We start from the raw sequence: 72,089 nt of genomic DNA on the forward strand, positions 1-72,089 counted from the left end.
CATCACTCTAAGATTAGAAAAGAAGATAATCAAAAGTTTTCCTCTCACTTTCACCAATTTGGGCTAAAATGGAACGTTGACTACTGAAACCTGAATTTCTGATTCGGTTCTGCTTCTTTCAAAGGCAAATAGTAATATTTTTTAGTTTTATATCTATTTAAGCCATTGACAAATTCTCATAGACACATAGAAGCAATCTTTCTTTTCCTTTTTCTCAATCGTAGTTTCAATTTCTAAATTCCATTCTCTGTTCTAATTTCATAATTAGAAAAGTGATACAAATATTGTAACAAGCAGTCAAGGTCTCAAGTCCCAAATTTTCAGGTTAATAAAATCATGTTCTATTGTTCTGTATCTTTTTGGAAAGGTTGAATTATTGTTCTCTTTCTTTTGGTTGGATTTTGGAATTATTGTTTTCTTTGTGTGTGGTTGGAACCTGAAATTCTTGTTCGTTTTGTTTTTGGTTGGAATTTGGAGACCCTTAAATTTCTATTTGATTAGTTTCAGTACTGAATATGTCTACTACTAAAAATTTTCTAAATTGAAACTAATAAAGTCTTATTTACGATCAACTATGTCACAAGAACGATTGAATGAACTAGCCATGTTATAATTGACCAAAAGAAAAAAACCAGCCACGTTATCTATTGAAAGAAAATTGTTCAAAAAATTTTAAATAATAATAATTTTATCAACATTTTTGCATCTCAAAAGGCAAAAAAAAAAAAAAAGGTCTTCAAATGAAAACTTATCTTAACTTGTTGTTTAATTATTGGCATTGTTACTTTTTGGTTTGTGTATATAATCCTACTATGTTTTAGTGTCTACTTAATTTTGTTGACCTATCCTAAAAAAAATTATTAAAAAAAGCCTCTCTAAATCTTGCCTTACGCCTCACTTTGTCAAAAGACAACCCAGCAAGGACCAAACAAAAGCTCGGAGAATCGAACATATATAGTACGGAACCAAGTGCATCACCATGGAGCCCCAAGAAGAACAACATGAGGGAGACCCACAGGGCATTTGAAGTAGCCTCTTAATAAAGCCGCCTACTTAAAGAGGGTTGAGGAGAAGTTTGAAGCCGTGTAGGATTATCTACGTTTTAATTTCTTAACTATGCACTTAGTTGCAGTAAAGTTTCATTAGACGAAGTTCAATAATACATTTAATCCTTTCCCTTCTCTCCTCTAAATGAGCTTGCAACATTAGAGGCCAGATCTCGAAATTTAGAATGGTCCAATGGCATGATTACCAAAATCTACAAAATCAAAGGTGGAGTTAATGCCTGGAGTAATTTAAACCACAAGAACCAAGTCAAAATTGGATTTAGTGCTACTATCATAAATAAATCAAATAAGAGGGGGGGAAGAGTAGGATGGGGATGTGACTCAATTATTGGTAGAGCAAATTTCAACAAGAAGAGCCAATTACTGGTTTGTGGTTTCATATGGGGTTCTGCAGTGGTGACAGAGATTACAGATTTAGTGGTTTTGATGTTTGAAAATGGCGTTGAATATTTGAGATCATGGATTTGGAGAAGGTCATCCGACTGCACAAAGTATATTCTAGAAACTCAGGAAAGGTCTTTGACAATTGGAAATTGATTGTATTGTTTGATAGAAATAACATCTTTAGTTGCATCCAGTTGCTTATGCAGATATATATTTTCTCTATTGAAAGAACCGAAATCGGTAGATTTACGTCTTTTGAATTTAAGTATTAGGAGTTTAGCATTTTAGGCTGTCATAGATAGAACAAGTTTTCTTTTATCAAACAAGTAGAATGAAATAAGAGGTTAAAATTGGTAGAATATACTTTTTAGATAAAATCTCAAGTGTTTTTGCCAAGAGAGATTTTATATACGTACACATCACTAACTTTTTAATACACATCCCTATTTTTAACATTTTAAATCAAATTTCATGAGTAGATGAAATTATTAAAAGAGACATATATTAGAAGGTTAGAAAAAAAAAATTAAATTACACTATCTCTTCTCTGCGTTCGTCTCCCAACATTAACATGAACGTCACCGTCATAAACCCCTTTCTATATTTGTATATGCCTAAAGAAAAGATCCACATGAATGATTATTTGTATATGACTAAAGAAAAGATCTACATGAAATGATTATTTTTATTCAAAATGTGAAGATGAGATAATTATTCAATTCCTAAATTATTATTCACCTCTACCATGTAAACAATCTATCTCTTTCAATCTAATCCTACCTTTCCATCAATCTCCAACCAGCAAAGTCAACAAACAAGATAAATGTTATAAACCTTTTACCCAAATTTCAAAACGCATCTAAATATAAGATTTTATTTGGGTCACGTGTTACTATCTTAGGTCTTCGATCATGCTGTGTAACGAAACATTGATCTTTGATACAAGGTCGATTGACTATGGTGCTAAATTGATTGATAATGATGTTGGTTTATGAGAATTGAGGGTAGTTTGGATATTCTTGGGTTGTGTATTTAGTAAAACGCTAGAAGAAAAGATTGCATATGTGGTGTATTGAGTAAGGGATGTGTATTAAGTTATTAGGGGTGTGTATTTAAAACTACTATTTTTCCAAAGTGCTAAATGGAAAAAACATCAAGCATTATTTGAGCCACACGAATTTTTTTGCACAACAATTGGTATTAGGGTCAGATTCATCTTAAGTTCTTAACATGTCATTAAAGGAATTAACCACTCAAATTTCGATTGCACAACAACACATGAATTTTTTTCATTGCTAGCTAGCGATAAAAACATATGTCTTCGATCTCATTAACTACATATAATCAATCACAGTTTAAAGCAATCGATATAAATTATCATGTATTTCCATCCATAAAGCTTCAAGTACCCAAAAATTAACCAAACACTGATTACATGAAAATGCTCTTGTAAATTTGTAGTTGGGTGGTTCTAGTTGGACCTGCAAATTTGATATTTGGACCTCCAATTTTTTTCAATTATTAATAGACTTTGTCAAGTCATATGAATTCGAAAAACAAATAAGGACAAAGAGATAAAAATAGAAGGGAAAAAAAAAAAAACTCTTCTTACCTCCCCAAGTATAACATTCAATTAATTTTTTTTCTGGAATTTCCTTATATCGCCTATATATTTCCTTTTTTTTTCTTTTTTCTTTTTGTGGATCTTTTTTCTCTTAAAAATTATGAGGATATTAGATTTACCATTCCCTAGCTTTTCCCTGCTATTGATCAGCTGACCTTAGACAATATATGCAAGCCCGTTACTCTTGTGGAAGTTAAAAACTCTTTATTTGATATTGGAGGACTTAAGGCTCCTAGCTGTGATGGTTTTCCTGCCATATTTTTTCAAAACCATTAGCAAACCTATTCTGGTGAAATCTTCAAAGTTGTTCATGATGCTTTAAGTCCTGCAAAATTCCTCCAGGCCTTAATCACACCATCATCTCTCTCATTCCAAAAATTGATGGCCCTCAACATATGGCCAATTTTCGACCTATCAGCTTGTGTACAACTATCTATAAAGTTATCTCCAAGATCATTGTTGCTAGAATAGGCCTTTGATGCAGCACTTAATCAGTCCCAATCAAGTAAGCTATGTCCCTGGTAGGCCCATTTCTGATAATATTATGATTGCTTAAGAAATGCTTTTTAAATTCAAAAAATCCTCTGGAAATTTGGGAATTTTTGCTTCAAAGGTGGATCTCTCTAAAGCCTATGATAGGCTGAGATGGAATTTTATTGAAATGGTTCTTTATGAAGCACAATTTCCCCAGTCTCTGGTTAAGCTCATCATGGACAGCATCACTTCAACTAGCTTTCAGATTTGCTTCAATGGTGAATTGACAAACTCCTTTAAAGCTCAAAGAGGTATTAGACAAGGGGATCCATTCTTTTTATTCTTTGTATGGAAAAGCTTTCACACCTTATCCACTCAAATGTGGATATTGGAAGTTGGAAACCTGTTAGGGCTTCTCAATCTGGCCCTAAAATATCCCATCTTTTCTTTGCTGATGATCTAATGTTGTTTGCTGAGGCTTCCTCCCTTCAGGCCTGCAAGCTCAAGAGATGTCTTGATTTGTTTTGCTCTCTGTCTAGACAAGCTGTTAGTTATGAAAAATCCCTGATCTTTTGCTCCCCTAACACTTGCAAGAGGATTGCTGTTGCTATCAGTAAAATTTGTGGATCTCCCTTAACCAATGATCTTGGGAAATATTTAGGTATGCCTCTCATTCATTCCAGAGTTAACAAGAATACTTATGCTAGCATCTTTGATAAGATTCAATGCAGACTATCTAGCTGGAAGAGTAAGATTTTGAGTATGGATGGTAGATATACCTTGGTGCAATCTGTTACTTCTGCCATTCCCAATGTAGACTGCTAAGTTACCTGTGAGTTTGTGTGAAAAAATTGACAAATTGAATAGAGATTTCATTTGGGGTGACACACTATTGAGAAAAAGAAGGTCCATTTAGTCAATTGGAATACTGTTTGCCAACCAAAGTTGTTGGCTGGCCTTGGGATTAAGAAAACTACTAACATGAATCAGGCAATGCTTGCCAAAGCCAGCTGGAGGATCTTTCAAAAGGACAGTGGTCTTTGAGCTTCAATGTATGCTGCTAAATATTTGCATAGCTCCAATATTACTGAGACAAGTTATTAACCTCCTACTGACTGCTCAAGCACTTGGAGAAGCATTTCTCATGGTGCTGAGCTGCTAAGGAAATGCCTAAAATGGCATGTTGGTGATGGGAGCTCTATTAAGTTTTGGCTTGATCATTGGCTCCTTCCCTCATCCCTCATCTGTTTGGCTCTTCCTACTGCTGACATTAACATCAATGCAACCATCAATAGATTTTGGACTTATGAGGGCTGGAACCTGGATCTTCTCTCTTCCATGGTCCCAGGTGATATTGTCAATCAAATTATCAATATCCCTACTGGTTTTGATAATTGTGGTTGTGATTCTTTGATTTAGGGAGCCACATCTAATGGTGCATTCACAGTCAAATCTACCTATAATTTTAGTTTTGATTTTTCCAACTCCCAAAATTCTCAATGGGCTGCTTTTTGGGAAAGTAATGTTCCTCCTAAGCTAAAAACCTTCTTGTGGGCTGCTTTCCATAAGAAGCTATTAACTAATGTTCAAAGGACTAGAAGAGATTTTACCTCATCCTCCTTATGCCCTATCTGCAAGGCTGATGATGAAACCCTCATCTTGGGGCTATCTTTAACTCCTTCTCCCTGGACTGGAAGGGTTGGATTGCTGCTCAACTGCATTGTCAGACACTGATTCAGAAGAATATTAAATGGTGCAATCTTTTCATATTTATTTGTTCGTTTATTTGGAAATGGAGAAATAAGGTTGTTTTTGATCCAAGGTTTATCATGCCTACTTGTCGTAATAAAGTGATCTGGAACTATGCTGCAGAATGGACTAATGCCAATGTTAAATTGAATGTTGATACTATCTACAAGTACATCCCTCTTGCTTGGAAGAAGCCTATGGCTAATTTTTACAAACTAAACATTGATGGGACTAGATCCTCTTTAACTTGCAAAATTGGTGCTGGGGGTGTCATCAGGGACCATATGGGTAACTAGATCACTGGTTTCCAAGTCAATTTGGGAACTAGAGAAATTCTTGATGCTGAAGCTAGGGGTTTATTCTACGATCTTAAACTTGCTGTAAGCCTTCACATCTCTCATCTGGAGGTGGAGTATGATTCTACCATTTTGGTGCAACCGTACAGCTTATGCAGAAAGCTGAATTCTCCCTTCATTCCCTGGGTTCTCTTCTCAAGGGCTGCTCAAATATGATGGATGCTATGGAGAATGTCCACTTGTCCCACATCTTCAGAGAATGCAATATGACAGCTGACTCTTTAGCTAAGGAAAGCATTAATCATGAGCTTGGTCTCATCATCTTTGAGAATCCGCCTGTTCATGCTGCTTAGACTTATCTTGATGACATCTCCTGCTCTAACACTTAATTCTTTTTGTTGTTTTGTCTGGGCCTTTTAGGCCCCGCTTGTAACCCAAAAAAAAAAGTTTGTAGTAGGTGGAGATGCTTTGAATGTGATAAATGCAATGGATTATAATGGTCTGGATCTTAATATGGTGGGTGTTGTAATGGATGAAGTTAGGAAATAGAAGTTGGAATTAGAGTTATGTCTTGGAAGCATGTTAGGAAGAAAAAGAATCGAGTTGCCCATGGTTTGGCTAGAAAAGCTTTAAACTTAGTGCAATCGATGTATTGCCAAGAGGTTGGTCCTCCTTGGCTAGTTGATTTACTTGATGTAAACTATGGTGTAAGAGATTGAAGGGGTAATCCTTTCTGGGGTCTGTTATTACCAAGGACTAAAAAATTGAAAATTTCGGCGAAATTTCCGTTTTTTTGAAGGTCCGATATTTCCTTTGCATACCATCTATATTTCAGTTGAAATTTTGGGAATTTCCCGAAACTTTGGGAAATATAGATATAATCTTGATATATCGCCGAGATTTTGGGAATTTCTGGAAGATTCCAAGTCTAACCACCATTTGATCTTTCCAAGTCCAATCTCCATTCTCTGACATGGCCCACGGCCCACTACGTGGTGGACATTTAGTTGATTGAAAACTTGATCAAAAAATCAAGTCCAATCTCCATTCGCTGACATGGCCCACGGCCCACCACGTGGTGGACATTTAGTTGATCGAAAATTCGATCAAAAAATCAACGCAGGTAGCAATCGAACCTTGGTCACCCCATTGTTCATTCAGAGCCTTGGCCAACTCTGCTGCACATGACTTCATGTTTTGTTTGCAACGTTGTAATACATATTGATTTGCCTACGAATTTAAAAACTTAGGTGCATGTCCAATTAATAACTAACTTAGAACAATCAATCGCTATATTGAATTATTTTAACCAAATGTTCAAAAAAAAAATTTACACCAACATGTCCAATGTTAATCCTATAAATAGTTCATATGCTACCATTGATTCCTTGCACCGAAGGAAACTTGTAGTTTCTTTCTTCACTTTTTTCTCCTACTACTTCTTCACTCTAAAATTTTGGTAAGTAATAATTTATATTATTAACCATTTGGTTATTATTGTTTTTATTGTTCTAATTATTGACAATTACTGCATTTAATATTTGCTGTCTTAATACATTCCTACATTATCTCAATACACTCCTACATTATATAGGAGATTAGTAAAGTATTGAGATATTAAAAAAAATTAGTTAATCCAAGTCCTTGCATGTCATGCCCCGATTTTTAACACTCGAACAAAAATCGATATATATAATCCCATAATTATACATGCGTGATGATTCAACCATAAATACAAATACCTGGAAAGCTTTTTCCTTTTAAACCAAGTACAAACTAATGCCCTGAACCCACAAAGTCAATATATACTCGCTCCGCAGAGTTATATATTACACGAGTTTACAAATTAAATTGCCACAACAAGATAATAAGTAAATGCTCCTCAGAGCTTACTACAAATTAAATTGTCACACGAGTTTACAAATTAAATTGCCACAACAAGATAATAAGTAAATGCTCCTCAGAGCTTACTACAAGCGGAAGTCTTAATAACGGTAAAGTCACAAAAATGGCTTCCTACCGTAAAGCTGCAAATGGTGCTACCTCAGCATTAGCCACGATTATCTTGACCTGCAGGATTAACCCCTACACCGTTTGAATGGTGCACCGGGTTGCCACACAACAAAACCCGGTAAGCTTTTGCAAGCCCGTATGAGTAACTCAAACCACACATGCACAACTCGCCCTACGAGGAAACCCATCAACTAGTAAAAAGAACACATACCCTGTTTTCCCAAAACAACACATTCTTTTCTCAAAAGAAAACAACTCAAATCACCCCGTGACGAAAATTATATTAATTGAAACTCTGACAATTCAATATGCACTTCCCCAAAATTCACCACAAAAGCCACCCCGTGACAGAATCATTTAAATTGAAACTCTGACAATTTAAATATGATACATAAGTCCTCCCCGTACATTTAAAAGAAAGAATCCCCGAAACTCCCTTTTAAAACACATTCTCAAATCAACACAAGTCACCCCGTGATAAAATCATAATAATTGAAACTTTGACAATTAAATATGATACACAAGTCCTCCCCGGACATTTAAAAGAAAGAATCCCCGAAACTCCCTTTTAAAACATATTCTCAAATCAACACAAGTCACTCCTTGACAAAATCATAATAATTGAAACTCTGACAATTAAATATGATACACAAGTCCTCCCCAGACATTTAAAAGAAAGAATCTCCGAAACACCCTTTTAAAAACACGTACTCATGAGCATCAGATAGCTCTCAGCTATCCCCCATGATGTACAATGGCAGCAGACTAGAGCTCTAACTGATCGTATCTACAAACCCGGCCAAAGGCGTGAAGTCCCGATATATATGCCTGAGGTCACTCCCAGCAATCCCGAATCCTCAGACCTCCCCGGTCGTCAGATCAAAACATTTCAAAGCGGTCACTCAGGACCAAAAGTTACTCAACCCTCAAAAGGAGATGTCACCCCGTGACCTCCGATCATCAGACCTCCTCTGTCATCAAATCAAAACATTAAGCAAGTCGCTCTGGACCCAAAATGTTAAATCAAATCAAAAGGAGAAATCACCACTTATGACTCTCAGATCTTCAGACCCCCGGTCGTTAGATCAAAACATTAAATCAAATCAAAAGGAGAAATCACCACTTGTGACTCTCAGATCCTCTGACCCCCGGTCGTTAGATCAAAAAACATTAAGCAACTCACACCAAATCTTGACACTTTTCAACAATAGAAATTCCCAATTCCTAAACAATGTTTCCCAAAAAGTCAAGCCTCAAACAATAGAATGAAACCCATCAATTCATATTGCTTAATTCACCTATCAACCCATAAGAATATACATATTTCACGTAAATATATATATATATATATATATATATCTATATAGACAAGTGGTCATTCACTCAGAAATGCCACTAATACTAACTATAGTTTGCAGTTAACTAAATAACTCTCAAAATAATAAAGGTAACTTCGTTCGTAAATAAACATTATGAGATTACTCACCTCGAAATTCCCGCTGCGTCTTCAATACAGAACCGAACTAACACTCACACCAACAACTCCTCCAAATCACCTAATCACCAATGATCTCAAATCATTGAATCACCAAGTGATTAAAGTTCGAATCCCCCAATCGAACAACAACCCTGAAAGTAACGCCAATCGAGGCGAAACCTCATTCGAGACCACCCAAAGTCTCCGGAATACTTCTACAATCGATGTGACAAAACCACAAGTCGATCGAACGCTCAAATCCTCACAGATTGAATCATCGAACTGTCCGAAACCGTAAAAATCACAACATATTCATACGATCTCCAAAAATTACGTATTATATATCGAAACGCTTGTATCGACGAGTATATGATATATAATACTAGAAACTATCCAATGCATGGCCGGAAGGCCTCCAAAACGCCACCACAGTTGGTGGCACAACCACCACTGGCCAAAACTCAAAACTAGATTAATCTAACCGTCCAAAATGTCAAGAACACCAAATAAATCAACTTTAATACCTAGGGTTCAAGCCAACACAGCCTAGATCACCACCTATCGCCACCACAAGCCGCCGTGAATTGTTCACCTTGAGTTGATCCGATTCCAACGTGAATCGATCAAAACAAACACCACAGATCGACCAAGGAGGCTTCTACGAACTCAACCCAGAAAACTTGAAGCCGTGACGTTGCCGGAACTAGGATTTCCGACCGGGTCCTACTACACTCGAGTTCGCCGCGTTGCTGCACCACCGTGACCGAGAATCGATACTAGAGGCCACCACCAGGAGGACCAGAACAAGGAGGCGAGTCGGTCTGTCCAGGTCCTGCCGTTAGAGGTCGCCGGAAAAGTCTGGTCGGATCGCCCGGATCCCGGTCGGGTCAAACGCGCTAAAGAGAGAGAATGGAGGATTTGAAACTTTCCAAAAATAAAAATGGAAATTTCCCAAAACAGCAACCCTTATATATAAAACTTTCCAAATTTTCAAACACACATAACTTTCTCATACGAACTCCGATTTCCGCGTTCCATATATCCACGAACTCGTATCAACTCGCTCTAAGACTTTTGTGAAGGAATTTTTCGGGGATACCAAAAGAATAAAAATTCAAGCCTTGCACCCCCCCCCCCTAAAATCATATTCTTCGACTAATAATTCGTCCGAAACACTTCCGCTCCGTCAACGATCCACGAAACAGTCCGATAATCACAAAATTTAATTACGGAAAATCCTTGAAAAATAAATCTGAATTTCCGGGGCATCACACTGCAGATAGTGAAGATTTTGTACCTCATAGATCTTCACAATACGTACACTCAAGACTCTACAAATAGAGATGATGAAGATAGTGAAGATTTTGTATCTCATAGGTCTTCTACGTTGTTCTAAGTTACTCATGTAATTCAAGGTGTAATGTATGATATATACAGATAATGTATATAAGGCATGATGGCCAAGCCTCCCATTGAGTTTCCAGCTATAAAAAAAAAAAAAAAAAAATTAAATTTAAAATTAGATGTTTACTTCAAAAAATTTCAGAGTTCACTCTGCCAATAAACCCTTCAGACGACAGATAAGATCTGTCGTCTGATATGGAAATTATCTGTTGTGTATCCAGCTGCCGTCTCTTATGGCATCAGACGACATATATCCTCCGTCGTCTCTTCCTCACTCAGACAACAGAAGTTTTGCAAGGCTCTGTCGTCTGAACAACCCAACACTGAAGGATTTGGGACTTTCTGTCGTTAATAATCACATACAACGACAGATTAATGTTGTTCAAATGAACTACAAACAGCAGTTTTATTACTACAGTTTTAATAAAACTGCTGTTGTCTGACATGTAATAAGAACACATTTATATGTTGTCTGAAGTTACCAAAATAAAGGCTTGTTTAACAATCTGTTGTCTGAATGCATTTTCAAAGACATTTGATTGTTGTTTGAAATTCACTTAAAATTGGGTAAATTATAACTCATCTGTCGTCTAAATAGTTTTAAGAGTTTATTTTTATGTCTTTTGTCTTGTATTCCAACCACTGTTTTAAGTATTTATGTTGTCTGATAGACAATATAACTATATGAAATCATGTACTTGTGTAGTTTGATTGAGGTTAGAAACTCACTCTTCTGTTGTTTGAAGCACATTTGAAATATAGATAACTTGTTACTTCTGTTGTTTGATAGAACAAGAAACAACAGATTTTGGTACGATTTAGTTGTTCATTTTCATGGTGAGACAACCTATGTTGTAATCTTGCATTGGTTGTTATCCATATGGACATCATTCATTTTGGAACAATACAAAAGGCTTGTTATATATATATCATCAAAGTCAAAAAGCTTGAAGCCAATTCAGAACCTAATTTAAGAAAACACCATGCAAAACTAGACTACTTCTAACCCAAAAGCAAATAATTATAGAGTAATATTACTCCAATGCCAATGCAATATGTGTGCAGCTAGCTGTGCCACTTCTTATCACTTGATATCCTTCGTACCATTGCGAAAAAGATAAATGTTGGGTCAGTGACAGCTCTTTGTAGTAGGCAAAGACCAAAGCTGCATCAGCATTCATCCTCTCCCCCACAAAGTTGCAACGCTTTCATTAGCTACCTTCCTCAAAGGTTTCAAAGATCGCAAAGAACACAAATCTTCATAACAAAGAGCAATCCAAAATCTATCATACTCTTACAAATCTTCATGCTATAAATAATCTTACTAAGCAGTCATTTTTCTTGGATTTAACAATAAGTAATAAACAACATAACCCTTGACGCCATACAGATCAAACACAAGAACTTTGATGCTAAAGCAGTAAACTATCACAAGTTTATAATAGAAGGCTAAGCTTGTAGGTTTTGGTAAATTAGTTTTATCCTAGAAATTCAAATGACCATAATTGTAACGTAGTTATTAGCATTTCCATGACTTCTTGGATTATAGAAAAGTACCTGAAGTGTGATGGATAATTTATCTTGAACTATCCAAGTTCAATTAATACTAATAGTGGTGTGGAGCACCAATAACCCATACAAAGTTATACAGTGCCTTCTTAGAGGAGGATTTGACAAAGCAGCACAAATATTTTCCTATATTTTATTTCTCACTGGTCATTGTGTAAATGCAATAGCTTATATATTCTCTAAGTTTTCCATGCAAAGTAAAAGAAACAAAGGCAACTGAACATCTTATAAAGCAGCATTTAGCAACTTATCACCTTTGCAAGGCCACCAAGTAGGATCACAGACTTTTGCCTCTTTAGACCCATTAGTCCTGTGTATGTAGCTTCTACATTTGTTGCCTTTTTGTCATCAACCCAAGTTACCCCATGGATATCCTTGCATACTGCATAACAACACTAAACCAGTGAAAATATATAAATTTGAGCCACAGGCAAAGTTAAAGGTTTGCTAACAATCATTGATGTTACGATTTCAGTCCAAAGAGTAGGAACAAAGAAAAAAAATCACCAAACTGAACATAAATTCATATAGAAAACAAGTATCTTTCTCTTATCTTTTTCGTCGTTTCCTGAAGTTCTTTCTTCCATATTACTGACTGCAAAATAAGCATCAATTCAAATTTAGTAAAATGCTAAACAAAAGATATATATGACAATTTCTCCAAGAACTGAAATAATGAACGTAAAACCAAACAAAGGTGATGACTGGAGGAGGACTTGGCAAATTTTCGTTTTCTGTTGTAGCTAGATCATATGCTATTGCAGCTTTTTGTTCCATATCCTGAACTCGTAGAAGTTAACCTTATACAGCACCTAGTCCATTAAACAATCGTTTTCATTAAAAACATATGAGTGGCACAACTATATCTCAATAAAATCAAAGCATCAGATACCAAGTACCAAACATATTACTGACTCAAAAGAACCTGAAATCTGAACAAGTAAATTTTGCCAAATGTGAGAAATTGTTCATTACTACTTTTCAATACAACGTTGAAATCCAATTCGGAACCACAAATTGTGAAATGAATATCTTTCTATTCCACCATGGTAAAGAGCAAGACTACCTTACTTAAGTATTGGTTTTGTGAAGAGCTACCACTTTTGACAACCTCATCTGAGTTCTGCTTCTTATGAACAAAGACTTCAACTTTATTTCCATTTTCCATAAACCCACATGAATCTCGAGATAAGAACCAGAGGTTAAATGATTCAAATAACAGTTCAAATCCCAACAGATAATCAGAAGATACATTCAAAATGCTGTAATTTTCCCAAATGCAGACCAAATTTGGAAAAATCACCGAAAAATCAGGTTGCTTCAGAATAAGATGAAACTTTCCAGATCTTTTGCTAACTAACAGAACAGAAACATGTCAAAATTTCAGGATATTTGAAGATCAGTAAGTAGGGTAAAAAAAAACCAAAAAGAGCTGTGCTGCAGGGCAGTTTCTGCAGAATTCCAGCTAATTGTTCTTTCTTCAAGAAGGAGCTAAGGATTCAAACTTATCTTTCTTCGGGAAGTTAGCACATTTCCATGACTTCTTGGATCAACAACTTGGTGAACCTTTCTGTTTTCAGCACCGGAATACTGCCTCACTACACAGGCATAAGCTTTTCTATTTGTATCCTACACATTTGTTAACACATAAACATACCATTAGGAGAACTTTCAATGCAGGTATTCTATTACAATAAATTCAATCTTAAGAATAAAACATTCCTACACTGGAGAAAAGGCATTCTCCTAACATAAAAATATATCTTATCTTTATGTACACCACTATAATTTCAGTTAGATACCACATGTTAAAGTTCATTACTGTCCGACTAATATGATATGGAGAAGCCTACAGAAAACCCAATCTGCACCTTACCCTCTTCATGCATCAAAAGAATGGAAGTGGGATACTAGAATGGACAATAATATACAATAATATACAAACGCGCACACACAAGCTAATAAGGGTCACCGCTGCATAATAACAATAATATACAAGCACACACACAAATTCCCTTTTTCAATACTTAGAAAAGATGACAGTCAACTAATAGATATAGCTTAGTTTAATCTCATCAATTTCTCAAATGCAGAAAAGATGAGAATCAACTAATGACAACAACAACATTCATACCCAACGATCAAACAAACAATTACATTCATATATATACTATTTTTGTAATAAACTAAAATGAACTAAAGTATTCGAGCCATCCCTAAAGCCCCTAACAGTCAACAAATTATGCTCTTCACAAGACTTGTTGCATCTACATGCATTACTAATAACTAGACAAATTAAAACTCAATTGAAACTTACAATCTAGACAACACAAAAGGCCCATTGTACTGAACTTTAACATCTTCCAGAGTCAAATTAAAGCCTTCCAGCAAAGTTCACAATGTCGGTCTACAATGTTTTCCTCGAAGTCCCAAGCAACTTCCTATACACCACAACACAAATTTCAGTTACATACCACATTTTAACTAATGAAATTGAAATCCTAAACCGTAGAAACCCTTACTAGTTTTGTACCTCTGCTTGGGTTTTGAAAAAATTGGTCAACTGTTGCCTCCAGAGACGGTGGTGGTTGTACAGGTGCCAATCAAAACCCAATCAAACATCAATATCAAAAAACCCAATTTCTTTTTTGTTCAATCAGAAAATTTGAAGAATTGAATCTTGTCCTGCAGTACGAAGAACTTACAAGAGAGAGGGGGAGAGAGAGTTGGAGGTTGAAGATTAAAGCGATTCGCGACCGAGGGAGAGAGCCCACTGAGAGTGTATCTAGTAAGAGTGAGAGCGATAGTGAGTGAGAGAGATGCTGAGATCGATGCTAAAAGAACAAACCATCCCCAAATCAAATTTTCAGCAAATTTTAATGAAAACCTATACCCATAAAACACCCAAATCGAATTCAAGAACAAACCGGCCATTCCCAAATCCATTTCTAAACCCTTAGCAAAAACCCCAAATCAATATCCAAGAAAACCCTAAAACCCAAAACAAACCAAAGTCGAAACACTAAGATTGACGAAGAAAGAGGCTTACCTATGAACAACAGTGAATGAATTCTTTGGGCTCGTTCCTTCTTCAAGTTGAAGAACTCCACCAACAGCGACGAGAGCCACAAGCTCGGAGAGAGGTTGAGAAAACTCTTCTCTCTCCAAAAACCCAGCTCAGGAAGTACCTCTAGGTCGATTGAGACATGAATGAATCGATTTGAGTTTCTATGGAATGAACCTCTAGGTCGAGAGATCTAGGCGCGATGGAAGAAAGCTGAGTTTATGAAAAATTCAGTTAAGTGTGGGAAAAACACGGGGTCTTAGGGCAAAAAGGATGGATAAGTGTAGTTGTGCCAAAATTTTATTTTTGGTCAGACTGGGGGAAATTATTTTTCTGTCTACTCAGACAACATATAAATGTTGTCCTAATTTTCAACCTTTAACGAGAATTTATCAGTTTTTTCAAACGACAGTTATCTGTTGTCTGAATTTTTCAACTTACAAAAAAGATGAAAAAACTGAAATAGTATGGATTCTCATGCTATTCAAACAACAGAATTAATTTATATGTTGTCTGAAGAAGTTTAAAACATTCAGACAACAGAAAACAAGAATTCTGTCGTCTGAAGTGTGTCGTCTGAAGGCATTATTGGCATAGTGGTTGTCGGCGATTCAGCATTTACTGTTTCATCTTAAATTATTACAAATTACTATATAATAATATTTATTCAAGGTTTTCTTTTCATATATAGTAGTCAATTGATAAAACAAACATATCCAAAAGTTTCACATAAAATTTCCATATTTTTCTTCAAATTTCCATCATTTTTCTTAATTATTTTTCGAAATTGATATATGATCGATATTTCAGTCGAAATTTTCATTTTCGGGACCATCGAAATTTCCTCGAAACTCGATATTTTGGTCATTGGTTATTACCTTCATGCCAGTATTAATAAAGTCCATACTTAATCCCAAAAAAAAATCTGATTTGAAATTTCCTTAAACTAAATTTATTGAATAGTATGATATAGTTATTACTCGATCTTCCAACCCAAAACCTTGAAATCCTTCTTTTAGCAACTTCAAAGGGATTCTAGCAACATCAAGATTGAGAGCCAACCCTCTGATTAATTTTGGTGGAGGAGAGACCTACTCATAAGAGAGCAATATCATGTGATTTTTTTTTTTTTGGGTACATAAAAGTTCAGGTAAGAGGGAGGCTTCCCTACACTACCAAGGCCAGGGAAAACCTACGACCTTAACCCAACAGGACTTACAAAACTGGCCAATGTCCCAGCTTAACCCATTTGTATGGAATTATGCAGAACATTTTCCAGATTACCCACCAACAAAGGATAGTCGGTTGTGGGATTCGAACGTGGATGGGGGCTCCAACACAAGACCGTCCTTACCAACTGAACCAACCTTTGTTGGCAATATCATGTGATTTTGATTCATTTTTTATCTCATGGTTGAAGATACAAATAAAAAGTAGAGTAACAGATTGTTGTATCTCATGTTCAAAGGTGTTTTGGTAAAAATAAGGAGGTCTACTTAGATTTTCAAGTATTCTAAAAAGTAAATTAGAAGTGTACTAAGTATGAGAGGTCCAAATAGCAAATTTGGAGGTCCAACTAGAACCACCCTTTGTAATTATGAAGTTTCGAAAAGCCTATCGATTATGTATGCGTGCATGCATGCACTCAATCACTTTGATAGATTTCAATTCCTATTCTCAACCCATGACCAATATGAGCTCGAAGTTTCCTTTGTAACCCTCGAAACTTCTTCGTAGTGGCTCCGCTCCATATTTTCCAATAGCACCAAATTCATCGATCTTCAAAATTCCATGATAGTATCAGCATATAGACTACCTCAGGTTGAAGTATCAGCATCTAGAATTCTAGATATACTCGATAAACAACACACATGCATGGTCGATGTGAGAAACGAATGTCAATCAGATCAAACTACATGTGGTTTTGGCGCAGTCAATTTTTGATGATGGTTGGTCGTGCACCATTGAAAAACTACACCTCAATAATGATCGAGCAGGCAATGCTAAGTGATACCTAGCCTAATTTCTTTTGTATATATGCAGCTAAGCTAGTGTGTTTTGAACAGACTGCACGCAATACAAAGATTCTGAGATTGAGAATCTCGCACATCAATACTTATCATTACCAAAAAGAAGCACTCAAAGTAATTATTTGTTGGAGTCTGATTGAACCTCATGGATCGATTACATAAACAACATGCATAGACATAATTTTTTTTTTTTTTTGGCAACAACACAAATGATATATTTATAAGCCCTAATGAATTAAGCAACAATAGCACAATTAAAAACTAAAACTCTAATTGAGTGCAAATAAACAAACTTGGGACATAGCACACTGATCTTGCTGCCTCGAGTTCATCTATGCATTTGTCAGTTTCAATGCTTTGTATTTTGATCTTTTAGGTTTGAGTTGTTGTAGGAGTGACTCTTTATAGCCTCTTGTTTGTATTCTCCCATTAGAAAAAAGAAAAAGAAAAAACCTTGAATAGCTAGCACGTACAATCCCTCAAAACCCTTGGAGCCAAAAAAAAATAAACAAAACAAAAAAGATTATACGTACACCATTATGAATGCAATATGAAAGAGAGAAAAACCAATCTTGTTTTTGGATTACCCAATGGCATATGAGTGCAATGCCAATACACCTATGCATTACAAACTACATAGAAGATTCTCTGAATTAAGACTTTTCTTTTTCTAAACAAAGCAAGAGAACTTAATTTGTTAATAGATAAAAAGAAAAGAATCGTAAATGATCCAATTGGTGTATCATATAAATATGAACACTAAAATGCATGCATATATGTTTGGCTTCTCAGTCAGGTTAATTAAGAATTGAATTGAACTAGGCACTCTCCCCTAGCTAGGCTGCACTATAGCACTTTAGATAAACCTCGTTTGCCTATAATTTATACGAAAACTAATGCATATGTACCTGACACAACCATGTTACTTTAACTGAGCTTGCTAGCTAGCTTCATAAATTTCAGATTGATTACGTATGTAACCTCCATTTCCATAGATTTCTATAAAGCAATCTATAATGGTTTTTCAGCTAGATGTGCATGCAATTCCCTATCTGATAGAACATGTTAGGATAAACACGAATAATTTTCATACACAATCATGGAAACCCAATAGCTTTTTTACTTATTTAAAGAGGAAACCCAATAGCTTTAATATCAAGAACAATGCACCAAAATTACGGTCCACAATGTGCACCGTAAATGTGTATTTACGGCGTATAAAAACACGATGTAAATGCTTGAACCGTAAAAGACATATATTTTTAATGGTGTGTTTAAGAGTGCTATAATTTTGCATCTAAGTACATTGTAATTAAATTTCTGCCAATTATTTAAGATAATGGAAATTTGGTCCTCAAAGAGATTAAAGAACTCATCACATCAAGCGTAAGACAACAACTTCTATGTTTAAGTGTTTCTACATATGGGCTGGTGAATTTATATATATATATATAACAAATTTGAATAGAGAGATAAAGTTTTAGGGAAAGCCAACAAAGATTGGTTTAGTTGGTAAGGACGGCCTTGTGTTGGAGCCCCCATCCAATTTCGAATCCCGCTGCCGACTATCCTTTGTTTGTGGATAATCTAGAAAATGTCCTACATAATTCCATATTAATGGACTGGGCTGGGACACTGGCTAGTTTCGTAAGTCCTGCTGGGTTAAGGTTATAGGTTTGCCCTGGCCCTGGTAGAGTAGGGAAGCCTCTCTCTTACCTGAACTTGAAGCCTCCCTCTTACCTGAACTTTTTCTATCCAAAAAAAAGCCACCAATACATGGTGAATGAATTAGGAAACATAAAAGTTCCTCATGACTTTGATTTACAATATAATTGACTCCAACATGCAAATTGAAGCATACCCACTAAGCTAAATTATGAGCACAAGCATTTGACATACAATTAGTTACTAGCAAAGAAATTATAAATAATGGTTGGCCTTGAATAGGAATGGGCGTGTGATTACATTGAGAACCAGTCTGATGAGGGCACCACAATAAATCAATCAATCATATATATAAAAAAAATTAAAAAAAAAAAAAACTATAAGTCAAGATGGAAAAAAAAGGAAATATTTGTGAGTGAGAATGCTTCGATATTATTCACAACTGTGTAAGAGGTATATATATCCTTATTGTACTACACTTGTACTACGTTAGTACAATCCTATACATGAAACTAATTTCTATAAGATAACTACTAAATACACATATTTTCCTAATTACTCACACGTCAACTAATAATGACTCACATGTCAGCACTCCCCCTTAAGTTGGGGCATTTCAATTGCAACTTTGTTGTCACAATATAGCTCCATAGCAGACTTGGGCTTAAAGCCCAAATCACGGGGTAGATTATGTAACCACAAGAGTTCACACACTCTATGTGCCATACCTCGATATTCAGCTTCAGCACTTGATCATGCAACAACCTTCTGTTTCTTGGACTTTTAGGTAACAAGGTTTCCTCCTACAAGGGTAAAGTAGCCAGATGTAGACTTTCTGATTGTGATACAACCAGTCCAATCTGCATCTGTATACCCACTAACATTAAGGTGTTGATGTTTATAGAACATTAAGCCCTTTCCTGGTGCAAACTTCAAATACCTCAAGATCCTCACAACAGCTTCCATGTGTCTTTCACTTGGATTGTGCATAAACTGACTCACAACACTAATTGCATAAACTACATCAAGTCTAGTGTGTGATAAGTAAATCAGACATCCCACCAACTTGGTATCGAGGTTTATCAGTTGGAACCTGATCAGGGTATTTTGCCAGTTTGTGGTTTTGCTCAATTGGCGTATCAATTCAACAACAATCTAACATGCCTGTTTTTGCCAAGATGTAATACCTCGAAAATTGATTATTAATTTATGATGATTTTCTGGAGATTATTAAGTGGGTTGTTAGTACGATTATGTAGTTCGGGCGTGGAGTGAAAATGTTTCGGATGGATCAATTCTCAAAACGTTTTATTTTCAAGGGGTCAAAGGGTTGAATTTTTATTCGTTGAGTTTCTCTGAAAACTTCCTTTACAAAAATTATAGAGTGCATCGATATGAGTTTGTGGACATGCAGCACACGAAAATCAGAGTTTATTTGAAGAAGTTATGGTCAGTGGAAGTTATTTCTATTTTTGGAAATTTTGGTATAATTAGGAAAAGATCATAAATTTATTTTCCGTTTCCTCATTTGGAAACTTTCCGAAAAATTTCAGAAACCATTCTCTCTCACCCAAAAGACCCGACTTCGAACCGGCGACCCGACCCAGCTAGAACTCTGCCTTCCGGCGGTGAAACCGGCGCCAAACGACTCAGACTTTCATTCTCTCCTTCCCCCAGCCACCGGCTTCCACCAACTCGCATCGGAGATGGCTGATCAAATGGCGGAAGTGGAGGTGATACCTACCTGGAGCGATTTCTCTCCTCTAGCCTCAGCGGGACATGAAATTGGTCAGGTTTTGAAGCTCTCTTCTTCCTCTTTCCATCCATGGTAGCCTTGAAGATCGATTCAATGTGTGGAGCAAGAAATCACAGTTTGAAGTTTAACGGTGGAGATTTTTCAGGCTTGATCTGGCTCGGTCTAGGTCGAATCGGCCTTAGTGCCAATTATGAAAGTTGTTCATGGTGTTGTGATCTTCAAGTTTGGTGGAGCTGATCTTCCTAGTTTTGAAGTCAGCCCGGTAGCACATAGGCTTCATTCACAACCACTTGTTGCGGCGTGTTTAGCCTCATCAGGAGAAGTTCTTTGCTCCGTTAGCCTCCATTCGTTGATACAAACATGAGGGTATGTAACTTTTGTGTTTGCTCGACTTTTTGGTTGAGTTGGATTATTTACGGTGTCGATTCGTTCTGTTTTCTATCCGTGAGGATCCGACCGTTAGATCATCCTCTTATTTGGGTGGTTTGATCTCAGAAGTGTTTGGAGGCCTTAGGTGGTCTCCGATGGGGTTTCGTCTCGATTGACGTATCTTTCAGTTTATAGTTCTTGTGTTTCGAACTTTAAAACAATTGTGTGCTTTGTGTTATATTGAGTGTGACCTTAATGTGATTAGGTGCTTGATAATGTTGATTTGGGAGTATTGTCATGATTTTGTGCTTGTCTTGGTTTGTGTATGAAGACGCAGTAGGATATGGAGATGAATAAATCTCACATTGTTTTGGGTGATAAATTAGTTATGTGATAGTTTTGGTAGGATTAATTGTTAGCTGTAAAATCATATTTGTTGCAAATAAATACTTGTTTTGAAATATATGAACTTGATCGTCAACGGTTCATGGGTAAGTAAAAACAAGGATTTGTTACAAATGATTTTCGGTTTGAGTAGATTGTGAAATATAGTTGGAGTTGTTTGGTGAAGTGAAAACATTGTTTTGCATGATTTGATTACTATTGGGTTGCGAGATGATTTTGAGGTTGTTGGAGATAAGGAAATAAACAGTATTTTGAGGCGATCAATTTTATTGTGATATTGAGATTTGAGATTGCATCTTGAGTTGTGTGATTATATAAATAGAGTGTGATGTAGTAGGACCTGTGTGGCAGAACCAATATGGCAGAACTAGTATGGTGATAATTTATGTTGTAGTACCAGAGTGGTGATAATCGATACAGTAGTACCATAGTGGTGATAATCAATACGGTAGTACCAAAGTGGTGATATTCGATATAGTAGTACCAATGTGGTGATAAATTGTATGATGATTGTTGTATAAGAGATGCGAATTATTGTTGAGTGATTAATGTTAAGATTAACATTGTGGTGATTTGTGTTATCAGTATATCAACGTGTATTGTTTCCTTCTAGTTTATTTTATTAATAAATTGCTTGTTTTCTTTCGTAATCTCCTAAACTAAATTATATGCAAAGATTACTATTTTTTGAATTGATTGGTTTTAATGTAATCTCTTGAACTAAAGGATATGCAAGGATTACTATGACTTCTATTGATTTGATCTCCTAAACTAACTTACATACAGGGATTACTATGATTTGCTTGATGTGCTTTTGATGTGATCTCTTGAACTAACTCATATGCAGAGATTACTTTTTACTTGATTTAATTATGAGTGCTTTACATTTTTCGAGAACTAGTTGTTGAGGTTTCAATGATTTTGAAAGGTCACTGAGGTGACAATTCGGTTGAGATCAATAGAGGATGATTTTGGATTATTGGGGTTTTAAATGTTTTAAAACGTTACTTTAGTTTGATTGTTTAGTTGAAGTTTTGGCATGTGGGTTTTAGTTTTGAGTTAACGTAAGTGTTCTTGCACTACACCAATTTTTCAATCAGACGACAGTGAAAACACTACACCAATTTTTCAATCAGACAACAGTTTTCACTGTCGTCTGATTATAGGGGCTGTTATTGTCTATCTCAATGCCGTCTGATACATGAATCAGACAATACCACAAAACTGTAGTCTGATAAAGTTTAGTAACATCAGCTACTATCCTGTCTATTGTCTGAATACCAAGAAGAAGAACAGCAATTGGTACTTTAACTCTTGTGCAAAGCAATTTCAGTTGGTAGATCTTGGAAGAACGTGACCTGTAAAGAACAATTAGAGAACATTGTTTTGTAAGCAAACTGTTGTATGAAGGAAGCTTGTACATCAACAATGTAACTTAATACTATTGACTGACTTCGAACAAGACAACAGGAAAACTATTAGAGCTATTGTGTGTCATTGTTTCAGACAACAGTTTTTTCTTTCTTTTTTCTTTATGTTCATTTGTTAGACAATGGTTTGCAATTGGTATTAAATTGTTTGAGATAAAAGAGAAGACATACATTCTGTATAATTGAACAACACATCTTTGATTCCAAAAACCATTTCATTCCAACAGCAGTATTCATCCTAACATTTACACAGGAATTAACCTTGCCCAAGTGCCTATATCTATTTCATTAGCTTAACAAGCTTTCAAGTTTCATGAGCTTTACATGATAATAAAAAAGAATACAATTTGCTCGATCTCCCAAGATAGTTGTAAGCAAAATCACTACAAGCTTGAAGCCTATTCCTTTGGTATTGTACCACTAAGATAGCTGTAAGCAAAATCACTGTAAGGAAAGAAAAGTAGATGCAATTAATAAACTGTCAAGGTATTGAGAGCATCATGATCAAATATTAAAGCTCTTATAAAAAGTAGATTGACACAAGTCAATCAAATAGTTTACGTACACTCGAGACTGATAAACTGGGGAAATCATATAAAAAAATAATAATGCAAAAGCCCTTGATCGTAAAATGCTTATCAGTTTGTGCTATGTACTTCAATAAAAAGAAAACAAGTCATCATTGCATTTCATCTGTTAAAGCAGATGAAACAAAAAATCTGAGTTCGCCTAGGAACAGCATGAGAGCTTTTTTGGCATTACAACAACTTTTACAGAAGTTATATAGGAATATCATGATGAACCTGCATCGAGGCACATAGTTTACACATCTGGACACCATTACTTCTAAATAATAACCCAAGTGCCTACTACATAAGGCGGGGATAGTAAACATTATGAGTTAAGTTATGAAAAGGAAACCTTGACACATTTGCAATTATTGCTAGTTCACACTACCTAGAAAATTATATTTGTTTATACAAATCAGTTTCATTACCTAGAAAGATTAACATTTCTGCCAAAAGAGTGACCTATAACATTACGATATAATCTAGTTTTAAATAAAGGCATATATACAATAATCTCTTGGCCACAAAAAAGAAAGAAATACAAAGAACCACATTATATAAATGAGGTGTCCAGGAAGCTAGCTATATAAAGCAAATGGCTGGTCCTATCTCTGGCTTATTTGATCAACTTTCAAATGACTCACGTCTATTGGTCAGATGACTAAGTTAAGATATTTACCTTGCAAGATTACCACTTATCCACCGATTGTTGGATTCAACCATAAGCCAAACCAATAAGATGTTCACAAGAGACAAAGCACAGGAATGCACAAGAGAGATAACTTCATTTTCTTCACACTTTGTAGGTGTATACTAGGAAGATGATGGTGAAGTTTTAAGTGTATGAATAAAGTTCTCACAGTAGTACCAGGAAAGGACATAAGATCATTGTACTAAAGTTATAAAAACTGTTTGAAAGTAAATGCTCATTAATCAATAAGCTGATATCAAAAAGTGAGCAAGTTTTTTTTTTTTTTTTTTTTGAGGAGAAGACGTCAAAGTATATATTGAAGAAGTCAATCAGTTTGTACACAAAGTGGCTATCAAGCCACTGATTTCTGTGGGGACAAACCCACTCCAATACATATCAAAATCAGAACCTAATGCAAATCTAGCTAGCATGTTGGCAATCTTATTTGCAGTCCAACTAATGTAGCAGAAATAAGAGCCATGAAGGCTCCCCAGCATAGTGAAAATATCTTCATAAACTCTACCCAACAAAGAAGTATTCACACCTTGTGAGTTAATGGTAGTCACAACGTGCTAATAATCAGACTCAAAGGCAACTGGAGCAACACCAAATCTGTCCACCAAATTGCATGCATCTCGCAAGCCAAAACTTCAACAGTTGGCAGATTTGACACCCCTCTCACCTTAGAGCAAACATCGCCTACTATTGAGCCAGAACTATCTTTAAGCACAACCCCAATACCACCAGAATGGCTTGAAGCATCATATATCCTAACACAATTAGCCTTAAGCCAACCCGGGGAAGGTGGAGTCCACTGTGAATTCCCTCTCCCCATAACCCGGTGTGAAGGAGCTTGAACTGACCTATGAAGATAATAAAAAGAAGTAACCTGAAAAGCTAGCGATCAAGGGATGCAAACCTACCATTCCAAAGCCTTTTATTTCTCTCCTTCCACACAAACCAGACCAATATCAAGAATAAGGAAGCATCCGTTTTAGTTAGATTCCCCAAACACAAAACCAACCAATCACGTACAAAACCATGCACCATATGCAACGTCTGCACTATACCCAATGAAGGAAAATAATTCAAGAAGTCCTTCACAAAAGGACATTCACAACTGAAATGCATAATCGTCTCCTCCGCAGCATTACAAAAGAAACAACCATCCAAAATAGCCAAGATTAACTCTGCATCACACTGATCAAACCACTCTCGCACCAAGTCAACATTCCAAGAGAGCCCGGAAACCATATAATCCTTTACCCAAAGAGGCCCCCCACCCATACGAATAACAGGCCAAAAGTAACAGGTCTAGGAATCCACGGATCATCCCAAGCATGAATACTCGCTCCATTCCCCACTTGCCACCTTATACCGCTTCGAAGTAGTGGAAGAGAAGAGTAAATGCCGCGCCAACATGCAGAAGGAGATGATGTAAGAACACTACTCCAGATATCACCCTGCGAAAAGTATTTGGCACCATACAATCTAGCTACCAACGAAGTGAGATTGCTTAATAAGCGTCATCCCTATTTAGCAAATAGAGCAATATTGTGTGCATGTAGATCTCTGAACCCCATCCCACCTGTGTCCTTAGGTTGGCAAAGTTTAGCCCAAGAAAGCCAATGAATCTTCCTATTCTCAGCCTTACTACCCCACCAGAACAGAGCACATAACTGATGAAGTGAATCACAAAAATATTGTGGAAGCATAAAGCAATTCATAGTGTATGTAGGCAGCGATTGAGCAATAACCCTAATAAGAAGGTCCTTACCTGCTCCACTGAGTAATTTACCCTGCCAACCAACCAGCTTCTTACTAAGCCTTTCCTTGATAAAAGCAAAAGGCTCAATTTTATTCCTACCCAAATAAGTTGGAAGACCCAAATACTTCTCATGCTTAGGCACAATCTTGAACCCAAGGAATCAGACAACTGACGCTATAGAGCACCACAAACTTTCTTACTGAACACCACACTGCTCTTAGTATAGTTAACCTTCTGCCCCGAAGCTAACTCATAAGTAGAGAGAATAGACTGGATTTGTGTGAACTCTTCCCGAGTAGCTCTGCCGAAAAGCAGACTATCATCAACAAGCTTGTCTTCTTAACATCAATGATTTTTTAATTTTTTTTCTTTTGAGTTTATATCCTCACTAGTTGATATAAATAATATATTGTACTAGTGTCAAATTTTTTAAAGCTTATGCAGAGAGGGTCTTGAATCCTGTGAACTGAGAAGATATAACTTCTTGACACATTGAGTAAAAATGATAATAGTGAATGCAAAACATCAAAAATTCACAGTGTACTTTAAGCAATAGGTGAATAGGCAATCAAAGTGATCGCAAGTTCATCACAAGTAGCCTTAACTCCATTCTCCTCTGCTACCCTGTATATAAAACTGTAATTCACTTGCTTTAATGCTAGTGGGATACCTCTCCGTTTGAGTTTCTCATATGCATCATGCAATCTCTTTTTTGAAATAAGGAACTTAATGCATCATGTTATGATTAATTAAGGAGGGCATGCAATTTCGTAAAATTGATATCTTTTCAATGTGCCAATATCTTCTATACTTGCTAAACTAAAGAAGAAAATAAAATAGACAAGATGCATATAATGTAGAGAAAATATTTCATTGTTCGCTCTGCTAACTTATATCAATAAGAACAAGACAATATACTTGTCTTTCTTTGGAAGAAGCACAAGATAATATATAGAAGTCATAGAACCATGACAACTACCAAGAACACTACCCTCAAATTCAATCAATCCAATGCTTTTATACATCAACAAACCCTGAAAATTTCACACATCCACTCAATATCAACCATAAAGGGGAGAGAATACCAACATTAACAATCAGAACCAGCACAAAATCTAAATCAGGAAAGAAGAGAAAGAGGGATTGGGTACCTTTTGGCAGAGTAGGAGAAAGATTGATGATAGGAGCATTTTAATGCGATGTTTTAATAGTTATTTCCTCATAGTTTACTTAGTTATTTCCTTAAAGAAATCAATTTTAATTTAGTTTCTATTTTCTAGATACATCGGAGAAAATGACAAGGAAATGAGCTTAAAGACACATGAGAAGGATGTGAGACGTTGGAGATGACAAAGGCAAGGCACAAGGATGCTGAAATGAGCTAAAATGAAGAAATGAAGTTTTCCTGGTCCAGTCAAGAAATCCTGGTCTGAATAGAAGTCCTGAAGACATGAGGAGTCCTGATGTGGTTAGGAAACCTAAGAGCATTAGGAGACCATGTGGCTTCAAGATAGCTCAAGAATGTTCTAGAAAACTTGGGATATTGCGGCAAATAAAGAGACCTAAGTATACTAGGGTTTCTTGGACACAAAAGGAGTGAATTTTAAGTGAAATAATTGTTTTTGCCGTGAGATATGTAAGGGGGTATAAAAAGTGACGTTTTGGGACTAAAAATATGTCCAGATACATTCCTGGAGAATTTCAAGGGATTGCAACAAGCAGAAAGGTCCAAAACAAGTCTAGATTCATTCCTATTTCCTTGGCCGAAAAATGAAGAGAAAAATCAGATAAATTCTTGGAAAATTCGGCAATAATATATTTTGAAGGATTATGGACTTTATTTTGGAGGTTTTTGATTGGTTGGATGACACAGCAGGGCTTATGTGGCATTATTTAATTGGTTGAAGTTGTATAGAGCAACCAGATAATTCCTTGGAAATTAATAGAAGATTCATGAAGGCTTTGACGTTCCCTATATATAGCACCATCCCTTGGACATTTTACACACCACTTCTCCCATAATTCTACACACCAAAAATTCTCTCCATTCTCTAGTCTTTAGAAGCTCTGCGTCTCAATCAAGGAGGAGAAGAAGTCATGCAATACATCAAGTTCCTAGCCGCCATCCACTCTTGTGTCGTTCCTAAAAGATTGCTTACTTTCAAGGATCTTCAAGTTTTTCGTCTCAAGGCTTTGTCATTCATTTTTTCACTGTGTATTTCATACTTTCTTTTGTTTTCCTTTGTTTGATTCGTAAAGTTATGAATTCTAGTTAACATGACGTTAAAGGCAAAGTTTAAACCCCGTTTATATGTTTTGAAATAAAGTTGTGAATTCTATATGTTGATTCTATGTTGCTTATGTGAGATTGCTTGATTGATTTTGGATTACAGAAAACTTTTGCATGTTTATGTTCTTTGGTGGCCTACTTAGGATATATGCATGTAATTGATGCTAGATTTAGGTCAACAATTCACCTAATAGTTTTGTGAACCTATTTCATATGTAGTAAAGGCTCTGGACAAAAGTCAAAATTAATTAAGGAGGATTGCAAATAGATGAACTTTCTCATACTAAGTTGTGCACTTTGGTTGACATCATTTCTTTGTTCTTCATGCGTTGAATGTGTTCTTGATTAGCTAGCTTTCTAGACTATGATTTCATGTTCAATAAGTTTAATTTAGGTGCTTTCACTTAGATTAAATATTAAAGGAAAGTAAACTATGGGAAATCGTTTGCTTATTAACGTTTCACATAGTCAACTTCTTTCTCATGACATAGATAATCAACTATAGGAATTGTAATTGGATTTCATTCATATGGATGTGGTATTTTATCTTTGTTTCTTGCGTTTCACCCCTTGTATATGTATTTTACATTTTTATTTTTGTTTCTTTTAATTTTTTATTTAAAAATCCCAACCGTTCTTACATTAACTTGTAAATATTTCTATTCTTTGTTTTATTTTTGTAAATAATACTTTATACTTGTATTAATTCTTTATTTGTTTATGCAATTACAGGTGTACCCTCAATCCCCGGCTTGAACGATCCCTACTTATTCTATACTGACAACTACATTTTGCAGGGTTAAATTGCGCGCTTGTTTTTAGCTTGTCAATTGAGTGAGAATGCGGCAGTCAATGGTCTTTCAGCCTCGGTGGTCTACGAAACTTGGCATTCCCGAACCACGAAATCATCCCAACAATCATTGAATAAATTCTGAAAAATCCTCAAAAAATAATAACGAATTTATGGGATATTACAATCAATCTCACATCTGACCTAATCCGACGCCTCTCCATTTTCGACAGTTGCCGAATCCAATCCACACCGCCAGCCCAAACACCTTTTGCTAATCACTGTGATAACTTCTACGATCCAAGTCAAAGGGCCATTTTTTCCAATAGGTCGTCCGGCTGCAACCACTACAAACCAACTATATAGAGACCTATTGTAGGAGTAGGAGTGTTGTCTGACAGGGAACACCAATGTCGTGAAGATGCGCAGGCTTAGAGGTGTGTTCCTCTAGAATTTTTCTTATAGCTAATATATATAATAAAAGAAATTAACAAAAATGCAAAAAAGTGTGTTAATAATAGTTTGGGCTGTGTAGGGGTCATCATTTGGCCCTTGGTCCCTAAGCCCGTCCTAAGCCCACCCGGCCTGCAGGGCTAAAGCCCAACCCAACCCTTACATTTGGATGGGCCGGCTCGACCATTTCTCATAGGGTAGGGTATGAGCCATGCAAATGAAGCAGAGCCGGTCCTGAGGTTTTTGATGCCCCGGGCGAAAATAAAATTTAGTGTCCAACTACTCATAAATAGACATGTAATTTTTGTTTCACATGTGAAACAGTAAAACTTTAAACGATAAACATTCGAGCATAAAACAATAAACCAAGATTGCGATGCAATAATTGTAAAGACGTATGCATCAACAGAACAACTTGCAACTTTTCGCTTCCAATTGATGCATCTAAAGCTGCTACGTATGTTTGTAGAGAAAGAGAAAAAGAACAGGAAAAAAAAAAAACTCTTCCATTGTAGGGGGAAGAGAAAAGTATTCTATTGTTCAATATAGATCAAACTTGTAATTAAGGATGTTGAAAGCTACAAATTGAACACCAACGGTGACGGTACAACTGAGATTTTAAGATTACAGCCCTAAAAATTACAATAATTGTTAGAATAATCAACAAATATCACAAAATGCCAGTAAAAGAACTTCTGATATCCAAAATTTCAACGAATTGAAAAATTGAAGAACACCCACCGTCGGGAAAAAAAAAATAAAGAACACCCAATTCAACTATACCTATTTTGATCTCTACCACACTACATCGATAGAATGCCAAAAATTGTGTCTGATCACTATAGAAGAAGAGAAAAATACAGGAGAGAAAGATTGAGATGAGCTGGGTGACAGATGATGAAAATAAATTGCTTGATTAAATAACCATTGAAACCCCAAAATTTAAAATTTGTTTGTTTTTAAAGTTTTGGAGAGAGAGTTAAGAGACTCTTGAAATTCGTTAACTATAATTGTGTGTATACCACTCTCAAAGAAGAGAAGACGGGAACAAATCAATTTTTTTTCATTTACTGTCAACATATACTATATATATAATAACTTTATATATATATATATATATATATCTATATATATATTGTTAAAGTAAATTGAGATTGGAATTGGTCTACTCATTTCATTTCATAGTCCCTTTATATAGGGATAGAGTTACAACGGAAATATTAATTACATTAAATATATTGAATGCTGATTGATCTATAATTGTGCTGATTGATGGTAATCACTGATTGCTTGATTCCCTCTCCGTCAATCACTTTGACGAAGGCACATAATGTGTTTTTCCTTTAACACTCCCCCTTGTGCCAAGTCAAAGGTGAAATGGTGCATGAGTTGTTGCCTCACTAAAAACCTTGCCAAGTAACAATAAAAACCTTGTGGGACAAAAAGTACACCTTGGTCGAAAGAAAAGAGCACAACGCACCTTTTACATTTGAGTATGACATGTGTGTGTTAGACTCCCCCTGACGTCTACACCTCCCCCTGATCATTAATCAAGGGTGCTTGGAAGTCTTCGCATTCCTATGCTTTTCACATGTTTCTCAAATGTGGCCTTTGGCAGTGATTTGGTGAACAAATCTGCCACATTCTCCTCATACCTTACTTGATTCACTTGAATCTTGAGGAGGGTCTGTTGTTGCTGATTGTAGGAAAACTTTGGCGATATGTGTTTTGTATTATTACCCTTGATATATCCTAGCTTCATCTGTTTGATGCAAGCTGCATTATCTTCATAAATGCAAGTAGGCTCTTTAGTGGTAGAACTCAAACCACTAGTCCCTCGAATATGTGTGATGATAGCTCTTAATCATACACACTCACGAACAACCTCATGTAGAGCAATGATCTTTATGTGATTCGAGGAGGTAGCCACAAGAGTTTGCTTGGTTGATCTCCAAGATATGGCCATGTTCCCAATGGTAAATACATAACCAGTTTGGAAATGATCTTTATGTGGGTCAGAGAGGTACCCAGTATCAGCAAAACCAACCAAAACGTTATTTGGCGTTTTGGTGTAGTGAGTGGCGCTTTCGCCATCAACATCTCCTTTAGGGATTGCAGTTCCATCTGCAGTCCCTCTTGTCTCTCTGTAGGGAAAGAACAGTCCCAAGTCAATGGTTCCTTTTAGGTATCGAAAATGTTCTTGATACCATTCCAGTGACGCTGCGTTGGCGCTGAGCTAAATCTAGCTAACAAGTTCACTGAGAATGCAATGTCTGGTCGAGTACATTAGGCTAGGTATAATAATGCGCCTGTTGCACTTAGATAGGGAATTTCATCTCCCAACATCTCTTCGTCATCTTCCTTTGGACGAAATGGATCTTTCCTTGCATCCAAGCTTCGACCGATCATGGGAGTGCTAGCAGGATGCGCTTTGTCCATGTTATATCGCCTGACTTTTGGACATATGCAGACTGGTGGATTAGTATTCCACAAACTTGGTGTTCTAGTTCAAGGCCTAGAGAGAATCGAGTTTTCCCAAGATCCTTCATCTCAAATTCGGATTTCAAGTAGCTCGCGGTTTCTCTTATTTCATCAAGAGTACCTATTATGTTCATATCATCGACATATACTGCTACAATTGCAAATCCGGAACTTGTTTTCTTTATGAATACGCAGGGGCATACTTCATCGTTCTTATATCCCTTTCCAATCAAATAGTCACTTAGACGGGTATACCACATCCGCCCGGATTGTTTCAATCCGTAAAGTTTCAACTTAATTGCAAACGCACTCTGTGGTTTAGAGTCACTTGACTTGGGTAATGCAAGGCCATCAGGCACTTTTCATATATATATCTGAATCTAGATCCCCATAGAGATATGCATTAACCACATCCATGAGCTGCATTTCCAGTCCTTCGGAAATTACTAAGCTAACTAAGTAGCGGAACGTTATAACGTCCATTACGGGAGAGTATGTCTCCTCGTAGTCAATTCCAGGGCGTTGTGAGAAACCTTGCGCCACAAGGCGAGGCTTTACCTCAGGACTTCATTCTTCTCATTACGCTTTCTGACAAAGACTCATTTATGTCCTACAGGCTTTACACTTGGTGAGGTTAGCACTACCAGACCAAATACCTGTCTCTTTGTCAAAGAATCTAATTCTGCCTGGATTGTTTCTTTCCATTTAGGCCAATATGCTCTTTGTTGACATTTTGCAACAGAGCGTGGTTCGATATCATCGTGCTCTATGGTTCCTTGAGCAACAGTATATATATCATCAATGTGTATGGAAGATCTTTCTATCAACTCATACGCACTCTCATAATCCTCTGAGATTTCTTTGTTCTTTGGAATCATTTTAAACATCAGAGCGTCCTCCAGTATTGATTCATGGACATAACTATAATCAGAGACAATCTCATGAGAGGTATTCTATACATTGATGATTGGTTTGTGCCTTACTCACCCTCTTCTTCCTTAGGTGAGTGTCAATCAAACCAAGTGACCTCCCCCTCTTCCTTGGGGAGCCACGGCCTCAACCACACCTCCACTAAGTGCGGTTGCAGTGCCTCTATCTGCTGCACCGTGCCCCTTGTTGGGAAATTCTAACCTTGCAGGCACATTTGCAGCTGGTATATATGATCTCGTCACTTTTACTATATCAGTAAACGCATCAGGCATCGAATCTGCTACGTTCTGAAGATCGATTATTCTTTTCACTTCACTTTCACTTTGTGAAGTGCGGGGATCAAAATGAGACAGAGTGGGAACAAACCACGACAGTTCCTGTCGTTCCCTTGGAAAATCCTTTTTTCTATCTCCCCCTAACGACGGGAAGACTGTCTCATCAAAGTGACAGTCCGCAAATTTAGCGGTAAAGAGATTGCCTGGCAAGGTTTCCAAATAGCGGATAATTGTTGGGGATTCGTATCCAACATAAATACTTAATTGTCTCTGAGGGCCCATTTTGGTGAGCTGTGAGGGCGTAATAGGCACATATACTGCTCAACCAAATATACGTAAGTGTGAAATGTCAGGCTCATATCCAGTTACCAACTGGTACGCAGAAAATGGTTGGCTAGCAGTGGGTCTGAAACGAATAAGTAAAGCTGCGTGCAATATTGCATAACCCCAGGTAGATATAGGCAGGTTAGTACGCATAACCAATGCCCTAGCCACCATCTGTAGCCTTTTGATGGTGGCTTCTGCGAGACTATTTTGTGTATGCACATGGGGTACAGGATGCTCTACATCGATCCTAATAGACATGCAATAATCATCAAATGCTTTTGATGTAAACTCTCCAGCATTATCAAGCCTTATAGACTTGATAGGGTGATCAGGGTGGTGAGCCCTTAAGCGTATAATCTGTGCTAGGAGTTTTGCAGCATTTCTTGTGAACAATAAAACGACATGTGACTAGATTGTCGAAGCATCCACCAGAACCATAAAGTGCTTGAATGGTCTGCATTTTGGATGGATAGGTCCACAGACATCTCTTTGTATCCTTTGTAAGAATGGAATGTTTTGTTTTGTATATTTAGCATAGGAAGGTCTCAGTCCTGTTTTTGCTAAAGAGCAGGCTTTGCAAAACGAGTGATGTGCCTTTGAAATAGTCAATGAGGCATAATGGGAGGGAGGTAGTGCTTCTGGTACTTCAGAAGGCAATGACTGCATTTGAGCAATACTAGAACCGACACCTTGCAGTGTGGCGGATTTTTCTCCCATTTTTCACTCGAAAGAAGGGATGTCCGTGTGAGTTCTTGAAAAATACGGATTATCATGTCACGACCTCGGTGCCATAGGCGATCATGCAAAAGCCTGTATGAGTCAGTGTCCCACATTTCATTGTTGGTGACAGTATAGGATTCAATGATCTGAATCGTAGTGAGGTACAGTCCACTAGATTGACTCATAAGTTTCTCTAAGATGTGTTTCCTTCCACAGTCATTAGATGTAATATCAAGGTATTCAGTTCCATTCTCACGGTGTGTTTTTACATGATAACCGTTGGCACAAATTGCTTTGAAACATTAACAAGGTTCGATTAGCTCTTGGTGCATATAGAGCGTCTGTGACTTTAAATGTTGTGCCATTAGGGAGCAAAATTTTTTGGCAGTTCCTCGCCCTTTTATTAGTTGTGATAATCCAATCATCGTAGTCACAGAGGAATTATAGGCTATTAGTTCAATGAATAATTGCATATTTCTTAATATTGTGTGGGTAGTCCCACTATCATCTAAGCACTCAAGTTTTCCTCCATTCATTCCTACAAATAAATGGGAGGTATTTAGAAAATATAACTCTTATTCTTTAGAGTATTTCTATTTGCGTAGAATGATATTTTTTTCATTCTAATAATTTTTCTCTAGATGTATTGCTTTACATCTTTATAGTGCTATGTCGAACCATGTAAATATGTGTACAGTAAATAAATTTGAATAAATTCAGTACTTCAGAATAAAATTCAAAATTTATTAATAAGCCAACGATAATCAAATCAAGATCTTGTTCAGAAATCTTATTCATCAATCCATGATTGAAAATAAACTTTAAGACCAAACAATAGTCTAATTAAAAATGACGCATTATGCCTTCACAACTGTCTTTGAAAAATAAAAACAGATCAGTCAAGATTGAGAGCATCCATTGACTTAGCAAGTTCTTCTTTGCCATTGAAGTCTGCAATTGTAAGGTTGACGTCTAGGTCATGACCTTCTTCTTCCATATAGTGAGTCTCTTGTTCTTTAGACTCTCTATACCTCTTGTAATTGGCTGCTACTCTGTTATTTGCTTAGCAGTTCTTGTACCAATGCCCAATGAATCCACACCTATAGCATGGTTCATTGTCAACTCTTTCCTTTGGCATCTTGTTTCCACGATCCCCGTATCCCTTTCCACGTGGTGCATTGTTGCCACGTGGGTAGGGATCAGCATGTCTAAACCCCCTTGCATTGGAGTTATTTCCACCTTTCATTTTTCCATAATGAGCCTCGGGAATTTTCTTTGTCCCAGTGGGCCTGGCATTGTTATTCAAGAGAATCTCATTTTGTCTCTCAGCCACTTGCAGTAGGCTTATCAACTTATTGAAGGTTGTGATTCTTTTGTTGTCATACTCCAACTGATACTGGTTCACTAGTATAAAAGCTGAATTAGGAAAGGTGGTAAGAGTCTTGTAGATCATATCATCTTCTGTGATTTCCCTTCCACAAAAATTGAGACGTGCCTTTAGGCGCAACATGTCCTTGTTGAAGTCATTAACCTTTTTATAGTCAAGCAAGCGGATTCCATTCCACTGAACAGCCAGTCCTAGGAGCAAAGTATCATGAATGTTCCCAAAACGTCCTTTAAGGGCATCCCACAGTGCTTTGGGTGTCTTCAACTGAAGGTACTCCCAGCGTAGGCTAGGATCAATATGTTGCCTCAGAAACATTAAGGCATCTGCTTTCACCTTATTAGATAGTTCATCATCTTTGGGGTCAGTAATGGTGGCAGTGTAGTCTTTTGCCAAAAAGGCAGTTTCCATATCAGAAACCCAACGATGGTAGTCAAGTCCTTCTGAGTCCAAAATGTCAAACTCAGGTTGAGTTGGATCAGCCATCTACATAAAACAAGAGGGAAGATATAAATTACGCAGTCATAAAGACATCCACGTGAATTATTTTCCAAAAATATGAATTAGATTTCAAGACCAAGATTCGTAATGGTCACATTTTTTTCGATGCTATGTGACAATACTTTATCACAGTAAGTGTGTATTTATAATGCGCATGAACTTTCATTATCATGGCAAAACACAATTCTTTTTGTATAGCATTCTAAACAAGTAATAATCATAGCACGTAACAAATAATAAAAACATATCATATATTAAAATAAATTACATGGCATGCTCAAATTTCACAAATGTATACCAAAATATATGTTACATATAATAATAACAATAATATATCATGCATAAAATAAAATACAATCGATAGCATAATATTAAGGCATGCTTAGGAATAATGTATATAAGGATAAATAAAATAAAAACATGCTCAAAATTTCATAAATAAACCATAAACAATGAAATATATAATCATGCTTAAAGGTAATTATATAAAACATAAATAACAAGCCATGCTTAAAATGATCAAAATTATCTAATTAAACATGCTTAATAACAAAATATAATAAAGGTATAAACAATAAGGTATAAAGCATGCTTAAAAATAGAAAATATAAATAAAATTCACATGCTTTAGATTCCACGAATATATATCACATATATAACAAGCAATAAAAAGCATGCTCAAAAATATAAAAAAATTCTAATTATAAATAATTAAATATACCATAGTATGAAAATAAAAGAGAACATAATTGGTTTCGAGAAAAACAATCCTAACGCACGCGCGTGTTGATGCAGACGTGCGTAGCGATGTTTTTTTTTTTTTTTTTTTTTTTTTTTTTTTTTTCCGAGTTCTGCTGGGCCTGCTGATTTGTTGGGCTGCAGGGCCTGTTTTTTTTTTCTTTTCTCTGGGCCGCACAATTTTTCTTTTCTGGGCCTGCAAGTTTTTTTTTTTTTTGACCGGGTCCCTTTTCTTTGGGCCGGGTTTTTTTTTCTTTTTCCTTCCTCTTCTTCACGTCTTCTTCCTCCTTCTGCTCGTCTTCACTTCTTCTTTCTCCGCCTGTTCTTCTTTTCTGGTTTTCTGAGTTGCAGGTGGTGAGCTAACGAAGGATGTGGCCGGCTGTGGGATCGAGTGGGAAGGCCGCCGAATCGAGATGGAGGCCGGTCTGGATGGGACTGTGTTGCGCAGCTAGCGGCCTGGTTAGCTGGGATCGGTCGGCGGCTTCGATTGGTGGGCTGCTGATGCAGGTCACGGGGCTGCGGGCTGCAAGCGGGATCTGCGCAGGCTGCTTGTGTGCAGAGGAGGCCCTTGCAGGCTGCTGCAGATGATTCTGGTGCAAGGCGGAGGTGGCGATGCCGGGAACAGACGATGAATTCGATCTGGGCTGCAAGCAGTTGGACCGGGGGAGGGGAGGGGGGCAGTGGGCCTTGGATGAGTTGGGTGCCCTTAGCAATTCGATGGAGATGGAGGCTGGACGGGGCGGGGCCGATCTGGTGGTCGGGGAAGGAGTGCAGCGCTGGGCAAGGCTGAAGCTGGCCGGTTGAGGGTAAGCTGCTGCGGGATCGAGATGGGCTAGGTTGCTGCCGCTTTTTTTTTTTTTTTTTGAGAATTGCGGCAGAAAAGAAGAAAAAATTTCTTCTTAGGGTTTTGATTTTTTTTTCGACGGAAAGAAACTAGAAAACTACAGTTTTTTTTCTTGGCTATTGGCTCTGCGCGTGCTGATAACGTGTTAAAGTACATTGAAATTGGAATTGGTCTACTTATTTCATTTCATAGTCTCTTTATATTAGGATAGAGTTACAACGGAAATATTAATTACATTAAATACATTGAATGCTGATTGATCTATAATTGTGCTGATTGATGGTAATCACTGATTGCTTGATTTCCTCTCCGTCAATCACTTTGACGAAGACACATAACGTGTTTTTCCTTTAACATATATATATATATATATATATATATATATATATATAGGGCTCTTCCACTAAGAGATCCTTTTTTTTTTTGTCTTTTCGAGGGATAGGGCATTAGACCGACTTTTCGATCATATTTTTGCATCTCAACCGTTCAGTTTTTATGTCCTAATGTGTAGATCACTTATGCAAATTTTCAGCCAAATTGATTATCGTTAAGGCATTCAAAATGGCGATCTAAGATTATAAGTATGAACAGTTCAAGTTTGACAGATTTGGTTCGTCCGTTGATTTAATCTAGTTTAATACCTTAACGATCACTGATTTGGCTGAAAATTTGCAGAAATGATCTACACATTATAACCTAAAAGCTGAACGGTTGAGATGCCAAAATGTGATCGAAAAGTTGGTTTAATGCTCTATCCCTAAAAAAAAAAAAAAAAAAGATCCCTTAGTGGAGGAGCCCTATATATAGGGATGACAAAAATCCTCATCGGGTAGGGTACCCATAGGATATTCGACCCTAATGGAGAGAAATTAGGGGAAAATTGGGTAACGGGGATGGGGATCCCCAGTATTCAAATTCTGAAATCGGGTACGGGGCAGGGATGGTACTTTGATCTCCATCCCCATACCCACCCAATAAGAATTATCTGAAATATATATTTTTTATTTATTATATATATATATTTGATATTATTTATAAATAAATATTTATGTAAATTTCATCTTTTTGTTAATATTTAAATTCTGTTAATAAATATGTTTTAAAAAAGGAAGATTGTTTTAATAAAAGATCTGTATCAACACGTTAATTTTCTTTGATTGAAATAAGAAATTTATTTAATTTTGATGTTCAATTTTAACTTCATATTTTATAATCCATAATTATTTGTATAAATTTTTATATAATAAATTAATAATATTGTTAACGGGGATTGGGGCGGGTACGGGGACCTAATCCCCAATGAGGACAGGGACGGGGAATCCTCAGTATCTTATTACAGGGATTGGGGAGGGTAAGGGGATGGAGAATGAAGCCGGGTATGAGGATGGTAATTTAATCCCCTTACCCTACCCTCCCTACCTATATATATAACCTTATATAAAAAATTTTTTGTGCCCCCCGCTCCCCCACCTCTCACTTGGGTAACGGGGATGGGGATCCTCAGTATTCGAATTCTGAAATCGGGTACGGGGCGGGGATGGTACGTTGATCTCCATTCTCATACCCATCCAATAAGAATTATCTGAAACATATATATTTTTTATTTATTATATATATATATATTTGATATTATTTATAAATAAATATTTATGTAAATTTCATCTTTTTGTTAATATTTAAATTTTGTTAATAAATATGTTTAAAAAAAAGGAAGATTGTTTTAATAAAAGATCTGTATCAACATGTTAATTTTCCTTGATTGAAATAAGAAATTTATTTAATTTTGATGTGCGATTTTAAATTCATATTTTACAATCCATAATTATTTGTATAAATTTTTATATAATAAATTAGTAATATTGTTAACGGGGATTGGGGCGGGTATGGGGACCTAATCCCAATGAGGACAGGGACGGGGAATCCTCAGTATCTTATTATAGGGATTGGGGAGGGTAAGGAGATGGAGAATGAAGCCGGGTATGGGGATGGTAATTTAATCCCCTTACCCTACCCTCCCTACCTATATATATATATATAAAACCTTATATAAAAAAAAATTTATGCCCCCCTCCCGCCCCCCCACCTCTCACTTGAGCCCTGGGCTGTAGCCAAGCCAGCCCTTGGGTAGGGCCGAGCCTGAAATGAAGCCCAACCGTTTTGAGCCTATTAAGGCGAAGCCCAGCACGACCCTTTAAGCTCACCCAATCGAGGTGTAATAATTTTCTATTTTTTAAATAATGTTTTTTTTATATAACATACAACTTATGTCTTTCTTTGTAATTGATTTCGTAAGTTTCTTTTGGTTACAAAGAGGCCAATTTCGTAAGCTTTATTTTCATTAATTTTTATTTTATTTGTTAAACAACAATTAATTATGGAAGATTTGGAGAGATAATTAATTGAATATAACCGAATTAACTAAATATTTATAAATGTTATTAAGTTAATTCCATATATATATATATATATTAAATCGTATTAAAAAAAATATGAGTTTTGGATTACCTATATAACCATTGAGCCCTATTTTGACATAAAAGTAAAAATAATGTATTTCTTTTTGTTAAACAAAGTGAGACCTTTTTGGCCCTATTTGGAAGGTTGGCCCGGCCCAGCTTTTTCAGTTCGGTCGTAATGGGCAGGTAATGGTTAACATATTTAGAGCAACTCCAACAACTTTCCCATTTTTTTATTTTTCTTTATTTTAGGGAAAAATAAGTCTCTTTTGCTCTAATAGATTTCCTATAACTATTCCCACTAAATGGATAGTAATGAAAGAGAAAACAAAATGCCCTAAATTTACAACAACCTCTAAAATTTTAAGGAAGAATTATAGAGATTTTATAGATTGCTGTAAAATAGAGAATCTATTGAAGTGGGAGAAGAAAAATTATGAAAAGTTTTAACTTTTGTTTTCCTATAATATAAAAATTATAGAGAAGTTATTGGAGTTGCTCTTAAGCTTTGACTCAACTCTAAATTTTGTTAATTTTGACTAAGCCTGGTCCCGCCTGACCCTAATTCCTAAAATTTTGGGTAGGGTTGGCCTATGACCCCTAAGGTTGTGTTTATTCAATTTGATAAAATCCCTTGAGATTAGCCCAAGTGGTGAGGGAAGTTGAGAATTAGGATAAGGTTATGTTGAAAGATTCGATTCCTTTAGTGTAGTCAAATAATACGATAACAATTCGATGTAGATTCACATTTGTGGTGCGTTAATAATAACGTTTATTCTCAGAGGACGAGGTGGCGAAATTTGAAAATCTCTCTCCACACCAGCCACACATTTTAACCACAAGTTAAATTAACTCAACCATGGTTAAATTAACTCAACCAAATTGGTCAAAGTCGCCAGAGCGTAGTGGGTGCACCATGGCGCTGCCAACTGTGACGTTTGTTTCTCTCTTCATTCCCTCTCCCTCTCCCCCGTCAGAGGAATCACAAACCAACAAAGAATATTACTACGGACGTCACTCCCGATTATACCCTCCACAAATTGACAAACCAAGACCAGATCCCTGAAGCAAATGAAAATGGTCAATGAGGGTATTCATGTCATTTCGAAACAACCCCACACAAGCCAATGACATGTACGGCTCCTAAAGTTGAAACCTCAAAACCCAAATAACGTATACATTTCTGTCTCTCTCTCTCTCTCTTGAAAAACCCAAAATCCTTGTTTGTGTTTTGGACACTCACTTCTCACAGTGGGGAGGACCCAAAGCAATAGTCACTCACCATTTTCAAGTTTCTTCTCTACTCAATTCCCCTTGTTCATGCAAAACCCATTTCTCTCCCTCTGATTTCAGAGAGGTAAGAAGGTTAAAAATCAAAGCTTTTTTCGTTTCTTGGTAAATTCGTAGGGGTCAAATTTGCGTGAAAGAGCGGAATTTTTTGGTTTTGGAAAAAGCTCTTTGCTTTTGAGCAGAGCTCTCTCTCCGTTCAAAACCCAAGTTTTCTATATCGGTTTTAGGGGCTTAATCTAGGGTTTTGGAGTCAAACCCAGAGTACAATTTGGGAGAATTTTGGCTCTAACTTGTTTGCATTTTGTTATGGGGTGTTTGGTTTGCTGAGAAAGCTTACGACTTTTGAAAAGAAAAGGTCTTTCTCTGTAGATGGGTGTTTTTGTTTTGCTTTGTTGAGAGCTTAGGGTGGAATGTGGGTTTGTTTTGTGGTTTTGTACTTTTGTGTAGCCAAGGACTCTACATTTTCTTTTGCGTTTTGGGTTTCTTGTTAGGATTTCTGGTTTGAAGTAGCTGTTTAGCTATACACAAAAGCAAAGACCCATGTAGTTTTTCTTTCATTAGTTTCTTCTGCATGATTGTTTTGCATTTTGTAGCTGAGAAAAGTAGAGGAACATTTGGATTTGTGTTTATTTTGTGGCTGAGTTGTCCTGGCTTTCCTTTCTTCCCAATTTCTCATGAACCAAGCATACTGCATTGCTATTCTAACCGTTGTTTTTATTAATTTTTATTTTCCATAATTAGTTGTGTATTTATGGTCTCAGAGGTTGCTACCCCTCAGACTAATTTTTCTTGAAATATTATTACCTGCTTCTTCAAGAAGCTGTCTTTGGTACACTTGCATGTTGGTTTTCGTATAAAAGTTAAATCCTTCGTACATTAATCTCATTGTATCTGTATTTTATGGTGCAGAATCTAAAGAAAGGTTGAGAGAAATGGAGGAAGCGTCTTGTTCACCGGTTTTAGATGGGGAGTTGGTTGGAATTAAATTTGGTTTGGCAACTCATCATGAAATTGTGAGTAGAAATTCCGCCTTTTAATTCAGTGTGTATTGGAGGATTGTCCTGTATAGTCCATATTAGATGTAATAAAATCGGAGCCCATTTTAGATTGTAGTGTTTAAACTTATGTGTTTACTTTTTGTATATGGCAGTGTACAGCATCGATGATGGGATGCTCTATTAGCCATGCCAGTCAGCTTTCCAACCCGTTTCTTGGCCTTCCTCTCGAGTTTGGGAAGTGTGAATCTTGTGGCACTTCCGAACCTGGAAAGTGCGAAGGTGCATTACTCTCTTTTCTTACCCTTTTTATCTTTCATTAATTGATAGAATGCTAACAGGAAAGAAACAGATTATATATCCACCTAATGTTCTTGTAATGACAATGTGTGTTTTATGCTATTTTCAGGGCATTTTGGATATATCGACTTACCATTACCGATATATCATCCTAACCACGTCAGTGAGCTGAAGCGCTTGCTGGGTTTTTTGTGCCTGAAGTGCTTAAAAATGAAAAAGAACAAGGTATTACCTGATTGACCTCACCATTTGTAACAGTCTATGATAGATCTATGCATGCACAGCAGAGATCATATATGATTTATTAGCTTGTCATGGGATTTTTCTTCTATATTAACTGAGACAATGTGGCTGCTGGATGTTTTTGTTTTAGCCCAGGAAGAAAAGGTTTACATGAAGAAACAGTTGCATTTCATTCTATTTTTACTGTTATCTTCAAATCTTGTAAAGATGCTAAAGTATTACAAGTTTTATTTCCAACATGGAGGCCTTTGTAGTTTGTAGTCTGTACTTAAAAACTATGTTATTTCTATTATACGAAAAGTTCTGCTAGCAAGCCAACCATGAGTCTCACGTGTTTTATTGTTCCTTTGAACCTGTCATTCTGGAAAGATTGTTTTTCAAATGTTGCTCGATCGTCAGTTATTAAAATTCAGTAAACTATTTTCTGGGCTTCTGGCATGTTTTTAAGTAGCTGTTTCTTAGCCATAAAATTTCTGTAAATATTCTTTATGCTTGATTTGCTGGGTTGATACAATTCAGGTCCCAAGCAAGAGTGCTGGTTTGGCCGAAAGATTGTTATCTGTATGTTGTGAGGTAAGTTCTTTTCTTTACTACAAATTAGGTATGTTGTGCTTAACTGTCAGGTACTGTTCTTATTCTCTACTCACCTACTATTTTTGTGAACCAATATTTTTGAGCCTTGGGTACACAACTACTATTTTATGCTTCTAGTTAGGACTCTTTGATTCAACTAATGTCCCAACTGCCAGTATTTGTCTGGAGATTGAAGTTCTCATTACTTTAAGTTTCCAAAGAGTTTTATCTGAATGATACACATGGGATGAGCTTGCAAAAGGATAATACTTGAATACATGGAACGAGTTTCCCTCTTTTCTGATAAAATAAAGAACATTGCAATGGGTATCCATTTTATTGTTAGAGAGCTTTTATATATTGATGTGAAATTTAGCTCCTTAAAAACGAGGAATAAACAACCTTTGAGGACTTTAGAGGTGCAGAGGTTGTGCTACGGGCAGAGTGCTTATTTGGTATAATCCTTGGGTTTGTGCTTCAAATGGTTTTAGAGGTTTTAATGTATCTGCCATTTTATTAGATTGGAGATGCTGCCAGTTAATTCTAATATGTTTTCTTCTCTTTGCCCACTTAATGTATATCTGATCTTTGGTTAAAACAGAAACAAAAGTGTGGTTTATTTTGTAAAACCCCTAAAAAGTTTTTAAAAACAGGTAAACTGTGAATTACATTATAACATGTAGCAGAACATGATTTGTGTAATATCAAACAAATATTTCTTATATCATATGTCTTCATCTGTTGCTCCTGATGTCCTTCAGAGCATGTATCTTTGACTCTTTGGTTTAAAAAATTAAAACCAACAGTGAGGATTTATCTTCTATAAGTTTATTATTATCATTTTGACAGCCAATCAGCTTATAGTGTATTATTTTCCTTGGATGAGCTTTGCAGATGAATGCAAGTATCAGTGATTTCTATTATAGCAACTTTTGTATATAACAGAGGATGGAATTTAGTTTGCGGTTTTTGAGCTACTAAACTATTCTTATAAAAGCATCCTTTTTTTGTTTTTTTGTGCAATGTGTATTCTCTGTATGTTCTACGTACAAGTCATATGTTCTGTCCTTTTTTGTGCAGGATGCTTCACAAGTTTCTATCGCAGAGATTAAACCTACAGATGGGGCTTGCTCCTTGCAATTGAAACTACCTTCTAATAAAAAACCACCGCCTGGTTTTTGGAATTTCCTCGAAAGATATGGTTTTCGTTATGGTGATGGCGTGAAACGCACTTTGCTGCCTAGAGAGGTTAGGTTCTTGCTGCCTGCATGTTTTTTCCTTGATCATGTCACATTTTTGAAATTCAATGGAAATCTGCTCTCCAGTTACGGGGTTCAAGTCGTTGCGTCTAGTTCAGTTTAAATTCTTTGCTCTAGCAGTGGCAAAATGTGCTGTTTTATTCAAACCAGTGGTATGGTTTGTCTTATCTCCCCATCTCGGTTAAATCATTTGGATCATTAAAGTTCTTGCTCTTTTGTGGTTTTATTCAAATATATTGGGTCTTTATTTATTTTTTTCATTTTTATTATTTAATATGATCATTGCATCTTTTCTAGTTCTACGCACCTAGATGTCTTCACTAATCACAGCAATCTGATGAACTGAGTAACCTAGTCTTGGGTTCTTGTACACATGAACTATTTCAATAAACGATCAAGGGGGTCTTGTTTCTATCAGCTACCTGTGGTTTCAACTGGAATAGTTTATATTATTCATTTAAGAAGTCTGATGGTTAAACTAATTGGCTAGGTATATGGATTCTGACCAAATGAATGACAACATTCAATGATTCTGTTCAATGCTATTGTTCTTGGAAAGTAAAGATTTCTTGAGGGATTCAATGTTGCTGTCTTTGTTCATAAAACTTAAGTTTCTTCTCAGAACATCAAAAAAAAAAAAAAAAAAAAAAAAAATCCCACCGGTTAGATAGTCATGATTGCTAATCATACATTTCTTATAGAATGCATTTTATGGCACGCTAATACTTGTTATTCGTATTGATTATGACCACCAGGTGATGCAGATTCTCAAAAGAATCCCTGAAGACACCAGAAGAAAACTGGCTGCTAAAGGCTATAATCCTCAAGACGGATACATCTTGAATCATATACCTGTCCCTCCTAATTGCTTGTCTGTGCCTGAAATATCTGATGGTGTTACTGTTATGTCTGCGGTAAGTTGGTTGGCATGATAATAAACCTTAATCATTTCTGAGTGGAGTGCTTAAGAAAAAGGTTTTATACAATAAAGGGTCCATGATACACCTAACTAGCATTTGCATGTCCTTTTCCAGGATCCTTCAATATCAATGCTCAAAAAAGTTCTAAGGCAAGTTGAAATGATCACTAGTTCAAGGTCTGGTACAGCAAATTTTGAATCTGAAATTGTTGAGGCGAATGAGTTACAAGCAATTGTTGATCAGTATCTTCAAGTTAGGGGTACTGGAAAGGCATCCCGAGATATTGATGCAAGATTTGGAGTGACCAAGGAGCTCAATGATTCTTCAACAAAAGCATGGCTTGAAAAGATGAGGACATTGTTCATCAGAAAGGGTTCAGGTTTCTCTTCCCGCACAGTAATTACTGGGGATGCATATAGAAGGGTGAATGAAGTTGGTATCCCATATGAAATTGCTCAAAGAATAACATTCGAGGAGAAGGTCAATGTACATAATATTAGGCGTCTGCAAGAGCTGGTAGATAGCAAGTTATGCCTAACCTACAGCGATGGTTCATCAACTTACTCTTTAAGGGAAGGTTCAAAGGGGCACACATTTCTGAGGCCTGGTCAAGTGGTGCATAGGAGGATAATGGATGGGGATCTTGTTTTCGTAAATAGGCCTCCAACTACCCATAAACATTCGCTTCAAGCACTTCAAGTTTACGTCCATGATGACCATGTGGTCAAGATTAATCCTCTAATATGTGGACCACTAAGTGCTGACTTTGATGGAGACTGCATTCATTTGTTCTATCCCCAGTCACTTGCGGCAAAGGCAGAAGTTATGGAGCTTTTTTCAGTGGAGAAACAGCTGCTTAGTTCTCACAGTGGCAAGCCCAATTTGCAACTGGCCACCGATTCACTTTTGTCATTAAAAATGATGTTTAAGAAATATTTTTTCGACAAAGCAGCAGCGCAGCAATTGGCCATGTTTGTTTCATCTTCATTGCCACAACCAGCTTTATTGAAAGCTAATTCTGCAGTTCCATATTGGACTGCTTTGCAGATATTGCAGACTGCATTGCCCGCTCATTTTGAGTGCTCTGGAGACAGGCACTTGGTCAGTGCTAGTGAGGTCCTCAAACTTGATTGTAATACAAGTCTTATACCAGCTCTTATCAATGACATTGGTACCTCTATCTTCTTCGAGAAAAGTGCTGAAGATGTTCTCAATTTCTTTAATTCTATGCAGCCATTGCTGATGGAGAATTTATTTTCAGAAGGGTTTAGTGTAGGTTTGGAGGATTTTGCCATGTCTAGGGAGTCCATACAGGAGATTCGAAAGGGACTTAAAATCATTTCTCCTTTGCTGTATCATATGAGGACAACATATAATGAGCTTGTTGAGTTGCAACTGGAGAATCACATTCGAACGGTGAAACAACCAGTTTCGAATTTTATAACAAATTCATCGGCATTGGGTGATTTAATTGACTCTAAGAGTGATTCAGCCATGAACAAAGTAACTCAACAAGTTGGGTTCCTTGGCCGGCAACTTTATGACCAGGGGAAACTCTACTCAAAAACATTGGTTGAGGATGTGAGCTCTCTGTATCAGAGCAAGTATCCATCTGACATCGTGGATTATCCCTCTGCAGAATTCGGATTAGTTCATAGTGGTTTTGTTCACGGGTTGGATCCTGTTGAGGGAATGATTCATTCCATTGCTACAAGGGAAGTAATTGTTCGGTCCTCAAGAGGGTTGTCTGAACCTGGGACTCTATTCAAAAATCTAATGGCTACTCTCCGAGATGTTGTCATTTGCTATGATGGCACAGTGAGGAATGTGTGCAGTAATTCTATAATTCAGTTCGAGTATGGAGTAAAGAGCGGATCTAGTCCACAAAATTTGTTCCCTGCCGGTGAACCTGTGGGTGTGTTAGCTGCAACAGCAATGTCAAATCCAGCATACAAGGCAGTTCTTGATTCTACCCCAAGCAGCAACTCTTCATGGGATCTGATGAAGGTGGGTGGTTTTGGTTGATGAAAATGATAGCTACCGTTTTTTAAAACTTGAATTTTTGTCATCCTCCTTCGCCTTCTTTTTATTTTTTATTCTACTTTTCTTTTTTCTTGCACTCCATGCATCCGTGTTCATCATAATATTACGTATGCTTTCTTTTGTTTTCCTCAGGAAATACTGCTCTGCAAAGTCAGTTTCAAGAACGAGCTCATTGATCGTCGTGTAATCTTGTATCTGAATGACTGTGGTTGCGGAAGAAACTACTGCAGAGAACATGCGGCATATTTGGTCAAGAATCAGTTGAAAAAAGTCAGCCTTAAAGATACTGCAGTAGAGTTTATGATTGAGTATGCTCTGCCTCCTATATTTTGTCAGCATTTCGGTATATACTTACTAAATATGTGTATGCATATACAAATATTTCTCAGTCCTTTAGCCCATGTTGGTTAGTAAGCCTCCTATATTTTGTCAGCATTTCAGTATATACTTACTAAATATGTGTATGCATATACAAATATTTCTCACTCCCATGTTGGTTAGTAATGCCAGTTACCATTCTTGGCATTTTTGCTTTATTGTGGTCCTCTTACTTGTCTGACTATGCATCAGAATTGTCTTCCCGATGGTCTAGCATAAGACCCATCATGCTTGTATTGTGACTTATGAATTACAGTCCTGACTTTCCATAAGCCTTGACTTAAATGTGTGTCAATAATTCATGCAGATATCAAAATCAGCGAGCTGCGGGAAGCATGGAAATTGACTCTGGCCTTGTAGGTCATGTTCATTTGAATGAGGTTGACTGTGTTTTTGATTGTTATGAATTTTTGTTTAATTTATCCTTTACCAAGTTGCTGTTGCCTGGTTCTTTGGAGTAACAAGAGCTTTATTTAGCAGATGCTGTTACGGGAGTTAAATCTGGGAATGTATGAGATCCTTCAAAAATGCGAAGAAACTATCAATTCATTTCGGAGAAAGAAGGTTGGGAAGAAGATGAACATCGGTGACATTTTTAAAAGGACAGTTTTATCGTACAGGTTGGTTATTGTATGGCTCATATTTGGGTTTACCGTGTGGACTTGGTCATTTTCTTTTTATTTGGTTACCTATCTGAATGATGTTTTAATCTGTGAGACGACAGAGGTAAGATCAAACCTATTTAGGTTAACATAACATTTATAATTCTAGTGAGAAACGATGGGAACATTTTAAGCTGTCATTTTTTTTTTTTTTTTGGATTCATAATTATAATCAGAAGCTTCATTTAGAAATTACAAGAATAGAAAAGAGGAGTTGAATACACGATAATAGAAAAGGCACCACAACTACAAAGTTTACCCATAGTAATTGTAGGCAGATCATCCCTGTTGTTTCAATACCACTTAATGCTTCCTTTTGGTCTATTACTCTCACTAGCGCTGAATTTAGGATGCCTAGAGATTTATGAAGTTTCATTTCAAATGAAGATTAACATGTCCTCAACTCATCCAGAATGAGCTACATATGGCATAAGTGGAATACATCTAATCTACTTTCTTGGCAGTCTTTCCCTGTCGTGCTTGTAATTGCACTACTGCACATCAGAACTATTGATATTATGTATCATCCCTGTTGTTTCAATACCACTTAATGCTTCCTTTTGGTCTATTACTCTCACTAGCGCTGAATTTAGGATGCCTAGAGATTTATGAAGTTTCATTTCAAATGAAGATTAACATGTCCCCAACTCATCCAGAATGAGCTACATATGGCATACATGGAATACATCTAATCTACTTTCTTGGCAGTCTTTCCCCTGTCGTGCTTGTAATTGCACTACTGCACATCAGAACTATTGATATTATGTATTAAAGTGAAAACTCCATGATGATTTAGTCGTACTTGTTTGCAGTGACTGTTGTTCTTTTCATCAATCCTCTGCTGACAATAGATCTGGATCTCCTTGCTTGATGTTCTTCTACCAAGATTTTAATAATTCAGAGTTGGAGGCCATTTCACAAATCTTGGCTGACTTTATTTGCCCAGTTCTTCTAAAAACAGTAATTAAAGGTAACTTTTACAGTAATTGTGCAAAAAGTTGTAGAGTTTATGATTTAATTGCCATGCTTGCAGTGAATGTTGCTCTTTCATTTGTTTTTGCGACTCTCAAATGAAGTCACTGATTTTTCTGAGTTGGTGCCTGCAATTTGTATCCTCAACTTGCAGTGTGCATAAAGTGTAAAATAAAAACTCCCCCAAATCACTTGGTTTGTACAAGATTGAAGATTCAACTTTTGAGTTTGCATCTCATCAGCTTCATGTGTTTTTTTATTTTTTTTATTTATTTTGATAGAAATTCAGTGTTTCTAAAACTCTGCGTCAGGATTGGGTTTACGTCCAAAACCACTTTATTTTTTCATTGTAATTTTTTAGAGAGACTTTTCATTAAATAAAGTCATTTCGTATAAAACAATATTATCTTGATTTTATTCATAGGCATGGAATTTCTTTCAAATGGACAGGTGATCCTCGAATTTCGTCGGCGAACATAATTTGGATCAACTCAGAATCAACAACTTGGATAAGAAGCCCAAATAAATCTCTGAAGGGTGAATTGGCTTTGGATGTTGTTCTGGAGAAGTCGGTTGTTAAACAAAGTGGTGATGCATGGAGAATAGCCCTTGATTGTTGCCTTCCAGTGCTTCATGTGATTGACACCAGGCGTTCCATTCCATATGCCATCAAACAAGTGCAGGAATTGTTGGGGGTTTCTTGTGCTTTTGATCAAGCAGTTCAGGTACTATAATAAAGTTTATAACTTTTCTTATTTCTGATTTGTAGCCCTTTATCAGAAGTGATGTCCTGTGTAGGTAGTTGTTTATAATAGGGGTGACGAGAGGTGTCATATCATGTTTTGGTCATGTCCTCTCTCTCTCTCTCTCTAAATGACTTGACTTGACCAGAAGGTGTTTTTATTGACAATCATAGGTGACCGATAATATGTATGGCTTGGCACTATCTTGACATCTTCTTACTTGTTTTAAGTTCATATTGACACAGATATTGTATATATAAAACTTAGACTAGGATTTTCTTATACTTAGCTCCATCCATTCCTCCTTGCACTGTATTTAGAAATTGAAAAAAAAAAAAATGCACTCAGGCATTATACTAGAAAACCCAAGGAATCTTAACTCTGCAAGGAATATACAGAACCAGTCAAGTCCGGAAAATCAAATTCGGACATTTTCTTCTTACAATACCAGTTAATTAGTTTTGTCAAGATTGGTGTTTGACTCTAGATCAATTTTTGTTATTTCTGTATCAATTGGTAAATTCAGTCAAGTAATAGTCAACTCTGTCCTTTCACCTTCCAGGTGTTTGTTAGAGGGATTCTTATGACTGAATTTCCATGAGCTGTCCTTCCAGTGACTTTCTTTGCTTTACTTTATTATTTGCCTGAATATCTACCTTCCTCTGGGATGTAACCCTTATTATTAAGCTATACATCATATGAAAGTTAATTTAACTAACCCTATGAAATCTGAGATACCTATCCTACTCCTACTTATGGTTCAAACTTTAGTGACTTGCTAAGAGAAAACCCTATAGCTTTTGGTAAAGGTAGAAAGGCCAGAACACTTTGGGGTTGTGGGGTGCTAGCAGCAGTTTGGGTGGTCTGGATGGAAAGAAATAAAAGATTATTTGAAAACTATGGAGGGGTGGAGAAGGAAGACCTGTGGGAGAGAGTCAAGTTCTGGGCATCCTTATGGGTTTCTATTTCTAAGGAATTCAAGGATTATAATCTTTCTTTCATTATTCTTAACTGGCAAGCAGCTGTAGTATAATCCCTGAAGCCTTGATTAGTATTATTAGACGAGATGCTAGGACTATAGCCCTAGCTGCCCTCTTTAGATCTTTAAAGCAAGCTCCTTGTCCGTCTCCCTGTAACTCGTTTTTGCTTTTTCAATAAAAAGCTGTTTCTTCTCAAAAAAAGAAAAAAGAAAAAGAGAGAAACTTTTATCGACTCTTTCGAGGACTTACATTTTGTGATTGATAATGCAGCGCCTCGCGACAGCTGTTGCAATGGTGGCTAAAGGTGTTCTCAAAGAGCATCTTATTCTCTTGGCAAACAGTATGACATGCGCTGGAAATTTCGTTGGTTTCAATCCTGGTGGTTATAAAGCACTATCTCGCGCATTGAATATACAAGTACCCTTTACAGAAGCAACATTGTTTGTAAGTAATTGGACTTTCTCGTCTAATTTTGAAGGAAAAATTGGTTATAGTTCCCGATTAAATGAAATACAATTGCAACTAAATTTTGCTTTCATTATGCGGTTGTAGACACCAAAAAAGTGTTTTGAGAGAGCAGCTGAAAAGTGTCATATGGATTCTTTGTCGAGCATAGTTGCATCATGTTCCTGGGGTAAACATGTAGCTGTTGGTACTGGCTCCAGATTCGAAATCCTCTGGGACACAAGAGAGGTATTTCATGCTTGTTAGTTCAATTATCTAAGAGTTGTTCCCAGTATTCAATTTAGTCATACTTTCTGTTGGAGTGGCCCACACATTTAAATATAAATTGTTTTTCCAGGGAGGTTTGAACGAAGAGGGTGGGATAGATGTTTTCAACTTTCTACATATGGTGAATGCTGCAAATGGAGAAGAATCAACTACTGCAGCTTTGGGAGCAGAAATTGATGATCTTGTGCCGGAATATGAAAATGGAGATGTGTCCTTGTCACCAGAACATAACTGTACTTCTGATAAGCCAGTGTTTGAAGATATTGTTGAATTCCCGGATAGTTTCGAAAATGTTCCTGGAAAATCAAGCTGGGATTCATCTCTCAACACCGCTTCTTCTGGTGGGAAAGACTGGGGGGCAGTTAAAGTTGGAAGACAAGATAGCATTTCAGCAGAAACCCAAGTGGATAGCACATCTGCATGGGGGGCCAAGGCTAATACAGAAGATGCCCCATCTGCATGGGGAACAGCCAAGACTGCTACTAAAGAAGATGCCCCATCTGCATGGGGGACCAAGACTCGTACAGAAGATGCATGGGGGGCCAAGGCTAGTACAGAAGATGCCCCATCTGCATGGGGAACAGCCAAGACTGCTACTAAAGAAGATGCCCCATCTGCATGGGGGACCAAGACTCGTACAGAAGATGCCCCATCTGCATGGGGGACCAAGACTAGTACAGAAGATGCCCCATCTGCATGGGGAACAGCCAAGACTGCTACATCTCCATGGGAGACCAACACTGGTAGAGAAGATTCCACATCGGGCTGGGGGACAAGTACTGCCAGAGAAGATGCCACGACGGCATGGGGGAAAAGCAATGAAAAGAAACATGTTGAGGATTCCAAGGCTAGAGAAGATGCCACATCTTGCTGGGGGACAGAAAATCCACAATCTACATGGAGGACAGAAAGCGAGAATGGTTGGTCTGGTGGTGGGGTGAGTAAAGCTGAATCAACAGATGTCCAGTCCAAGAAAGCACAAGAAGATTCTACATCCAATGGTTGGAATGCCTTTTCTGCTGGGCCAACAAAACCCCAAAAGGAGAATGCTGGGTCTGGATGGTGCATGAAAGGTTTTGAGAAGAAAGATGGTAATGAGTTGGAACAAGATAAGTCTACTGCCTGTCATTCTTGGGGGCAGCAAAAGCCCGCTGGTACTTCAGAAGGTGCTTGGGGTCAGGAAAAGCCTGCCGATACTTCTCAGGGCAGTTGGGGACGGCAAAAGTCTCCTGAGATATCTAAAGGCGCTTGGGGGGAGCAAAACCCTGCTGATGCTAATTCTCATGGCAGTTGGGGACGGCAAAAGTCTCCTGATATTTCTGAAGGCGCATGGGGGCAGCAAAAGCCTGATACAACTTCTCACGGCTCTTGGGGACAGCAAAAGACTCCTGAAATGTCTCAGGTGATGATAAATAACCATTGATATTTAGAATGCTTTTAGGAATGTTTTATGTTCCAGAATGATCGATACCAATTTGTGAATTGGCCTATTATTAGCAACGTATTGAGCATCTTCAATTGCATCAGAAAAGTGTGAAGTTGGATGCAATCGATGATGACTGCGTTTAGTTAAGTATTACTAGTTTGCAAACACATGCTCTATGTATAAAGAAAATTTTCTCGATTAGAAAAAAAAATTATTAAAAAAAATGCTAGGAAGTTATATGATAATGGGTGGTTTATATGCAGATAATAACCCACTCTCAACAGGAAATGGGTAGTTTGGTTAATTTAGGGAAGGTGGCTTATATTTCTCTCTTAATTTTGATTTTTGATCTTTTGATTTAGCATATTGCTCCTTCAACATATGATTTAAGGACTATTAGGTCTTTTGACACCACTTTGGCTGACAAAGTGGATTCTGTTTAATACAGTACTAGAAATGTGTCTGCATTTCTCGCCGGTAATATTGAGGTTGATGAAAAATGGGTTGACTAAAGATTATAAACCTCCTAATCACATGTGCTCTTCTTTCTCCCTGTTCTAATCTCAATGCTCTATCTGTTATTCTCTCTGTCTCTTCTTAATTCTCACCTTTCTCCCTGTTTTCTTCCCAATCCTCTATCTGTTCTTTCTTTTCTACATCCTAATTCACTGATCACCAGCTCTTACATCATCAGGGCACTTGGGGAAGGCAAAAGTCTCCTGATATTTCTCAAGGCACATGGGGGCAACAGAAGCCTTCTGATACTTCTCAACCTGCAACTGTGAATCAATGGGATTCTCCAAGTGCAGGAGATGGAAGTGCCGGTGAAAGACAGCAACAATGGGGTCATAATGGAGATGCGAACAAGAAAAGACGTTTTGAAGGTGGCAGGAGTTGGGGTCCAAATGCTGGGGAGTGGAAGAGTAAGAACAGTCGCCCTGCTAATGCTGATTCTAGTGTGGCTGCACTATATACCGCAACGAGACAAAGATTGGATATTTTCACTTCTGAGGAGCAACATGTTCTTTCCCATATTGAGCCGATTATGCTGTCTATTCGAAGAATAATGCATCAATCTGGGTATGTTTTCTATTCATATGCATACTTTTTGTGCTTTCATTGTACCTCTTATCACTTTTCTTGCAAATATAATAGTTAGGATGGAAAAAGGAAATTGAATACAGGAAGATTCCAAACAGTTTCTTATTCTTGAAGAAATGATTTGGACTATCTACTTACTTCAAGGGAAAAGTTGGGTAGGTTTCGGACTATTTATAAGATGTAGTGATATTTTAAGCATCACCATGGCTTTGGTCTCTCTTCTGAATTGCCTGATTGTCCATTCCGGATCTTATTTAATTGTAGGAAGCCACTGTACCATGGTTCTCACAATTGTTGTGTGTGTTGGGGGGGGTGGGCTTATATTCTGTATTCTGCATTGTCGGACTTTACAGTTTACTTTATCTTAAATGTGGACCCCGAAGCTGTTGTATCATTGCTGTTCTGATTGTAGTATCATTGTTCGCATTTGTTCTGTGTTGTACATTATATGACGCGGTAGAGTCACATGCATTGCTTTTTCTTTCTCCTTTTATTGTATAGTTGACTAACTTTTTACATTTTATTATACACACACACACACACACACACTTTTTTTTTTTTTGGTGGGGGTTACTTAGAGGTTGAGGTTGTATCCCACTGTTACTGATATGTATGTGTGAACCATGAAGTCTGTTGCACTTTACTTACACTCAGATAATTAAAAGAAGTAAACAAAAGCAGAAGGAAGAATACTACAGATTAATAAATTTGACGTTTTACAAATGAGTTTCCTGTGGAGATATTCTTGAGGATATCAGTATATGATTTCCTCACCAATCTCCATACTAAAAAAATTGTCAAATTTAGGAACATTGTCTCACTGCATTTGTAACATCTAGATTCTTCTACCGCATGATTTTTTTTTTTCTCTCTGCTTGGCTTTTTCTGCTATAATTGTTTGCATGGTGTTCGATTGTCTTCTTATTTTCTTAATTTCTTGTTTTTTGTCTCCTTTTATCCAGCTACAACGATGGAGATCGGTTGTCAGATGAGGATCAATCATACATACTTGAAAATGTGTTCACACACCACCCAGATAAAGATGTTAAGATGGGTTCTGGAATTGACTATTTTACAGTAAGATTGTTTACTCTGTTCTTGCCATACTTTTCTTAGAACTATATTTATGTTCTTGTTTAGATTCACAAATTGTGACTGATAATTTTATTTCTACTCTTCATTTTACTTGTTATTGAACCAAAACATCATGACTCCTCATTTTACTATATTTTTGTTCTTGTTTAGAGTCGCAAATTTTGACTGATGATTTTTTCTTTAGTCATTATTTTACTTGTTATTGAAGCAAAACATCATCACAACATATCCTGGGTTTTGATGAAATTCAAACTTTCATGTGTATGATTGTGTGCCTATATCTGTTCTGCTGCAAGCCCTCAAATTGAATTCCTAAATATGGCTTTTAAATGCTACTAAACTCAATGGAATATCAGAGTGAAGGCCGTTCAGGTGGAGGAGCAGCTCTTCACTGATGACCACTGTTTGTTATTTTAAAGAAATATCCACTTGTCGGTTACTATTTCATAAAATGGCCACTGTTGGTTACTTTTTAAGGAATCATTCTCTTAAGCAGCTGCCACTAGTTCTATGTTTAGTTTTGTTCTTTTTTATTCTTGTTTGTTTCTGAATGAGTTTTGCTTTTAAATGCCAGGTTGATAGGCATGGAAGTTTTCAAGAAAGCCGATGCCTTTTCGTCATATCAACTGATGGTCGCAAGGAGGACTTTTCCTACAGAAAATGCCTGCAAAATATGATAAAGGGAAAGTATCCTGAGCTAGCTGAAGCATTCAATGACAAGTACTTCAGCAAACCTCGGCGGAATCCCATGTTCGGTCAGACCCCTCCAGAGAGAACTGGGAATGAGGAGACACAGTAGGCCATTGTCTCCTTGGTGGGCATGCCTTTTTTGAGATTTTCTCTGATGTAATTAGGTTCAAACAGTGATCTACCTTTTTGATTTGTAAATATTAGGCAGTTGGTATCAGCTCCCGACAAAATCAGTTTCATTGTCTCTATCAGAGCATTTTTGTTGTTGGTAGCTAGTATCCCCATGTAGCTGAACCCTAAATATGGAGAAGCAAGATGCTCATTTATCTTGCACTTACAAATCAATTAGAGAGGAAGTCTGATCGATATTGTCCAATCCAGCGTCTGCCTATTCTCTAAATAAGTTTCAGAATTAAAGTTTTGCTGTTAATCTAATTATGTTCAATTATGTTTTTGTCCAGTTACACTCTCCTTCAACTAATGATTTGTTTTTTGGGTTGACAGCTCCCGACTTACCTTCTATTGAACTGATAAATCTTGCTGACTCCGTTAAATAAACTTTGATTTTCTGTTTCCATTTGGTTAAGATCTTGAGGAATGTATGAAGCATATCCCTGACTCTGCCCCAGGCAATGCTACATTTCGATTATTTGGAACGCTAACCCAGGCAATGCTACATTTCGATTGTTAAGTACATGGAAGAAAATTCTTCTCAAGGCTACCTGTTATGTGCTTCAGGTGTGCTTGCAAGTCGTAAGTCATGGCTCTCCCTCATCCACACTCCCTGCTCCTTTTAGTATTTCAGAGAAACTTCTGCAGCAACACAACTGGAACTTATTTAGAGACTACTAATGAGCAGGTGTTGGCTGTTGGTTTTCTGCCTGCGATGGTCTATAAATGTATACAGAACTTAGGGCTTCAAGAAGGAAGGAGAGTCGGAAAATAACGGTGAAAATAAAGTAAAGACCAGCAATCAATCCAGTTCTATCTGATCACAAGACTACTAGGCTAGTAGGCTCATCACAATTTACTACATTATATCTTGTATGAATTGATGCAAGGGCCATAGCACTAACAAAGTGCTAGTAGTAATGACAGAGCAAGGCTCATATAGCAAGGTACTACTACGCAGCACACTAGGCGAGTATGACGAAACAAATTTTCAAAAGAGCAAAGCAAGCGGTGTAAGAGGGTGCAAGAGGTACAGTTAGATTGCAACTGTTTAAGAGTGGCAACAATGGCATACCTTATATAACTGAAACGAAAGTTAAGTCACCCAAAAGATTCATCCATATATAAAGATAAAGTATCCAAACTTAATAACAGCATCTATTATTCGGACATACTAGAAATTACATCCGTACAGCACCAAGAAACATAGACTGAAAAAATAGCATACGCTGGTAACAGAAGTGCCACATTTACCATGACAAATGACTATGAATTTAAGCAAAACAAACGCTGGAATAAAGCCTCCATTTCACCGCAACCTCCTCGCTTCCCTTTCAGACTCGAGCAAGGTAAGAACATCTCCCTCCCTCACTGGTCCTTTGACATTCCTCATGATATGCCGGTTCTGATCGTCCAGAAACTTGACTTTAACCTGAGTCACCTGTCCTCGGGATCCAGTCCGACCCATAACTTTCACGACAACAGCATGCTTCACTGAGGATTCCATCTTTATCAAAAGATAAAATGGAAAAATTAGGGAAAAAAAATCCCATCTGATCTATAGTACAAGTGTAAGATCATATTTACGTGCAAACCACATATGCAGGTGAAAAGAAAGCAACAACATCCAAGAATATCCCCATTGATAAATAAACAGGCAACCCATACCAGTAATTACTACCCTAGCAATAGAACAACAATTAAAACCCGAAAGCAGCACTTAAAACTCGACAGAATTTTCATGAAATCATGAAACCTGTCAAAAATATCACAATCCAACATGCATCTGAATGAAAGAATAATCATGCGTAAACTCATTATTAGAAGTGAAAACTCAGCCATATAGTCATGAAAAACAAAATTGACGAAATATAAACTTAATTTAAGTCCTGAAAAAGCACTAATATTATACCAATCCTACACTTGAAAAGAGAATTTGGGAATAAGAAAGGTGCCTCCGATCGACGAAACTGTAATGCACCGACAAAGGTGAGAGGTTTCTGTGTGCGGCAGATCGAATGAATCAAAACAACAAGGAGGAAGTGATCATACGTAGTAGCGTTACTATATGTACACATATATGAAATTACCGAACGATCCATAGCCGTAAATTAACCTCCATGGGTAAACGAAGGAAAACAGTAACGAAACACCTTCACATACCGAAAGTCGGGCGAATTAGTTTCAAACTTTTTATCTATTTCTTTTTTTCCGAACATATCTTCAATGCATAAAATTGTGTTAGTCATTTCAAAAAAGAGTGTTAGCAGTATTGTAAAACTTTATACCTCATACTGCTGATTTGTTTTGAGGATTGTGAGTTTGAGACTCGAGTAGTTCTAGTTGAAGTTGTTCTATTGAGATTTTCGAATTTTCTCACTTGACTTTATTTTTTTGGATAAAATTAAAAATGTATTTTACTTTCCACAAAACTGAAATTTAAATTTTTCTCACATGACCTCAACCTATTGATTCGATCTCCCCGGGCATTTCTTCTTCTTTTCTCTTCCCCTCGCTGGTTGGAAATGTCCCTCAGAAATGTCATAGAAATAACCAAATTGTCGGCTAAACTGATGTGGACTGGAATGACTCATCGGTTATCCTGCCTTAGAGAAAGGTACTCGGATCGAAGGCTGATGAGATATATCAAATCTAAATGGGAGAGGTCACCGCGGTTGATAACCACTCTGTTCTCTGAAAATACCCTGGCAAATGCACCCATCCTCACATTATCACATGCGGTAAACAAAGAAAGAGCCTGTGAGTCTCCAAAATGCTTAGATGAAAATTCTCCGGAGAAGCGAACCATACGGGGCCTTAGGTATTTGGGAAGTGGAGATTGAAAGTGGGTGCTGAATTACTCTGCTAGCCATGCATATATATAATGAAAAGGAAAAGCAGCCGAGTAATTACCTGGATAGCTGGAAACAGAAATCTTGTTCAAACCCTGATAGATGCTGGCCAGTACTGGTACCTCTAGGCAAAACTGTACACCCTATGACATTTTGTTGGCAACTTTGGATACTCCCAGAAGAATCAAACTGATGTTGTCTCTGGGTAAAACAAACAGGCACAACCAACAAGCAAGAAAGGCAGCCAAATAGGTGGGCTTTATATCTTCACCTTCCATGCCTAAGTCATCAAATATTGCAAGGTTTGCAGAAGTTCGTTGTTGGATCTCATGGATCTTGCCATATGGATTAAACGCATTCGGGGGCGGATCTCTTTTGTTCCTGTTGCTTTTGTTCGGAGGCCTCTTATAGCGCAAAGCTCCTCTATACCAATATCGTATCCATGAGGTTATCTTCACTTTCTGCCCTTGACCTTCCTTGCAAAGCTTATGGTAGGCGAGAAACAAATAGCGGCAGCTCTGTTGACTCCCTTTGCTTGTTGCAGAAAACTCTTCGGCAGCGGGAACCACCTCATCATAAAACAGTCCAACAATGGGCAAACCTTCGAGTTGGTCCAAATCCCAGAGGGAGATGGACATTTCTCCGCTAGAGGTGTGGATAGTATTCGTCCTGGGGCACCAATACACGCAGAAAGCCCGTATGACAGGTGCAACAAGGTCATAGCTAAATAGTGAGGCAAATATCGCTCGATAGAGACCGGCCTCCCGGGTAAGCTTGCCATTCCTGCTTAAGATATCTTCTACCCATTCCTAGTAGAACTCTGTGTAAGAAACCCCCCCCATTTGCTCAAAATGCACTGCTCCATTGCACTGAATCGTTGCATATACGATCGCTGAGAAGCTTGAATGGGGTCTGAGGAGTGTTTTGATCATGATGCGAAGACTTCAGCAACAGTACATGCGAGTTTTGTTGTCTGCCAGATCTCGGTTGTCGAAACATAGCTAGTTGGTGAGGTACCACATGAGTCCACTGGAGGATGTGAGCTGAAGGGTCATAAGGAGGGACATCGATTGCTTGAGGCCCAGTCAGCAATGGATACACCTACAGAGTAGTGCCATCACTTTGGGTGTCCTCCGGATCCTCGAGGATGGTGACTATCCCTTTCTTGAAGCACTTGAAGAAAGCCATGGGCCCACAAAAGGATGGGAATCGCGATTGCAAGTGCCTGACGATGTACGCAAAGCCTAACCGCTTTTAGTGGACCTACCACTCATAAAAGTGGAGGAATCCAAGCACTTAGGACGTTCGCGTTATTCTCTTCGTGAACCACAAAATACATAAAGTCTAACCGCTTTTAGTGGATCCTACCACGAGTAAAGGTGGAGGAATCCAAGCGCTTAGGACGTTCACGTTCTTCTCCTTGACGTCGACAAACACTTAAAGCCTAACTGCTTTGAGTAGATTTTCCCACGATCAAGAGGTGGAAAAATCCAAGCACTTAGGTCGTCCGCGTTATTCAATTATCACCAAAGTCCTGAGAAAGAAATAGAAAATGTTTTAAATATCTTTCAGAATACATGTAAGGTGCGGAAAAAAAAAAAAGAAGAAAAAAAGCGAAAAAAAAACACACACCAAGCATATACACTAATTCTTGGAAGAATAATGTATTTTGACGGGGAGATAAATTGAGCAACGTGCTCAAGTTCGGTCACCAGTAGACAGCATCACAGTGCACAGGATATTGACCATAGCTTGATGTCCATTGAATTGGAAATTTGGAATAGTCTCAACTTGTGGCTGTCCATTGAAAAAAAAAAAAAAAAAAAAAACATCATACGCTTGGACAGCACGTGCATATCTGTGTGTGTATATATATAAAAAGGACGAATCATGGAATTATGTCAGAGGGTACGTGGATGTGTGTGTGTATATATATATATATATAAATAAAAAGGATGAATCAATGGAATTATGTCAGAAAGGCACATGCAATCATGGATGAGTCCCAAAGCTTTACCGGCAAAAAAAAAAGTGACGTCACGAGACAAGAAGTGGAGGGGACTTGTGAACAAGTATGATTAATTAATGATGAATGAGTCAACCATTGGTTGTTACCGAAAAGAAAATAAATGATCATGCTGGCTGCACATACATGTATGTAATCATAATTATATATATGTTCATATGTCAGAGGATGGAAAGGGTTGCAAAAAAAAAAAAAAAAAAAAAAAAAAAGAACCTGTGTATACCCTGTTGGAAAGGGGGGCAGCCAAGAGGCGTAGAGCAGACACTCTTCTGAATAAGTGCAGCAGTCGCTTTCATTCGGTCTTTTCCATTACTGTCCGTATAAAAGAAGCAACAGTTGGTGATGAGGAGCTAATTAAATGCGGCAAACTTAATCTCGTTGATTTGGCAGGATCGAGAGACGTCCCTTGGTCTCTTGCGACCAGAAAAATATGGAGGGAATCAAAATTCCTGCTATATGTAGCACCAATTTGTGTAATGATTAAAATTTTATGGGTGAATATCTTACATAAAAAAATTAAGAAGTGATTCCATGAATATTTATGTTATGGGTTTTCATTACTATTTGAAATCCGTAATATATTTATTAAATTAAATCACGATGTTTTTGTGGAATCTCTACAATTTTGGAATTCTACAAGCTAGCTCCGTTAGAGCAAAGCATTGCGACAAGCTAATATGGAAAAGCCGTCAAAGTCAAGGCAACTAAAAAAAAAAAGTCAAATTCAAAACTTCAAGTCACACCTTCAATACATGATAATATGTTTACGGCGCACCTTGAAGTGGGGGCATTTGTAGACACCAAAAATTTAATGAAAATAAAATTCATTAAATAATTCGGTCAACACTTGAAATTATGACCGAATAAACACAGTCGGCATGTAGGTCCTACAAAATGTGCATGTGGCTTGTGAGTAAGCAAAATCACACAGATTCAGAGAACAACACTTGGCGACACATGAAAGGCCCGACAACAATAAATGAATTTTTTCCGGCTAAATCAATTGATATTAAAGCGGATAAATCAAATTAAATCAATTGATTTCGAGTAAAATCAATATTAAATTTCGTCTACTGATTAGATGTCAATTTATTTAAATTAATAATCAAGATGAAAATCAGCCATCAAATTAATTAGCTAATTCTTTAATAGTCGTGATTGAATCAGTTAATTAAAGCTGATTGATTTGATTATGCTATTAATGAAATACAATTAAAATTAGTCATCAAATTAATTGACAAAATTCCTTAATGGTCGTGATTATATCAATTAATTAAGATTGATTGATTCAATTATGCGATTGAGGAAATGTAATTAATTATGTGTTATCAAGGCATTCCAAATTGAGAGAGACGCTGACACTATAAATAACCCTTCTCAAATCAAGAGAAGGACTTGAGCCGAAAAAAAGAGAGAGAAGAAAACACTCTCAAAATTTCAGAAGCCTCCCAAGCTCGTGAAGAACCATCAAGCTGCAAAATAGCCGGTTCCTCACCAACCTCAAGCCAAAACGTTAGTCACGTGTCAACTCTCGTGACTATTGTACGACTCAAGATCAAGCGTCAAGCCCTTGAGTGAAATTCGTCATCGGAGATAAAATCAGAGGATTACCAAAGATTGTAACCTGCACTTAAATTTTTAATAAAATTATTATTTTTTGTACACGTGCCTGCATTTAGTTTGTTTTCAGATTCCCGTGTTTACACCTCGACGACCTCTTTCACTTTCTAGCTCATTTTTAGTGTCAATATTTCTAACATTTTGGTAATATATATATATTACTCTATTTATTTGTTAAATGAATGAAAATGTCGTGATCGAAATACCAGTCCAACAGTGCTCATAAGAAAGAAGAAGAACGTATTACAGTAGAAGTTTAATAAATTAATACGTGATAAATTTATAATCGCGCTTAAATAATAAAATCTTTTGGGTCTAGAGTTAGATCAATGTACTAAATTAATATTCTCATTACATAAGATATTAATTCTTTTTCGGAATTTTTTTATTTTTCTATTTTTTGTCAGAGGAAACTTGTATTCAAAACAACCAACATTAAGCAAGAACAAAACAGGACGAGGGAGGGGCAATTATTATTGTACTAAGAAAGGCGAAGTAGGCGCGGGGCCAAAATCAAACAAAAAGATGTGAGTAAAGATGGAAGCAGGATTATTAATCTAGTCTCTAGGACCCTTCCTTCTACGAGCGAAAGAGGCAAAAAAAAAAAAAAAAAAAAAATCTGCTGCCTCATTTGAGTTTCTGCTGGTCCAACCCCAACTTCAGTGTGGCAAAGCAATTGTGAGATCTCGAAGATGACGGATAAGTGGCAAAACGCATATATGTGTAATAGATTAGACATAAATTACATAAGCTTCATTGAATATATAAATTATGATTTGATTAAAATGACATAAACATTTATGAGACATATTAATGGGAAAAGCTAGCTCATATTAAAATATGAATTAATAATCTATTTAATTTATTTGTTGTGCCTCCTTGTGGTAAAAGTAACGGGGAAAAGCTCCTGCATGCACGTGGTGTGGAAATTTACGTTGTGATGTTGAAAGAAGTAATGTTCTTCTTGAGGATGGCTGTGAGAAATTATTGTGACTTATGGGTCAAGTTTACTTACATGTGATTGATTTGGCTTTTACTTCCAAGGACTATATGGTTTACAATCAGTATCTTCTTGGTGTCAATTTGATGGCGGTATGCCCTTGCACTGTTTTGATGAAGTTAATGTGATTATTCTTACGTTTGTCAATGAGGATTTATCGTGGCTCTCGGAAATTGGTCTCGCTATGTAGCCTGAGTGGAAGGGCGATTCAAGTGGTTCGTGGTTGGACCTTATTGACTTATGATGATTATTTTTAACAAGCTACTGGGAACCAATATTTATTTTAGCCTTCTAAGATTTTGTGTGGTGCTCCTAATTTTAGGCCTCATCAAAAAGTACGCGGATCAAGTGGGCTGATGGAGGCCTGTCAGCCAGCAGGGCCAAAAACCCGGCCTGGCCCGTAAAAGCCCGTAAACTATTATATACATATATGTGTGTGTTTACAAATATATATATATATATATATATATATATATATATATATTGTTCAAGTAAACCCTAATTTGTGTTTGGCCCAAAATCTAGATTACTTGACATAGTGGTAATAGGGTTAAATTAGAAGGATCTAGATTCCTATTCAATGTACGATTACTTACATGATTGAGATTCTATGCATTGTAATCCTCTATATAAAGAGGCCCCTATTATCAATGAGAATACACAGCTAATTTCTCTCAATTTCTGATTCCCTAAAACACGTTATCAGCACGAAGCCCTAACCCTGAAACCTTAAATTTGTAGCCTTCAAATCCCAGGAACCACCGCCCCCCCACCTTGAAGCTTTCACCTCCAGGAGCCCAGAACGGCGGCGCTGCCCCCAAAACCGGCCTGAATCGACCTGAACCGGCCACCAGAAGTGACCAAACCAGCCTCCAAAGAAGAATCTGAAGATCTCCTGCTTGGTTTGCCATCTTCTCGTCCACCCTCCACTGCCACCTTTTGTCAGTAGCTGCACCTCGTCCCCAGATTCCGGAAACCGGAAAAACCATCATCGGAACCGGTCTGGAAGTATTCGAACCGGCTGCCTGAAGATACTGCACCACCGAACCGCCGCCTGCTTCAGTCAATCCAGCCTAAAAGAAAGAAAAACCCTAGGCCCAGCACAGCAGGACCTCGGCCCAAAGTCAGAAGCCCAGAAGCCTGAAGCCTAAAGCCCACTGACGTCAGCCCTGCGTCATCAGCCGCGTCATCATCCACGCAGGCATCCAGTCAGCCTGCCACGTCAGCAACCGGTGCCATGTCAGCAGCTCTGTCAACTCTGGTCAACACCGCAAGTCAACTTTTTCCGGCCACTTCCGACGACTTTTCCGGCTACATTTTTCAGGCCAACTTTTCCGGTCAAGATTTCTGGCAATTTTTCAAGGTAAACTTTTCTAAAAGTTTTCGTTTTTTGAAGTTTTTATTACTTTCCTCTTCTTTTTCTTGGGGACTTCCAACATCCCTTCTTCTACCCCCCTTTCTTCTTCATAGGGGAGACCAAAAAGCAAAACTGTGGGGGTTCGTGCTCACTCCAAGTTTGGAGCTTGTAGAGTCCTCCAAACTTAGAGTTTGTTGAGAAGAAAAATGATCGACCACATACATCATTGTTTCGATCTAAATCCAAAACCCCTCTTGGAATCGGGTTTTCTTGGAAGCGACTACGCTCAGAGAATCCCTAATTTCTTGGAAGCGACTACGCTCAGAAATTTTATAGGTTTTCGTGGTAGCCCTTTTCGCTCCTAAACTAACCCTATTTTTTTTTTTTTTTTTTTTTCAGGATGAGTAACTTGAACAAGTTGAGCTTCGCTCCACTAGAGACAACAGGCGCAGGATACCACAAGTGGGTCCGTGATGTGCGCCAGCATCTTAAGGCTGATAGGATCCTTAGTACGATCTAAGAGCCAAGTTAGGACGTGCTTACTCCTCAACAAGCTGCTGCTTTTGAAGCAAATAGAGCTAAGAGAGAGGCAAATGAAGCTAAAGCCATCATTCTCATGACAAGGCACATGAATGACGCGCTCCAAAATGAGTACCTCAATGAGGAAGACCCAAGAAAACTATGGGTAGAACTCGAGTAGCGTTTTGGCAACGTCTGTGATTCCCTGCTTCCAGACTTAGAAGTGAGATGGCATAGCCTCCGCTTCTGTAATTTCAAGTCTGTACTTGACTATAATTCAGAAGCACTTCGTATCAAATCTATGATGAAATTATGTGGACAGAAAATCACTGATACGATGTTGATCGAGAAGACTCTCTCCACCTTCCCCGTCTCTGCATTAATGATAGCAAAAAACTATTGGATTGATGTCAATGCTAGACGTATCACAAGATTTCATGAGCTAATTGGTGCCATGAACGCAGCTGAAAAGCACGACAACACACTTGTGAAGAACTATAACTCTAGACCCGTGGGAACCAAGTCAAATCCATAGTAAGAATAGGGATAATTCTGGACGTTCTGGTCCATATTCTCACCCTAAAGAGGAAGAAAACTGCCAAGATAGGCGTGCACGGAACCGTGGAGGTAAACGTGTGAAGAGAGAGAGAGGCCAAGCCTCCGGTTATGGTGGTGACGCTACCAAAGTCAATAACCGTCCTCATAGTGCTCCCAAAGCGCCTCGATCAAGGGAACCTGATCATAATGATGCTTGTCTCAGATGTGGACTACCTGGACATTGGGCAAGGGCGTGTAAAACATCCAAGAATGTTGCAAACGCATACAAGATGTATCGTGAAGCAAGGGAGGCAAATTACATCGAACAAGAAGATCAAGATGGCGATCTCGATCTAAGGGTGGAAGACTACAAGGATCAAGACCCAGAAACTGGCGATTTTGATTAAGTCTTTTTATTTTCCAAGAGATGTAGGCAATTGCCATATTATTATAGTAGATGCCAATGATATTAGTCTTTCTTCAAAGAGGCGTACTCAATGTAAGTGTGATGTCTAGGAAGGTTTTGAGATAAGTGGTACTTAAGTGAGCTTTGCTCCACCGACATCTCTCTACTCACCTGGTCACATTTGCATTGAAATTACCAAAAGGAGTTAGACGACTACCATTGTTTTGCATTAGCTAGTTTATTGGATTAGATTGTTTTTGGTTAAAGAAATGATGTTGTAATTTCGTTTGGCTTATTAATAAAAGTTGAGTGCTTTTCTTTATGACTCCTTTTTAATTATGAGCTTTTCTTTTAGGAATGGATGAACTACAATGTCTTGCGAATAGTGCGACTACGCACACCATTCTACGACATAGGCAATTATTCTTAGTGATGTTGCCTACATATTCCTCTGTGACTACGATGGCTGGGCCATCAGGTTTAGTTCAAGGACATGGAATGACCCAATTCCTATTGCCAAATGGCACCTTGATTAAAGTCACTGAAGCTCTCTACGCTCCTAAGGCAAATCAAACCTTATTGAGCTTTAAAGATATAAGAGCCAACGGATTCCATGCGGAAATGCATAATGAGAACGGAAAAGAGTTCCTTTGCATTACCTCTAATAATTGCAGACGAAAGCTCATCTTAGAGAAGTTTATGTGTCAATCTAGTGGACTTTATGTCACTACAATTCGACCAATTGAATCCAATAATGTCATAAGAGAAGATCTCTTGGATTCAGACACAAATTGGCTTTGGCATGACCAACTAGGACACCCTGGTCGTGATATGATGCTCCGTATACTAAAGACTTCACACAAACATCCATTCTTCAGAGTGAGAAGAATCAAGAATTGAAAATTGATTCCTGGACTTAGCAAGACAGCAACAATAGCAGCTTCTGGCGCTGCAGCCGTCTTGGGGCGCCATAGGGCTGCCCAAGTCCCATGTGATAATGCCATCAATGGCGTCAACCATGAGCATGACGCCATGGTTGCCTCTCCTCGTGACCATGACGCCATGGTTGCCTCTCCTCGTGACCATGACGCCACACATACCAATTTCCATGGCTCTAATTCCATGATGGGAGATGTAATCACACATTTTGCTTCTAATAGCGTTACAGATACTCAGGCCCAACCAAAATTCTCATTGGTTGCTTCTAAGGCCCCTCGCTCATTTTGCAAAGCCTGTTCCTTTGGGAAATTAGGACCGAAACAGTCCTACGCAAATGATCTTAAAATACTCATTCCGTTCTTACAGAGAATCCAAGGGGATATATGTGGACCAATTCAACCATCATGCGGACCTTTTAAATACTTTATGGTATTGGTTGATGCGTTAACACGCTGGTCACATGTCGCGCTGTTGTCCACTCGAAATTCTGCATATGCTAAACTCGTCGCCCAGATTATCCGTCTACGGGCTCACTACCCTGATCATCCTATTAAGTCAATTCGACTTGATAATGCTGGGGAGTTTACATCGAAAACGTTCGATGACTATTGCATGTCACTGAGGATTGATGTAGAGCATCCAGTTCCCCATGTTCATACCCAAAATGGTCTCGCAGAAGCCGCTATCAAACGACTACAGATGATAGCGCGGACATTGGTTATGCGCACCTATCTCCCTGTTTCTGCTTGGGGATATGCAATATTGCATGCAGCGACGCTAATTCGTCTACGACCCACTGCAACCTAATCTTACTCTGCGTTACAGCTAGTGACTGGGTACGAGCCTGATATCTCGCACCTACACATTTTTAGGTGTGCCATTTATGTGCCTATTACGCCGCCACAGCGTACTAAGATGGGTCCACAACGACGATTGGGAATTTACGTTGGATATGAATCTCCAACCATCGTCCGCTATCTTGAACCCTTGACAGGCGATCTCTTTACCGCTAGATTGTGGATTGTCACTTTGATGAGACAGTCTTCCCATCGTTAGGGGGAGATAAGAACACATATGTTCAACAGGAACGACATGAATTGTCGTGGTGTGTCCATACTATGTCTCATCTCGATCCCCATACCGCACAGTCCGAACTTAAAGTGCGAAGAATAATCAAGCTCCAGAACGTAGCAGACACTCTGCCTGATGAGTTTTCTGATGTTGCCAAAGTGACGAGATCACACATACCTGCTGCAAACGTGTCTGCAAGGATTGATGTCCCGAATAATGGACATAACGCCACTCCTGTGACACCAGGAGATGGCGCCATTGCCCAGAATGGTAATGATGTGGTGTCTATGGCTACAGGTCCCGCAAGGAAGCTCTGTAGACCGATTGGTTCGAAGGATACTCGTCCTAGAAAGAAAGCGAATGAGGCACAAACAAATCCTTTGATCATCGATACTCAAAATCTGTCCCATGAGAATGTTCTGGATTATGGTTATGTCCAAGAGACATAATTGGGGGACTCCTCAATGTCAAAACCTATCCCTGAGAACGTAGATCTCTCTGTTAATTACACTAATGTACATGGGACGTGGGAAAGAAACTCCATCATCATTGATGATGTATTCGTGTATTCAGTGGCGCGTGAGATTATTGAGACCGATGACATCGAACCACGCTCCGTTGATGAATGCCAACGTAGAGCTGACTGGCCAAAATGGAAAGATGCGATCCAGGAAGAACTTGATTCTCTAGCGAAAAGAAAGGTATTGCTGAGTCAACAATATCAAAATATCACTTCTAGTTGAGTTTTTTAGATCAGGTGACACACGAGAAGCATTTCAGGTTCTTCACACCATTCTGACTCCATTTCTTACTGCTGATTACTACCATGCATGGTCACCCAATGCTTTTGGAGCTACCTCTAAATGGCAATTAAATGGTTTGGAATCGGGTGGACAATTTCAACATGTTGATTATGTCCTTGCCATTCCCATAAAAGAAAGAATATGTTGTACCTCGTGGTTAAGAACCTATATTGATACACTACCAAGAGAACCTCACACTGGAACAAATTCTGGAGTTATGAAAGCGATGGATGTGAAGGAAGCCTTGCTCTTGGGTAAGGTAATTTTATGGAATGGAAAATATTCAGAAAATGATGTTACAGTACAAGTTTAGGTGCAACCTTCTACTGTCAGATTCAAGGTTTGCTTAAGAATCTTTCTTGCTGCAACAACTAAGAAGTCACTTTTGTATGCCATTAACCTTGGATTCTTTAACTATGAAAAAGGAGATGCAAAATGGAATCACACTGTTAGAACTGACAATCCAATACTCTGGAATTATGACCTCAGGGTTGTGAATTATATTAGGGACTTGGCTCTAGTCTATGACACTAAGGGTCAAATGGAGTTTGTGGACTATAGAGTGAAGAAAATGGAAGAAAAAACTCGCCAAAGCTCTTTACCTGTCAACCCGGAACATAAACACCTCACTGAAAATAGCAGCGCCCGATTCAAGAATGTGAAGTGTGGTGTTGATCAGACTAATATTTACTATGTTTTTAATACAATATTTCTCCCTACATTTTACTTAGTTATTCTCTTAACATTATCATTTCTAACTTAGTTTAGTGTTTTTAGGTAGTTTTGAGTCAAAAATGAAGGCAAGGAGGAAATGAGGCGCAGAAATGAGTGAAAATGGAGAAATGAAATTTTCCTAGTTCTACTAGGAAAAGAAATCCCAGTTGAACTAGGAATCCTAAGTCAACTAGGAGTCAAGCTCGGAAAAATGATGAGAAATGGTAAAAATGCAAGAGTCCTAATTGGACTAGGAAACCTGTTGGCATTAGAAATCCTGATGATACTAGGATAACTAAGTGGACTAGGAGAGCCCAAGAAATTTCATGAAGCTTCTAGATGATGTCATGGAAGACATGTGCAAGGCATGTGGCCGCAAAGCAATCAAGATTAGATAAGGAATCCTAATTGGACACAAGATACAACGCATCAAAGTCAAATTCGTTTCAAATTAGGAATCTGCCTGTGCAGATCAGCCAACTTCGACAGAGTCCTGAGGGCAGCTCAGAGTGAAGAAAATTATGATCTTTATATGGTTGGAAATCTACGGATGTTTAGTTTTCAGATATTTTTACTGTTTTTCAATATCAATTTTTTAGAAGAAGTTATGGCTGATTTAGTACACGAAGGTCAATCTGCCCGGAAATCTGTTTTGCGCGAATAAGGAGACTTTGGATGTGAATATATTTTGGGATGAGTTTGGGAAGGTTTCTACTCCATATTTGATCTGATTTTGAGGATATATTGCAGCCATGATGATGTGGACCGATGAGAAAATTCAAGAGGAAATGTACATCAACACAAAGAAGGAAAGTGAATCAGAATTGAAGAAGGAGAGATAGGGTTTGACGTCTAAAACTTCCTCTATATATAGAGATCATTGAGCAATGTTTTTATCATCATCAAACCCAGAATCAAAACGCAAATCCTCTCCCTTTACTCTCTAAATTTTGATCCCTCTCCATTGTTTAAGCATGGAAGCCATGAAGAATCTCCATCTCCTTGCCGTAGTCATCATCAACGTCCTCCATCCTTTTGAAGATCATCTTGCGTCCTTGAATCTCTTCAAAAGTGTAACCATTTCTTCTTATCTTTTGTTTTGGTATCTTTACTTTGTAACATTAAAAACAATTATACTAGCGTTCTTGGTCTTTGTTTTAAATGGATGTTTCGAATATTTGTGAGAATAAAGTTTATGTATTGATGTTTAGTTTCCAATAATCATGAAGCATGAAAACGTTTTAGCTTCCTAGAATTCATAAATTGCAATTTTAATATTGGATGATATAAGTTCATTGATTTTATACTTCAATCCCACCTTTTATGTGTTTTGTGTTATTTGGTTGCAAACTTAAAATATTGAGCATGTAATTGAATCCAAATTAAGATTGCTAGCGTTCTAGGTCTTAATTGCTAAGTGGAAAAGCTATAATTCTTTAGGTAAATCAATGAAGAGTCTTGCATGCTTGTATGGCGTTCCAACTTGTGTTTTTGGCTTAAATCAATCAAACTCTCATTAATCTTTATGCGTTAAATATGTTTTGTTAGTGAGTAGCGTTCTATGACTAGCATTGCATGTTTAATAGGGTTAGCTATGGTGCGTTCATCTAGTTAATTTATCTAAGGAAAGTAAAAAGAACTTTGTATGCATTCATCTCTGTTCTTGATTGATTTCTTCA

At 37.4% G+C, this 72,089-nt stretch overlaps 2 protein-coding genes and 1 long non-coding RNA gene across 7 annotated transcripts; 1 reads left to right on the forward strand and 2 right to left on the reverse strand.

Moving 5' to 3' along the window:
• Positions 1 to 11,313: 11,313 nt before the first annotated feature.
• On the reverse strand, positions 11,314 to 14,947 carry LOC121050690. Of its 2 annotated transcripts, none has more exons than XR_005803574.1 (5): positions 14,591 to 14,947; positions 14,375 to 14,494; positions 13,124 to 13,686; positions 12,312 to 12,439; positions 11,314 to 11,745 (listed from the first exon to the last, which is right to left on the reverse strand). It is a non-coding gene; the product is annotated as an uncharacterized LOC121050690 (long non-coding RNA). The 2 variants fall into 2 exon arrangements; XR_005803573.1 differs by having other exon boundaries at positions 12,312 to 12,452.
• Positions 14,948 to 41,169: 26,222 nt separating this feature from the next.
• On the forward strand, positions 41,170 to 56,855 carry LOC112191976 (DNA-directed RNA polymerase V subunit 1). Its single transcript, XM_040507872.1, has 19 exons — positions 41,170 to 41,350; positions 42,193 to 42,296; positions 42,434 to 42,560; positions 42,688 to 42,803; positions 43,341 to 43,394; positions 44,475 to 44,642; positions 45,409 to 45,567; positions 45,688 to 47,580; positions 47,749 to 47,924; positions 48,302 to 48,374; positions 48,475 to 48,614; positions 49,469 to 49,626; positions 50,079 to 50,353; positions 51,622 to 51,795; positions 51,904 to 52,044; positions 52,154 to 53,485; positions 54,204 to 54,589; positions 55,573 to 55,687; positions 56,280 to 56,855. The coding sequence occupies exons 2-19, from the start codon at positions 42,216 to 42,218 to the stop codon at positions 56,502 to 56,504; spliced, it is 5,793 nt and encodes a 1,930-aa protein (XP_040363806.1). The 5' UTR covers positions 41,170 to 41,350; positions 42,193 to 42,215; the 3' UTR covers positions 56,505 to 56,855.
• Positions 56,856 to 57,633: 778 nt separating this feature from the next.
• On the reverse strand, positions 57,634 to 58,797 carry LOC112182660 (40S ribosomal protein S28). Of its 4 annotated transcripts, none has more exons than XM_040513117.1 (2): positions 58,730 to 58,797; positions 57,634 to 58,073 (listed from the first exon to the last, which is right to left on the reverse strand). In XM_040513117.1, exon 2 carries the CDS (start codon positions 58,071 to 58,073, stop codon positions 57,876 to 57,878), a length of 198 nt encoding a protein of 65 aa, XP_040369051.1. In that variant the 5' UTR covers positions 58,730 to 58,797; the 3' UTR covers positions 57,634 to 57,875. The 4 variants fall into 4 exon arrangements, with proteins under 4 accessions (XP_040369051.1, XP_024176945.1, XP_024176946.1 ...); XM_024321177.2 differs by lacking the exon at positions 58,730 to 58,797 and adding an exon at positions 58,479 to 58,624; XM_024321178.2 differs by lacking the exon at positions 58,730 to 58,797 and adding an exon at positions 58,488 to 58,611.
• Positions 58,798 to 72,089: the final 13,292 nt, after the last annotated feature.

The sequence above is a fragment of the Rosa chinensis genome, chromosome 1, assembly GCF_002994745.2.
Source record: "Rosa chinensis cultivar Old Blush chromosome 1, RchiOBHm-V2, whole genome shotgun sequence".
Lineage (NCBI taxonomy): Eukaryota > Viridiplantae > Streptophyta > Magnoliopsida > Rosales > Rosaceae > Rosa > Rosa chinensis.

Bases quoted from the DNA above. Each gene is read 5' to 3' on its own strand.
- LOC112191976 (XM_040507872.1), top strand. From the start codon at position 42,216: ATGGAGGAAGCGTCTTGTTCACCGGTTTTAGATGGGGAGTTGGTTGGA. The intron at 42,561-42,687 runs GTGCATTACTCT...TGCTATTTTCAG, and splicing joins CGAACCTGGAAAGTGCGAAG to GGCATTTTGGATATATCGAC. The intron at 48,615-49,468 runs GTTGGTTATTGT...ACTTGTTTGCAG, and splicing joins AGGACAGTTTTATCGTACAG to TGACTGTTGTTCTTTTCATC.
- LOC112182660 (XM_040513117.1), bottom strand. From the start codon at position 58,073: ATGGAATCCTCAGTGAAGCATGCTGTTGTCGTGAAAGTTATGGGTCGG.